This window comes from Henckelia pumila, chromosome 2 (assembly GCF_033568475.1).
Source record: "Henckelia pumila isolate YLH828 chromosome 2, ASM3356847v2, whole genome shotgun sequence".
NCBI lineage: Eukaryota > Viridiplantae > Streptophyta > Magnoliopsida > Lamiales > Gesneriaceae > Henckelia > Henckelia pumila.
Genome location: NC_133121.1, coordinates 35,406,220 through 35,478,308, shown reverse-complemented (window position 1 = coordinate 35,478,308; position 72,089 = coordinate 35,406,220). Strand labels below are relative to the sequence as shown.

The 72,089-nt window shown below is 38.3% G+C and overlaps 1 protein-coding gene and 2 long non-coding RNA genes across 3 annotated transcripts; all 3 read left to right on the top strand.

Moving 5' to 3' along the window:
* Positions 1–12,683: 12,683 nt before the first annotated feature.
* Positions 12,684–13,249, top strand: LOC140880029 (uncharacterized). Its single transcript, XR_012149574.1, has 3 exons — positions 12,684–12,801; positions 12,909–13,085; positions 13,187–13,249. It is a non-coding gene; the product is annotated as an uncharacterized lncRNA (long non-coding RNA).
* A 36,205-nt stretch (positions 13,250–49,454) lies between these two features.
* LOC140877489 (uncharacterized) lies at positions 49,455–54,498 on the top strand. The gene is made up of 6 exons (XM_073281024.1): positions 49,455–50,403; positions 51,967–52,944; positions 53,026–53,153; positions 53,248–53,379; positions 53,463–54,092; positions 54,427–54,498. Exons 1-6 carry the CDS (start codon positions 49,455–49,457, stop codon positions 54,496–54,498), a joined length of 2,889 nt encoding a protein of 962 aa, XP_073137125.1.
* A 3,423-nt stretch (positions 54,499–57,921) lies between these two features.
* LOC140879714 (uncharacterized) lies at positions 57,922–58,335 on the top strand. The gene is made up of 3 exons (XR_012149494.1): positions 57,922–58,004; positions 58,081–58,150; positions 58,228–58,335. It is a non-coding gene; the product is annotated as an uncharacterized lncRNA (long non-coding RNA).
* The last annotated feature ends 13,754 nt before the right edge of the window (positions 58,336–72,089 follow it).

Genomic DNA, 72,089 nt, shown 5'->3' with positions numbered 1-72,089 from the left:
GACAGACCGGGCCCTGGTATGTAGCACGCTGTGCCGTCGCTTCAGGAGGTGGCTCCCATACCGAGATAACCGTGGAAACGCCGGACCCAAATCGATGGAAGTCCATCCACTAACAGGATAGGGTACAACCCTACTAACAAACATCTCGAAGGAGATACAGCAAGATGCAAATGAATGCAGCATAATATCATGGCATATAAATCATGCGGTCACATAATACATGCATACTCAGTAAGGATATCTCGAACAGTACTTTCGTACCTCAAAAAAGTGCAAGCTCTACCAACTCTAGGTCCACGCCTATAGTCTGCTCTACACTGCCAAATGATACTATTATCATTAAAGTGCTCTAAAAGCCTTAACTAAGCTATTGCATACTCCTAAATATTTATAGGAAGCAAAAGCTATACCTTCGTCCGTCGTTAGCCCTTTGATGTCGATGCCTCCAGAACTTGGGCACAACTCCGCTACGACTACCGAACGCCTCGCCGACCTCCGGACCAAGCCTAAGAAGACTAGAACAGCTCCGAAAGGACTAGAAAGGAAAGGAGAACTCGGAATTGGCAAATGAAAGTGAAGTCTCGCCCTTCTATTTATAGACAACGATCGGAACTTCCGATCCTTGATCGGAACATCCGAACCCCGATCGGAACGTCCGATCCTGCCATCGGAGCTTCCGAAGATCCTGATCTGCCACGTGTCAAAATATCACTTGTTGACTCCGGATAGGGGTGATCGGAGCCTCCGGTCCTGATCGGAGCTTCCGATCCCACCACACGTCATGCCTGACGTAATAACATCGGTGCCTCCGATCGCTCATCGGAGCTTCCGATCCTGTTCGGAGCTTCCGATCGTGCCTTCGGAGCTTCCGATCCGTCCAATACCCAATTCAATTAATTAACATTAATCCTTTAATTACTCAATTAGGGTACGGGCTACTACACTAAATGTGGCTTGTCACGTTGGAAGCTAACCAAGAAGAACATTGAGAAGAAAGGTATTCCTGCCCTCATTAATACTTTGATGAATGTTAAAGGAAAAACTAAGGACAATGTGGCAGCTAGGTTGGACATGCTTCAAATGGGAGTTAGGCCTGAATTGAGACCTAAATTTGGTGAGAAAAAACATATATTCCTCCTAGTGCATGCTCATTCACAAAAAAAAAAAGAAGTTACAAGTGTGCCAATCGTTAATGGATATAAAAGTTCCGGAAGGTTACTCATCGAACATGAATAATCTTGTGTGAATGTCGGAGCTGAAGTTGTCTGGCTTGAAATCTCATGATTGTCATGTTCTAATGCAGCATTTCCTGCCAATACTCATACGTGATGCACTGTCAAAACATGTTAGATACGCCATCATAAGATTATGCTTCTTCTTCAAAGATATTTGTAGTAAGGTTATAGATGTAGCCAAGTTAGATAAGCTGCAATCTGACATGGTTGTTACGCTCTGCTTATTGGAGCAGTATTTTTCCCCTTATTTCTTTGATGTTATGGTGCACTTAACAGTCCATCTTGTTCGAGAAGTCCGATTATGTGGACCTGTTTGCTTCCGGTGGATGTATCCATTCGAAAGATGCATGAAAGTATTTAAGAGTTATGTAGGCAGTCGAAAACATCCTGAAGGTTGCATTGTTCAGTGATATTCATCAGAAGAAGCAATTGAATTTTGTTCTGAATACCTCAATGGAGTTGATCCTGTTGGGATCCCTCAATCAATGCGAGACCCCAAATCAAATTTTCCTTGCTTCTTAGAATGTAACACACCAATGACAGTGCGACAAATTGATATGCTACAAGCATATTTGACCGTGCTGGAAAATACTGGAGAAGTATTTCCCTACATAATGTAAGTTATTGCATTAATACTTAGTTCTGCACTTTTTTTATCTGTCAATATCTACTGTCTTTTAAAAATTTATGGAAAAATATTTCCACAGTGAACACAAGACCATTCTGAAATCGATATTTCCGAAAAAAGAAAAAGATGAAAAATGGATACAAGATGCCCACAATAAGAGGTTCATTGACTGGTTTCGTGCAAAGGTTGGGTGGATGAATAAATATTTTTTGAAGCATTTTGTGGTAAGTTGCATCTACTATTTTAATCACTCTTTCAAATTAAATAAATTTCAGGTGGCTGCTGAAATAGACAACCGCAATTGTGGAACGACATCGACATTGACATGGTTGGCTCATGGACCATGCTCCCAAGTCATCAAGTATAGTAGTTATGTGGTAAATAGCGATTTATACCAGACAAAGGCGCGAGATGATGAGATAGTTTGCCAAAATAGTGGGGTTTCTCTAGTTGCAAACACCATGCTTGTTAGTAGTGCCAAAGATAAAAATCCTTTGATGGCTGATGTGTCTTTCTATGGAGTGATTGAAGAAATATGGGAGTTGGACTATCATCAATTTCAAGTTCCACTTTTCAAGTGCGCTTGGGTTGCGAATGACAAAGGAGTAATAAACAACGATGAATGTGGCTTCACCTTGGTCAATTTGAACAAAAGAGGGCACAAGAATAATGAATTTGTCCTTGCAAGTCAAGTCAATCAAGTCTTTTATATTGATGACCCAGCAAGAAAAGGATGGTCTATTGTGCTCCCAGTGCCAAATAGGTGTTATAAGGGGGAGGATGATTGTTCGACTAATATTCCCGAGACCCGACCAATTGACAATGTTGTTACTCATGAAATTCCCGTTAATGGAAGAAACTTTAGAACAGAACACGAGGGTGTCTGGGAATCGAACAGAAAAAATGATGTTTTGCACTTTTATGCCATTTTTTGTTATGTATGAGTAAAGACACTCTATGTACTTCAAAAATTTATGTTATGAACTTTTATTAATTAGTTTTATTATTGTTATTATTAATGTTTATGTTATGAACTCTCCTGTCCTTCCTTATGTTTATGTCTATGTTATTATGTATTTTGTTATTATTTATCATGTATATGTTTATATTTATTTTATCATTATATGTTAATAGTGGTTTGAATATTCTTATGCAGTGGACAACACATATAATGAGTAAGAGAAGGCAGAAAAATAAAGCTGCAGTTGAGGAGATGCATGGATTAAGTTTTGGTAAGACTCGTGGAGATGCAGAGCCACATGTACTTACTAATGGAGAACATGTAGATTTGAAAACGAACAAGAGAGGTCGTACATTGATGGCTAAGCAAACTGCAGCTGCAAGATGGGGAAAAAAAGCAAAGATTGACTATGATGACTTGGGGCGGCCAACATACAACGCAAATGGGAGGGCACTTCAATCATACATTGGCTCTATTGCTAGATCCATGGTGCCAGTCAATATAAAGTCGTGGCCTGATGTTCCAGAAAACATACAACAGAAGGTTTGGGAAGAGATATCAGTAAGTTTATCTTCCAAACATAATAAATATGAACATTAATTGGTTCATTGTTGTATTACTCTCTAGGTTGACTGCTTTCTTGTTTATACACATAAATTTTCTTTATGGGATTGAATCCATTCGATTCAATCATTCAACTAACATATTTTGTTTCAGAATGTCTTTGAAGTAGCGCCACAAAGCCAGTCAGCTGTGATGAGTTCAGCAGCTCAAAAATGGAGAGATTTCAAAAACAAATTGACTAGTAGATATGTCTGGCCCAACATAGATAATCCTGAAACGTTGATTTCTCCACCAAGTCAATATCAGCTACCAGTAGCAAAATGGAAGGCATTTGTGGATGCAAGACTAGATCCATCATGGGAGGTACTTTAAGAATTTTCATGTTTATTTTAAGAATTACTAATTTCTATACTTAACTGAAGTAAATTTTGATATAGATTACTCATTAAAAGCAAAAGGACCGGACCAAGCATTGTAAATATCACCATAGACTGTCTCGAAAAGGTTACATTGGCTTGGAGGCTGAGCTGGTAAGCTTTAGATCATTTGATTGTCATTTTTCGTGTATAATACACTGTTTTATTTTTTTGAATTTATGTACTTGTATTGTAGTAGCCCGTGCCCTAATTGAGTAATTAAAGGATTAATGCTAATTAATTGAATTAGGCATCGGACGAATCGGAAGCTCCGAAGGCACGATCGAAAGCTCCGAACAGGATCGGAAGCTCCGATGAGCGATCGGAGGCACCGATGTTATTACGTCAGGCATGACGTGTGGTTGGATCGGAAGCTCCGATCAGGACCGGAGGCTCCGATCACCCCTATCCGGAGTCAACAAGTGATATTTTTACACGTGACAGATCAGGATCTTCGGAAGCTCCGATGGCAGGATCGGACGTTCCGATCGAGGTTCGGACGTTCCGATCAAGGATCGGAAGTTCCGATCGTTGTCTATAAATAGAAGGCCGAGACTTCACTTTCATTTGCCAATTCCGAGTTCTCCTTTCCTTTCTAGTCCTTTTGGAGCTGTTCTAGTCTTCTTAGGCTTGGTCCGAAGGTCGGAGAGGCGTTCGGTAGTCGTAGCGGAGTTGTGCCCAAGTTCTGGAGGCATCGACATCAAAGGGCTAACGACGGACGAAGGTATAGCTTTTGCTCCCTATAAATATTTAGGAGTATGCAATAGCTTAGTTAAGGCTTTTAGAGCACTTTAATGATAGTAGTATCATTTGGCAGTGTAGAGCAGACTATAGGCGTGGACCTAGAGTTGGTAGAGCTTGCACTGTATTGAGGTACGAAAGTACTGTTCGAGATATCCTGACTGAGTATGCATGTATTATATGACTGCATGATTTATATGCCATGATATTATGCTGCATTCATTTGCATCTTGATGTATCTCCTTCGAGATGTCTGTAGTAGGGTTGTACCCTATCCTGTTAGTGGATGGACTTCCATCGATTTGGGTCCGGCGTATCCACGATTATCTCGGTATGGGAGCCACCTCCTGAAGCGACGGCACAACGTGCTACATACCAGGGCCCGGTCTGTCTCTGTTATCTGATCCTTGACCTCGAGTCTATAGGGAGTTCACTTTGCATGCATGTATACTCATACTCTCGCACTGAGCGTTTTATGCTCACGTCTCGTACTCTGTATTTTCTGGACACCCTATTCCATGGGGCAGGTTTGCGATTGGACGAGGAGGGTGGATCCAGGAGGGGCTAGTCAGTGGTTGGCCAGCTGGAGCTTCGTCTAGGCTTTATTACTGTTGTTTTGGGTTTATACAGCTATTCGATTTGGTTGTATATTATTGGATAATTACAGATTCCTTTACTTGGGATTGTATAATGTTATTGGTTTCCGCAGTTTTATTCTGATATCTGTTTTATTAAGTTAATTGCATGCCTAAGTTCTGTTTAGTAGGTGATCTGGGTAAGGGTCACTACATTTATGGTATCAGAGCATGCAAAAGATTTCTTGGGATTTAGTCTCATCTTGAGGTATTTTTGTAGATGTCAAATCGTGATGACCAGAGTTCTCATGGCAGTGTTGGTGGGCGTTGGGGTGATGCCGACCGGGAGCCTCGTCGAGAACGGCGTCATCGTCACCATGACGACGAGCATTTCACTGTGCGTCGATTCTTAGCTATGGGTCCTAAGCCCTTAGTTGGAGGTGAGTCTCCGGAGGATGCGGAGAACTGGTTAGACCGCATGGAGACGACTTTTCAGACTTTCCAATGCACCGATGAGCAGAAGGTGGTGACCCTTGGCTATCTTCTGGATGGGCGTGCGCGCAGGTGGTGGAGGTTTACTTCTGCACCTTTTGTTGCGGCGAGAGGAGTGGCCACCTGGGCCGAGTTTCGCACAGCTTTCCAAAAGCGGTATTTTCCTCCTGCACTCCGACAGTCGAAGGCAGGCGAGCTACTGAGTCTGCGACAGGGAACCATGTCTATTGATGAGTATCAGCAGAGGTTCTTTGATCTGCTATCCTATTGCCCCGAGATTGCTGATAGCTCAGAGATGAAGTATAATCTGTTCCTTAAGGGCCTTAACCCTGAGATCCATGACCGTGTGGCGGTTGGCAACGACATGTCCTACGAGGGTTTGGTGAGCCATTGTCACCAGGCGGAGGACAGCATTCGGCGGAACAGGTCTTTCTCTCAGTCGAGGCCTGCTAGTTCTTTGGGTCCCCGTGCCCAAACTTTCAAGAAGTCTGGATCTTCTTCTTCCTCTGGTTCTGGAGGTGTTGTCCGTTACGGTAAGAAGGAGAAGTGTGATCACTGTGGGAAGAACCATCCATCCGACAAGTGTCGTAGAGCTTCTGGAGCTTGTTTCCGTTGTGGAGAGACTGGTCATATCCGGAGGGATTGTCCACAGTCTGGGGGAGGCGGTTCTGGTTCTGGTACAGGATCGGGTTCTCAGGCTACCGTACAGCAGAGGTCGCAGGGACAGTCTGCTGGGAGTTCTCATTTGAGGCCACGAGCTTCTGGCCAGGTGTTTGCCCTGAGACATGATCAGGCTATGGAGGAGAATGAGAAAGTCATCGCAGGTACATTTATGCTTTATGGTATACCTGCTCTTGTACTTATTGACACTGGTGCATCTCATTCCTTCATTTCTGCACGTTTTGTTAAAAGGCATAAGTTACCATGCATTGCACTAGACGTAGTGATGTCTGTTTCTACTCCGACGGGCCAATCTGCTTTGGCTAAGCGTCTAGTGATGGGTTGCCCTTTAGAGTTCGAAGGGAATGTTCTGTTGGCGAATCTCATGGTCCTGGCGATGGACGACTTTGATTGCATTCTGGAAATAGATGTGATGACTACCTATCGAGCTTCAGTGGACTGCTATCAGAGATTAGTACGCTTTCATCCGGAAGGGAGTGAGAGTTGGTTTTTCTATGGTGAGGGAGCGCGACCCCCGATGCCTTTGGTATTAGCTTTGAGAGCCTGTCGAGCTCTAGAGTCTGGCGGGGAAGGCTACCTTATCTATGCAGTTGATTTGTCCGCTGAGAGTATTGGGATAGAGAGCATTCCTGTTGTGGATGAATTTCCAGATGTGTTTCCTGATGAGATTCCGGGTTTTCCTCCTGCTAGGGAAGTCGAGTTTGGCATAGAGTTGATGCCGGGTACTTCGCCTATTTCTAGAGCACCGTATCGTCTGGCTCCGTCAGAGATGCGTGAGTTGAAGAAACAGCTACAGGATCTTTTAGACAAGGGGTACATTCGTCCTAGTGTATCTCCTTGGGGAGCTCCTGTTCTCTTCATGAAGAAGAAGGATGGGTCGATGCGGTTGTGCATTGACTATCGGCAGCTGAATCGAGTGACTGTGAAGAACAAGTATCCGTTGCCTCGTGTTGATGACTTGTTCGATCAGCTGCAGGGCACATCAATTTACTCCAAGATTGACTTGAGATTTGGGTATCATCAATTGAGAGTCCGTGATCAGGACGTAGCCAAGACTGCATTCCGTACTCGCTATGGGCATTACGAGTTCCTAGTGATGCCATTTGGTTTGACTAATGCGCCGGCTATATTCATGGATCTGATGAACCGTGTCTTCAGGGAGTATTTGGACAAGTTTGTCGTGGTCTTCATTGACGACATCCTGGTTTATTCGCGTAATAAGGAAGAACATGTTTCTCACTTGCGGTTGGTACTGCAGACTCTTCGAGATGAGAAATTGTACGCCAAGCTGAGCAAGTGTGAGTTCTGGATGGATAGAGTGGTTTTTCTTGGCCATATCATATCCAGGGAGGGGATTTCTGTTGATCCAAGCAAGATTGAAGCGGTACTTAATTGGTCGCGTCCGACGACGATTGCTGAGATCCGTAGTTTTCTGGGTCTAGCAGGGTATTATCGTCGCTTCATTCTGAACTTCTCTCAGTTAGCTCGACCGTTGACGCAGCTTACCCGCAAGGGTGTGGATTTTGAGTGGTCCTCCGAGTGTGAGGAGAATTTCCGTGAGCTTCGATGGCGGTTGACTTCTGCGCCGGTGTTAGCATTACCGTCAGGATCTGGAGGGTATGTAGTTTACACGGATGCTTCTCTTCAGGGGTTAGGTTGTGTCCTGACTCAGAATGGGCATGTGATAGCATACGCTTCTAGACAGCTGAAGCTTCACGAGGACAACTACCCAGTCCATGATTTGGAGTTAGCAGCCATTGTGTTCGCTTTGAAGATCTGGCGTCATTATCTGTATGGCGAGAAATTTGAGATCTTCACCGACCATAAGAGTCTCAAGTATTTGTTCACTCAGGCGGAGTTGAACATGAGGCAGAGACGTTGGATGGACTTGCTTAAGGACTATGATTGCGAGATTAAGTACCATCCGAGAGCTGCTAATCTCACCGCTGATGCTTTGAGTCGCAAGGTGCGACTATCCGCACTTCAGACTTGTTCGATGTCTAGTGCGATCAGTGACTGTTGTACTTCAGGTTTTACCTTCAAGCATAAGAAAGGTATGCAGAGTATCCAGATGTTTGCGATATTATCTGAGCCAGCCTTGTATTCGCGGATCCGAGATGCTCAGATGTCTGATTCAAAGACCCAGCGTTTAGCTCGTCTAGCTAACGAGGGTAGCTCGTCTGGATTTCATTATCAGTCAGATGGTTTTCTGTGTTTGTCTGGTAGGCTTGTGATTCCACAGGATGAAGAGTTGCGAGAGGAGATTTTATCTCAGGCACATCGCACTAAGTTGAGTATTCATCCTGGGAGCAACAAGATGTACAAGGATCTACGTACTCGTTTCTGGTGGAAGGGAATGAAACGCAGTGTTTATCAGTTTGTTTCGAGATGTTTGGTGTGTCAACAGGTCAAGGCAGAGCACCAACGACCTGGAGGATTGCTTCACAGTCTGCCTATTCCTGAATGGAAATGGGAGTTTATCACTATGGACTTTGTGACCCATTTGCCGGTATCCCCGAGGAACTGTGATGCTATCTGGGTTGTGGTGGACCGACTCACCAAGTCAGCGCATTTCATTGCCTATAGCCGAGAGTACTCTGTGGATCGCATGGCACGGATGTACATTCAGGAGATCGTCCGACTTCATGGAGTGCCTGTGAGCATTGTCAGCGATCGGGACCCCAGGTTTACTTCTAGATTCTGGGGGAGTGTTCAGCGTGCGATGGGTACTACTCTCAGTTTGAGTACAGCCTATCATCCGGAGACTGATGGTCAGTCAGAGCGCACTATCCGTACGTTAGAGGATATGCTTAGAGCGTGCGTCATGGATTTTGGTTCAGCCTGGCAGGATCATTTGCCGTTGATCGAGTTCGCTTACAACAACAGCTATCATACTAGTATTGGGATGGCACCTTTTGAAGCGTTGTATGGGCGATGTTGTCGTACTCCACTCTTCTGGGAAGAAGTGGGGGAGAGACAGGCTGAAGGACCGGAGTTTATCCAGCAGGCGATAGACATTGTTGATCAGATCAAGAAACGGATTAAGACTGCACAGGATCGTCAGGCCAGTTATGCTAATATCAAGCGTAGGCCTTTGCAGTTCAAGGTCGGGGAGAAAGTGTTTCTGAGAGTGTCACCTTTCCGCAAGATTCTCAGATTTGGCCTTAAGGGCAAGTTGTCTCCCAGATTTATCGGTCCGTTTGAGATCTTAGAGAGCATTGGCGATTTAGCTTATCGACTAGCTTTGCCACCGCATCTATCCAGCATTCACGACGTGTTCCACGTATCTCTGTTGCGACGGTATGTGGCGGATGAATCTCATATTCTGCAGCGATCTGAGGTTCAGGTAGACAAGGATTTGACTTATGTTGAGAAACCTCTTCGTATCCTGGATTATAAGGATAAGGTTTTACGGAACAAAGTCATTCCTTTGGTTTTAATTCAGTGGCAGCGCCGAGGCACTGAGGAAGCCACTTGGGAGCTTGAGGACAGGATGCGTAAAGACCATCCTGAGTTGTTTTGATTTCATTCTTTAAGTTGTATTCAGTTGCAAACTCTGTAAACGTTTGATTTGAATAAAGAATGTTTCTGATTTCTGTATTTGAATTCGGTACTTAAGATCTGATTTCGAGGACGAAATATCTTAAGTGGGGGAGAATGTAGTAGCCCGTGCCCTAATTGAGTAATTAAAGGATTAATGCTAATTAATTGAATTAGGCATCGGACGGATCGGAAGCTCCGAAGGCACGATCGGAAGCTCCGAACAGGATCGGAAGCTCCGATGAGCGATCGGAGGCACCGATGTTATTACGTCAGGCATGACTTGTGGTTGGATCGGAAGCTCCGATCAGGACCGAAGGCTCCGATCACCCCTATCCGGAGTCAACAAGTGATATTTTGACACGTGGCAGATCAGGATCTTCGGAAGCTCCGATGGCAGGATCGGACGTTCCGATCGAGGTTCGGACATTCCGATCAAGGATCGAAAGTTCCGATCGTTGTCTATAAATAGAAGGCCGAGACTTCACTTTCATTTGCCAATTCCGAGTTCTCCTTTCCTTTCTAGTTCTTTTGGAGCTGTTCTAGTCTTCTTAGGCTTGGTCCGGAGGTCGGAGAGGCGTTCGGTAGTCGTAGCGGAGTTGTGCCCAAGTTCTGGAGGCATCGACATCAAAGGGCTAACGACGGACGAAGGTATAACTTTTGCTCCCTATAAATATTTAGGAGTATGCAATAGCTTAGTTAAGGCTTTTAGAGCACTTTAATGATAGTAGTATCATTTGGCAGTGTAGAGCAGACTATAGGCGTGGACCTAGAGCTGGTAGAGCTTGCACTGTATTGAGGTACGAAAGTACTGTTCGAGATATCCTGACTGAGTATGCATGTATTATATGACTGCATGATTTATATGCCATGATATTATGTTGCATTCATTTGCATCTTGCTGTATCTCCTTCGAGATGTTTGTTAGTAGGGTTGTACCCTATCCTGTTAGTGGATGGACTTCCATCGATTTGGGTCCGGCGTATCCACGATTATCTCGGTATGGGAGCCACCTCCTGAAGCGACGGCACAGCGTGCTACATACCAGGGCCCGGTCTGTCTCTGTTATCTGATCCTTGACCTCGAGTCTATAGGGAGTTCACTTTGCATGCATGTATACTCATACTCTCGCACTGAGCGTTTTATGCTCACGTCTCATACTCTGTATTTTCTGGACACCCTATTCCATGGGGCAGGTTTGCGATTGGACGAGGAGGGTGGATACAGGAGGGGCTAGTCAGTGGTTGGCCAGCTGGAGCTTCGTCTAGGCTTTATTACTGTTGTTTTGGGTTTATACAGCTATTCGATTTGGTTGTATATTATTGGATAATTACAGATTCCTTTACTTGGGATTGTATAATGTTATTGGTTTCCGCAGTTTTATTCTGATATCTGTTTTATTAAGTTAATTGCATGCCTAAGTTCTGTTTAGTAGGTGATCTGGGTAAGGGTCACTACATGTATATATTTATCTGTTAATCACATTTGGTGTCCGTAATTATCCTCTATGTTGTTTTTTAAAATATTTTGATAGTCCTTCAGTTAAGATTCTGAATTTTTGAATTGCAGAAGGAGAAAAATATAATTGCCAAAGATGAAGAAGTTGACAGATCAATTCTTTGGCGCAAAGCTCGGGAAGACAAAGCTGGAAAAATTACAAATACAGAGACATCAGAAATCGCTGCAAAAATTGTAAATTTTTAACTTTATCGATTTCCATAATGCCTTCATATATATATTTCTTGGATTGATTTGTTATGTTTATAAATGTAGGATGACTTGTTGAAAAAGAAGGAGAGTGGAGAGTTCAAAGTTTCTGGAATGAATGATGTCCTAACCATTGCATTAGACAGAAAGGAACATTATGGGAGGGTTCGAGGTGTCGGCGGATTTGTAACACCTCAAGTTTTTTTTAAAACTCCTAGAAAGAAAAGGGAATCAGTCCCTACAACTACGATGGAAATCTCCCAAAAACAGTTGGAAGAGACTAAAGTTTTGAAGGAGGAGTTGGAGAAATTGAAGGCGCAGCTTGCTGCTGTTATGCCAATCATCACCGATCGATCTTCTGAGATGGTAGCATCAAACAAGTCATCCAAAATTCAGGGCCCAAATGCATCCAAAAATCTGAACCCAAAGCTGTCTGATGATTTTGAAGGTTTTTATGAATGCGGCCCTCCAGACATGAAGGTTATTTATTACTCGATTTCACGTGAATTTAAATTTGGTATAGATTATTTGAGGACCAATTCATAGATGATAATGACTTTAACGACCACTTTGGTTGGCCAAAACCGTGGGTGTACCAAGTTTTCCGGTTCTTGAATTATATATGTATATATGATAATTTATTGTTCTTGAAGGGGAAAAAATGCCACCTTGTTGTGAAAACACGTGGAGATGTGGTGGCATATGGCACAATAGTATCAAGTGGAGGTCCAAATGTTACGATTCAAGATCTTCCACTTGGGGAAGAGAACTTCAAGGTGTTGATTGACGTTGTCCTAGATGAAGCAGCAGAGCTTCCAATCCCAATGAATTGTGGACCAATAGTCATGAAGGATTAACTTGGAGCCATCGTTGGTTGGCCAAAAGTGTTGGTAATTTTTCCAAGGACAAAGATATTTTAAAAGCTTTACTGTATTATATGTATGCAATTGTCATATATGTTTCTTGGATAATATTTTACTTTATTCTAAATTGTACGAATATTATAAATTGTAGAAAGAGAAACCTCAACCATTTGAAATTAAGGATGTTGCTGGACAGCGTGAAAAGTTCATGGAAATTGAAAAAAAACGTTACCCATGGCTTGCAAGTATATCTTCTCATATGTTGTTAGATTGATGGACATAGAGTTTGAGGAATCTATGTTTGGACGTTCTCAAAGCCTATGATTGATTAGAGAAGATATCGTTCCATTTATGGAGATGAGGGAGATAGGTGCGAGACAGATTTTGGTTTACATGGGGTATGTTATGTTGCACTTAATTTTTTTGTTTGCATATTTAATATTTTGTTTGGTTTGTGTCCATTCTATGATAAATTTTTCACCCATGTATGTAATATTGAGTGCAGTCACCTCTACAAATATTTGAAGGAAGAAGACCGAACAGATTGCATTTCATTTGTGGATCCTGGCCACTTACCTACATGCCCACTTGACAGCGATGGCAGTCACTTGTCACAACATATCGCTAACCAGTTGGAAGCGGTTTGTAGAGACAGCGTATGCCTCATCCCATACAACACTGGGTATGATTTTAGTTCTTTATAAATATATAATGGATACTAGTCAATTATTTTATGTTGTTTCTAAACTCGCAAGTTATTCTTTCAACATCACATTTTTTTAGGTACCATTGGATCTTGACCATCGTCAATGTAGCTGAAAATATGATATATTTGTTGGACTCTACTACAAACAGAAGCTGAGATGATGCATGGAAAAAGATAGTGATAAAGTAGGTAGTATATTATATATGCAGTCACTTATACATATGAAAAAAAATAACTTGTTACTTTTTAAATGTAGTGGGGTCAAGCTGTACAATGCGTCGAGGGGTATTCCTAAATGGCCAAGTTTTAAACAACTGACGGTATGTGGTGTGCTTACGTATGAATGACATGAATTGATAGGGAAATATTATTTGGATTGTGATTGATGCAATTGAGTTTCAATTTTATTATAGGAAAATCTGAAACAAAGTGGTGGTGTTGAATGTGGATATTATGTGATGATGTATATGAAGGAAATAGTTGAATGTGAAGTTCTACAGGTGGAAACGATGGTGAGTTTCAAATTTTATTTTATGCTCTGGTTCCTTTCAAAATATGCTTGCCAATTAAGCATAACGTTAGCAATCTAGCCAACTGCAATTTTGTTTAGTTTTATGTTTATGCAATTTGAATCATTTTCCAATACCATATCTGTTATCCTTCAGAATCATGCTTTAGTATTTGATTTTAAATGCCTGTGTTATGCCTGCGTTATGTAAGACATTCAACTTGCTTCATTAATATACGGAGTGTCAATCATGCCTGGTAAACTGAGGCTCAGCAAACCATTTAAACTGCTTCGACACTGCTCTCAGCCATAACTTGCATTTCTTTTCTAAAATTCTCAAGCGTGATTAGTGGAAAAAATAAAACGGATTTCCAAAAGCCCTAGTTAGTGATGGTTTTTCAGCACTATATCTTCTGTTAGTGATGGTTTTTATTACTATATGGCAAAAGGAATCACATGTGCTTCTGCTAGTGATGGTTTTTCAGCACTATAGCTTCTGTTAGTGATGGTTTCCGCACTATAGCTTCTGAATCACATGTGCTAAAGGATCGAGGCACAATTTTCATTAGTGATGGTTTTTATATGGAAAAATTTCAAGGTGCATTAGAGTTTTTAATATAATGCGGTAGTTTTCTTTGTCTCAAGCCCTCCCTTGCCTGGTCTCTTGAGCCTAGGCTTCAATGCACTTGCATGCTTTTACTTGCTATGAGAATAAATTAGGATTGTGTGTGAGTTTTAGCTAGTTTCTCATGAACTGAAGAATTAACTGCTACATGGTTTCGATGTTTGAGAATCCTTGGCTATGACGAGGTTCTTATTTTTCATTTTTAGTTTCTAGATTGTATGTAAGTTTTGCATTTGAATTTTTTTGCAATTTAGATTTTCAGTTGATTTTAATGTCATAGACTCATATACCATGTCCATTACCGACTCAAATCAAGTATGGTCATGAGTAGCTGCAGATTTCTCTAGGTTTTACATTTTATTTTTGGCTTGGCTTGATAAATTGGGCATCATATGCTAACACAATCTGCTAAGAATCGATCTTGGCAGGAAAAAGGATCTTGAACAACAGTGTCAGCATGTATATGGATTGAACAAATCTATTTTAAAGTGTCAGCATGCTAACACAATCTGCTAAGAATCTGTTTATGTTTTGAACAAATCTATTTTAAAGTGTCAATATAATCATTTAATTTCAACAGTGTATGAATTGTATTTGGCTTGGCTTGGCTTGATAAATTGGTTTACCGTGACATTCTTATCTTTTTTTGAATTTTAGTTTGCAGGATGCGTCAAGAATAAGGCGTACAGTCAAGAACAATTTGATGAAGTTAGAAGTGAATGGAGTGAATTTGTCTACTCACATGTAGGTGGTTGAATATGCCATTTCAAATTGGGATAATACTTTTTTTTGAGGAAATACGTGTGGATGTGTACATGTTTAGGTGGTTGAATATGTCATTTGAAATTGGGATAATACTTCTTTTTGAGGAAATACGTGTGGATGTGTACACGTATAGTTTTGAGGAAATATGTGTGGATATGTGCATATAATTTCGGGTTATTTTGGTGGATAGAGTACTTGTTGATTTATGTATGTGTCGTTTTGGGATGGATTTATTAATTATTAGTGTATTTTTAAGTTTCAAAAATATATTTATGACATTATTGTATCTAAATTTTAATTTAGAAAATGTGTTCTATTGCTTCGGCAATTTTAGAATAAACGAAGTAAATCATTATCTTCTACTTCGTATTTTAATCAAAATAACGAGGTAAAACAAATTCTATTAATTCAGCAATTTCATTAATAGACGAAGTAGAAGAATGCATTTTACTACGGTAATATAGGAAATTATTGAAGTAAAAGATATTATATCACTTCGTCTGTTAACGAAATTGATGAAGTAAAAACTATTATATGGCTTCAGTAATTTCATTAATAAGCAAAGTAGAAGATTGAATTTTACTTCGGTAATAAAAGAAATTAACGAAGTAAAACATAATCTTTCACTTCGTATAAGAACCGAAGTATAATCATAGTTTTTACCTCATTAAATTCATTAACTACCGAAGTATAAATATATGTTTTACTTCGTAACTTATGAAATGAGCGAAGTAAAATATATGTTTTTTACTTCGGCATCGGTCCAATTCTGCCTCCAAAAAATGACCAAAGACTTCGGTAATTTAAGGTATAAGACTTCGGCGATTCAGCGAAGTAAAAAAGTATCCTATTACTTCACGTGACACTACTTCGGTAAAAAAGGTCCTACGACTTCGGTTATTAACCGAAGTCTTACGCGATTTTTCTACTAGTGAGGTTTTATCAATAAAAGAAAACAATGATATCAAAAGCCTTTTCTGATAAGCACTGATGGGATTATTCGTTGATAATGATATTTACACATTTGTAGCAAATCAACTCCCAAGATTGGGAGTAGCCACACAATGTGTTCTTCCCAGTAAGACCATGCACTTAATTCATTCACATCACATAATTCGACAAACAACTGAGAAGAAAGAATTGAATGTGAAAGATATTAACACAAGGAGATTACGTGGTTCGACTATCTTTGCAAGACTAATCCAGCCTCCAGGGGAGAAAGCCAACACCTTTCTTATTGATTAATAAGGAATGCAGAGTTGTTTCTTCTTGGAACCATTTCCCTTCTACAAAAGACATACTCTTGTTGGGGACGATGAACAAAAACCAAGGACGTATTCATCAAATTTCATAATCGGTCTTAAATATTTGATCTAAACAAGACTAAGATGATAAGGAATCTATTATCATATTAGTATTTTTATTGGACCAAGTTTTGGCCAAAGAGAAACTAGTTTGGACCTTCCGGATCAATCTTCATTACCATACCATTTCAGATATCCAGACCATTTAATCATTCAAAAACTTTCATTATTAATTCAAGATCAATCTAGGTTGTTAGAGAAAATACAAAGATAATAAAGACGTTATTCTCGTATCTAGCTACATTCCAATTGCCATATACAGTCAAGTACTATATTTGAAAAGAATACAAAGACACGTGATGATTTCTGCTTAGTTGTCATCTATTTTTGGAACAAATTTGCACATGTTAGATTTTATAACGTTGAACATTCTCTGCTGGCTATAAATACTTGAAGATTATGAAGTTGCAACTGTTGGAACACGTTCTTGGATCCGTAGATATGATACCCAAGGCAGCGGAAGGTTTAAAAATTTTTATTTTCTGATCTGGAAAGATTTCAGATCGTGGGTATCAAATCCTTACGATTAAAACAAATAAGTAAAATAAAATAACAATTAAATTTTACCTCTCAAGTCTCAACTTGAGGTTATAGACTCCAACAGATAAAATATGCTCTTCTTGTATATCCCAGGAACTGATGACTCAATCGATCAACTCCTGAATCAGGTCCACGAACAGAATTATAAAACCCTTTGACAGACTGCACTAGAAAGTCTATCTGAAGTTTCTACGAAGAGAATTAACAGATCTGATCTGTTAAACCAGATTGCAATTTTCGAAAATTGCAGACTAGAATTTCGAACGCAGGGAAAGGAAGTGGACGACCACCTTAGAGAGAAAACTCTAGGGTTTTTTGAAAATTATGAATGCTTGTTTGTAATTTCCGTACTGCAATAACTTATTTATAACATGGGCTGCTAACAGCTTAGGGCCAATTAGTCATAAGTTCAAGCTTGACAAGCAAAGCCCGCATGTTCAAAAATTAATATAAAATTCATCGTGACTCAAATTGATAAACCAATTTAACCAATGTGTACAGAAACCTTTTCTGCACATTTTAAAATCAAGATAAATTTCTTGAATCCGAATTCAGTGGTTTCCAAAAATGGCATCCCTATGTCATTTTAGGAAATCTCACTCCCTCTACTCATCAATAAAAGTCCTACTTCTCATTCGCTAAATTTAACTCATTAAATTTAATTATCTCAACGGGGATTAAAAATCTATTACTTGTGTAACCCTCAATGGTTCAGGGATACAGCTAGTCGTGGGCCCACAATGAAAGAGTGGATGCCCCGCTAGCCAACTTGTGGCTAAGGGCTTTGAGAGTCTCTTTATGTAAACAATCTTTGTTTAATATAATTTACATTATTTAAAGGCGTATTCTTTATCTTTCTTCATATCGTTATATGGTGATATAATATTCTTGTTTTGATAAAGACCTTGAACATACTATAGTGCAAGTAAGATGAGATAGTGATGTGAGAGAGAACACTATCATGAAACACATCTTATAGTTACTGTATATTCTAAACCGTTCCTAGTCGATTTGGGCCGTCCGTAATAAGGATAAGGATCGCTCGAGATTGAGATTAGCATTTGCGATACCGAGTACCACGTTTCATTGGTAAGGAACATGGAGATGTTCAAAGCATGCAAATGAATATTCATTGGATGAATGATCGAACTACCCTACTTGGACTTTCCAAGTGGTTATCACTTATCGAGTGGAAGAAGTCCGCAGTTTTGGTTGTACACCATTAGTCCTTACTACTTGAAACATCATGGAGACTCTATATGCTAGTACTGTACTTTGACTCGTTTACCGACTCCGTGAGGGTCATCATGTGTCGAGATTGGGCGCAGTCACGACACATATATGAGTCAATGATTGGTTGTCAAGGATTCACCACACACCTACGGGAGTGGATATCCTATGTGATCTGAGGAGATATTAGTGTGACAAATCTCTGGCCAGAGTACTTGATATGATTTAGGTTACGCGGTTTCCTAGTTGCATATGCGATGTCACTATTTGATCTCAGATGTATTGCATAGTTATCGAATCTCTAACAACTCTCGATATACCAATGGTTGTTGATTCGATCGGGATATTTGGATGTAGCGATCGTACTGTACGCTAACCAAAACTTACTGGTTCTTGCAGGCGCTATCAGTGATACCTAGGAAATCATGGGGCGATGTTGCTAGGCGCTCATACCATGATTCGATGGGTAAGTCGGAAATGATGTTTCGAGTCACAAGGAGTTGTGAACCCACGGCTACCTGTATCCCTGAACCAATGAGGGTCACACAAGTAATGGATTTCTAATCCCCGTTGAGATAGTTAAATTTAAAGAGTTAAATTTAGCGACAAAGAAGTTGGACTTCTCATAATAAAGCAAAAGGAGTAAGGTTTCTTAAAATGACATAGGGATGGGCATTTTTTGGAAATCACTGAATTCGGATTCAGAAAAATTATCTTGACTTTAAAAGGTGCAGAAATGGTTTCTGTGCACATTGGTAAAATCAGTTTATCAATCGGAGTCATGATGAATTTTATATTAATTTCTATAATAACAGGCTTGGCTTGTTGGGCTTAAGTTATGACTAATGGGCTCTAAGGTGTTAGTGTCCCATTAGACATATAAGTTAGTCCAGTACAGAAATTATATATAGTACATGATGGGATTTTTGAAAAAACACATTATTCCAAGCTAGGAATTCGAAAATCCCTTCTCCCTTTCGTGAGAGAATTCAGTCTGTGATTTTTGGAAAATTACATTCTGAATTGACAGATCAGATCTGTAAAGCTCATCGAGAAACAACTGATAGATTTTCTAGTGAAATCTATCAGAGGGTTTAGTTTTCTATTCGTGGACCTGGTTAAGGAGTTGATCCAGACTTCAGTTCCTGGGATTTACAACAAGAGCAGATTTAATCTGTTGGAGTCCATAGATCAAGCCATAGCTTGAAGAGGTAAAATTATAATTGTTATTATTGTTTTACTCAATTGTTTTAATCACAAAGGATCTGGCATCCATAGATCTGGAATTGTTCCAGATCATAAAATTTTAAACTTTCGCTGCCTTGGTTGCCGGATCACACAGATCCAGGAACAGCGTTCCAACAGTGGTATCAGAGCCAGGTTGCTTTTCTGGTCTGTGTGATTAAAATTTTAATCGATAGTACAAAATTTTGGCCTCGGTTTTTGAGAAGCGAAACAAAAATTTTTGAAAAACAAATTTTAATTTTTTGGCAACGGGCAGCGATTGGATCGCTTCCCTGGGCAACGATTGGATCGCTGCCCGGGGCAACGATCGTCGCTGCCTAGGGCCCACGTGGGGGCTGCCCGGGAACGTCCCAGGCAGCCCGAAAAAAATTAAAATTTTGATTTTTTAAGAATTTTAAATTTATGAAATTTAAGTTTTTGGTCCAATCGAAAATTGTTTTTGATTAGACCACGAGGCATCGGGTCAAATTGTTTGAGCCCGAATTTTTAAGAAAATTAATTTTTGGATAAATTTGAATTTTTGGAAAAATTTATAAATTTTATCCGTTAAATTGAATTTTATGAAAAATTAATAATTTTTGTACTATTGATCATAAAATATGATTTTATGGAGATATTCGATATGTGATAAAATATGATTTTATTAGCTTATGGATATGTGATAAAATATGATTTTATCAGTATATGGATATGAGATAAAATATGATTTTATCTGTTTAAAGATTTTGCCACTTTAAATTGCATGATTATCCATTATTTTGAATAATGTATAAAAGGATAATCAATTGTCATGACCAATTTGTTAGGTGTATGCTAGGTTATTTACATTTGGGTTTTATCATTGTTGTTGGGTTTTTATTAATGAGTTTGTATTCTGGCCCAATTTGATTTGTCAATTGTAATAAAAAGTGGGCATGGTTTATGGTCCGTTCCCATCCCCTAAAATATGTATCCCTTACTTGTTATCGAAATTTATTGTAAATTTGTTAGACATAGTGGGAGATAATGTTTTGAAGAAAAGGTGGTGGGCCCAGCAGCAGATGATGAAGACCAAAGAAATGTAAATTGGAACGCAATGTAATAGGATTGCATTGCATACAACATTTAACCTAGAATTGGACCTAGACACGTGATTGGCAACCACGGGTCGACTAGATTTGGGCATTGATCATCCTTTAATTAATATATGATATTAATGTTGTATGCATGTTTATACAAAATTGCATGAATCCTGCAAGCATACAAAACATGGGAATGATGAGATAAATTTTCAAAATAAAATCCCACATTTTAAATATGATTTAAAATTGATATCAAGATAAACAAAAAGGAAATTTAAATATTGTTTAAATGTTCCTACCTTCCATCAACGATCAATGTATGAGATGCTACCCGCGGGCGTGGTCCGGCTCATATTAATGGGGGGGCCCGTTCGTCGAAAAGCTGTACATTGGATCGACACATGTTGTAAGTTGGGTGGAACTCTCATGGGATTGGCTCATATTATTGGGGATCCACATGGCGACTGCCCATCACAACTTAATATTGATGGGTCATCTTGACATGTCACAATAAAAGGCGTCATATTATTGGGCCCTTATTGTACATGAGGTAAATAACATGGGGATTACTTGGGAAGCAATTGAGCTCTACCTTTTGAAAATTATGGTTGACTGATATTATTCGGGACCATGATTTGTCAATTGGGCTCCATGTTCCCACTAAAAAAAATAGTTTCTCGTTTTCACTAGAGGGTGGTGAAATCGTCAAAATAGTGGGAGTGATATTCATAAAATTAAATTAGCCTTATTTTATGTCTTAATAAATTAATTAAAAAATAATTGATATTTATCTATTTTATTTTCAGTATATTATGATGAGTACTCGTAATCCACTTGCTGTTATTCTCGAACAAAACAAACTGACTGGCGCAAACTATACGGATTGGTTTCACAAATTAAAGATTGTCCTGAATTCGGAGAAGATTTTCTACGTGTTAGAAAAGGCTCCTCCTAAGACAGCTCCGGCAGATGTTTCTACGGAGGAGTTGGCCAAATTAGATAAATGGTGGGACCATGATCTAAAGACCAAGTGTTACATGCAAGCTTCGATGAACGATGACCTTCAGAGGCGATTTGAGGATGCGGTGCATGCAGCTGACATACATCGGCATCTCAAAGAACTTTTTGGAGCTCAATCGAGAGCTGAGAGATACGCAACTGTAAAAGAGTTAATGACGTGTCGCATGAGAGAGGGCACTTCGGTCCATGAGCATGGGGTGCACATGATTTGGCTCATTGAAAAATTGGTATCCCTCGATTTGGTATTGGAGCATGAATTAAATGCCGATTTAATTCTTCTTTCCCTTCCTCCATCGTTTGACGGTTTTGTGGTGAACTTCAATATGAACAAGATAGAAGCCACTCTTGAAGATATGGTCAATATGCTTGTGAATTATGAAGCCACAATAAAGAAGGAAAAGCCGGTTCTCTTGGTGGGCCAGTCTTCCTCTGCGAAGAAAGGGCCAAATCCAAAAGGCAAGAAACGTCCTGTCCCACCCAAGAAAACTGGGCCAATGAAGAAGCCCAAGACCAAAATTGCAAAAGTGGAAAAGTCTAAAGACGTTTGCCATCACTACAAGAAACCCGGTCACTGGAAACGTGATTGAAAAGAATATCTCGAGCAGTTGCGAACTGCAAAGGGTATGTTTTCTATTGAAATAAATGTTTCACTTAATACTACTTCTTGGGTATTGGATACCGGATGTGGATCTCATATTTGCAATGATTTGCAGATGATGTCAAGAAGTCGTAAGCTAAGGATGGGTGAGACCCATTTGAGACTCGGGAATGGTTCCAGAGTTGAAGCCAAAGCTGTGGGAGACGTTTATTTTAATTTTGCAAAGTAATTTTAAGTTATTTTTGAGAGATGTTTTATTTGTGCCAGATTTGGTCAAAAACATTATTTCTGTTTCTATGCTTGATAGAGAAGGTTTTTCTTGTAATTTTGTGAATGAGATTTGCAATATTTACAAGAATGAATGTTTGATTGGAAATGGACAACTGGAAAATGATCTATATAACTTGTAATTAAAAGACGTTCCAGTTAATTATGTTGATAAACCGGTAACAACAATAAAAAGGAAAAACGATAGCAAAAACCCGACAAACCTTTGGCATGTGAGGCTAGGTCATATTTCCTCAAGGAGGATGAACAAGCTAGTGGGAGAGGGCATGCTTGATATGTCTGATATTATCTCTCTACCAACTTGTGAGTCCTACCTAAAAGGAAAAATGACTAAAACTCCTTTCAAAGGAAAACCTGAGCGTAGTCAAAATCTGTTGGATTTGATCCATACAAATGTTTGCGGCCCATTTAGTATTGGTACTAAATTTGGTCACACCTACTTCATTACCTTTACTGATGATTATTCTAGGTATGGGTATTTATATTTGATGAAATATAAGTCTGAATCATTTGAAAAGTTCAAAGAATTCAAGGCTGAAGTAGAAAACAAGCTAGGTAAGAGTATTAAAGCACTTCGATCGGATCGAGGTGGAGAATACTTAAGTACCGAGTTTTTGGGCTATCTAAAAGAGAATGAGATTCTCTTTCAGTGGACTCCTCCTATGACACCTCAGCTAAATGGTGTTTCGGAGCGTCGCAATCGAACTTTGTTGGACATAGTTCGATCTATGATGAGCTTCACTGAGCTTCCACCTTCGTTTTGGGGCTATGCGCTTGAAATGACACTATTGTTGTTGAACAACGTTCACACCAAAGCAGTGAATAAAACTCCATACGAGTTATGGAATGGCAAAGCTCCTAAGTATTCATACTTAAGGATATGGGGATGTCCTGTTTACGTGAAGAAGACAGTGGGAGATAAGTTGGATAGTCGATCCACCTTATGTTATTTTGTAGGGTATCCGAAAAATTCAATCGGATATTATTTCTATCATCCTACTAAAACAAAAGTGTTTGTTTCGAGGAATGCCACCTTCATGGAGAAGGAGTTCTTACTTAATAAGAAAGGCAAGATGATTGAACTCGAAGAAATTCGAGAAGAACCCGAGATACAAAATAACGATCCCGCACCTCTGGAACCAATAAATGACACGCCGCTTCCTAGAAGATCCGAGAGGACTTCTAGACCTCCTATTCGATTTGGTCTGCTTCTTGAAGGGGATCAAAGTGAACCCGACATTGGATGTGATCCAAGAAACTTCAAGGAAGTAATTTCTGATGCTGATTCGAATTTATGGCTTGAAGCTATGCAGTCGAAAATAGACTCGATACATACAAACCAAGTTTGGTCCTTGATAGATCCTCCCGAAGGAATTGTTCCAATAGGGTGTAAATGGATCTACAAGAAGAAACTTGGGCCTGATGGTAAGGTATTGACCTACAAGGCACGATTGGTGGCAAAAGGATATACTCAAAGACAAGGGGTTGACTATGATAAAACCTTTTCACCAGTCGCAATGTTTAAGTCCATAAGAATCTTAATTTCCATAGCAGCATGGTATGACTATAAAATATGGAAAATGGATGTGAAGACTGCATTTCTTAATGGAAACATTAAGGAAGATATTTATATGATGCAGCCTGAGGGATTCACATCTGTGGGAAGCGAGCATAAGGTATGCAAGCTTCAGAGATCCATCTACAGTCTCAAACAAGTATCAAGAAGTTGGAACCAAAGATTCGATGAAACCATAAAGAGTTTTGGTTTCATCAAGAACTCTAAGGAACCGTGCGTGTACAAAAAAGTAGTTAAGGATGCTGTGACATTCTTAATACTTTATGTTGATGACATCCTACTCATTGGAAATGATGTAGGGATGTTGCAGTCAACAAAGATATGGTTATCAGGTAGATTTTCGATGAAGGACTTAGGTGAGGCATCCTATATTCTTGGGATACATATCTATAGGGACATATCTAAAAGAATATAGGACTCACTCAAGCGACCTACATCGATACCATATTGAAGAGGTTCTCTATGGATGAGTCAAAGAGAGGACATATACCTATGTGTCATGGAGTTTCTCTATCCAAGTCGATGTCTCCAAAGACTGACGAGGAAATAGAGAAAATGACACACATACCATATGCGTCAGCAATTGGTAGTATTATGTATGAGATGATATCTACCAGGCCTGATGTAGCTTTTGCTCTAAGTGTCACGAGCAGATATCAGGCTAACACCGGCCAAATGCATTGGAAAGCTGTAAAGGATATTCTTAAGTACTTGAGAAGGACTAAGAATATGTTTATAGTTTATGGGGGAGGAGAATTAAAATTGGAAGGCTATACTGACTCTAGCTTCCAAAGCGACGTGGATGACTCGAAATCAACCTCTGGATTTGTATTCGTGCTCAATGGCGGTGCTGTCTCTTGGAAGAGTTCTAAACAAGACACCACAACAGATTCAACCACTGAGGCAGAATACATTGCAGCATCAGCTGCTGCTAAAGAGGCTGTTTGGATGAGGAAATTCGTCCAAGAGTTGGGCGTTATTCCTGAAGCTGTTGGTCCAGTTCCGGTGTACTGTGACAACACTGGTGCCGTTGCTCAGGCAAAGGAACCAATGTCTCATCAGAAATCCAAACACATATTGAGAAAATACCACATCATCCGGGAGATTGTGGAAAAGGAGACATCACTGTCAAGAGAGTGGCCTCTGCAGATAATATCGCTGATCCACTTACTAAGCCCTTGCCAGGACCCTTGTTTGACAAACATCGCGAAGCAATGGGACTAAGTTGTATGACTAGTTGGCTTTAGGGCAAGTGGGAGATTGAAAGAGTGGATGCCCCACTAGCCAACTTGTGGCTAAGGGCTTTGAGAGTCTCTTTATGTAAACAATCTTTGTTTAATATAATTTACATTATTTATAGGCGTATTCTTTATCTTTCTTCATATCGTTATATGGTGATATAATATTGTTGTTTTGATAAAAACCTTGAATATACTATAGTGCAAGTAAGATGCGATAGTGATGTGAGAGAGAACACTATCATGAAACACATCTTATAATCACTGTATATTTTAAACCGTTCCTAGTCGATTTGGGCCATCTGTAATAAGGATAAGGATCGCTCGAGATTGAGACTAGAATTTGCAATGCTGAGTACCACGTTTTATTGGTAAGGAACATGGAGATGTTCAAAGCATGCAAATGGATATTCATTGGATGAATGATCGAACTACCCTACTAGGATTTCCAAGTGGTTATCACTTATCGAGTGGATGAAGTCCGCAGTTTTGGTTGTACACCATTAGTCCTTACTACTAGAAACATCATGGAGACTCTATATGATAGTTCTGTACTTTGACTCGTTTACCGACTCCGTGAGGGTCATCAGGTGTCGAGATTGGGCGCAGTCACGACACATATATGAGTCAATGATTGGCTGTCAAGGATTCACCACACACCTAAGGGAGTGGATATCCTATGTGATCTGAGGAGATATTAGTGTGGCAAATCTCTGGCCAGAGTACTTGATATGCTTTAGGTTACGAGGTTTCCTAGTTGCAGATGCGATGTCACTATTTGATCTCAAATGTATTGCATAGTTATCGAATCTCTAACAACTCTCGATATACCAATGGTTGTTGACTCGATCGGGATATTTGGATGAAGGGACCGTACTGTACGCTAACAAAAACTTACTGGTTCTTGCAGGCGCTATCAGTGATGCCTAGGGAATCATGGGGCGATGTTGCTAGGCGCTCATAGCATGATTCGATGGGTAAGTCGGAAATGATGTTCCGAGTCACAAGGAGTTGTGAACCCACGGCTAGCATATCCCTGAACCAATGAGGGTCATACAAGTAATGGATTTCTAATCCCCATTGAGATAGTTAAATTTAAAGAGTTAAATTTAGCGACAGAGAAGTTGGACTTCTCATAATAAAGCAAAGGGAGAAAGGTTTCCTAAAATGACATAGGGATGGGCATTTTTAGGAAATCACTGAATTCGGATTCAGAAAAATTATCTTGACTTTAAAAGGTGCAGAAATGGTTTCTGTGCACATTGGTGAAATCAGTTTATCAATCGGAGTCATGATGAATTTTATATTAATTTCTATAATAACAGGCTTGGCTTGTTGGGCTTAAGTTATGACTAATGGGCTCTAAGGTGTTAGTGTCCCATTAGACATATAAGTTAGTCCAGTACAGAAATTATATATAGTACATGATGGGATTTTCGAAAAAACACATTATTCCAAGCTAGGAATTCGAAAATCCCTTCTCCCTTTTGTGAGAGAATTCAGTCTGTGATTTTTGGAAAATTACATTCTGAATTGACAGATCAGATCTGTAAATCTCATCGAGAAACATCTGATAGATTTTCTAGTGCAATTTATTAGAGGGTTTAGTTTTCTATTCGTGGACCTGATTAAGGAGTTGATCCAGACTTCAGTTCTTGGGATTTATAACAAGAGCATATTTAATCTGTTGGAGTCCATAGATCAAGCCATAGCTTGAAGAGGTAAAATTATAATTGTTATTATTGTTTTACTTAATTGTTTTAATCACAAAGTATCTGGCATCCATAGATCTGGAATTGTTCCAGATCATAAAATTTTAAACTTCCGCTGACTTGGGTGCCGGATCACACAGATCCAGGAACAGCGTTCCAACACACAACTCCTTTGTGACTTGGAACAACAATTTCCGACTTGCCCATCGAATCATGGTAAGAGTGCCTAGCAACATCGCCCCATGATTCCCTAGGTATCACTGATAGTGTCTGCAAGAACTAGTGGGTTTTGGTTAGCGTACAGTACGTTCACTTTATCCATATATCCCGATCGAATCAACAACCATTGGTATATCACGAGTCGTTCGAGATTCGATAACTATGCAATGCATCTTGGAGATCAAATAGTGACATCACATGTGCAACTAGGAAACCAAGTAACCTAAAACACATCATGTACTCTGGCCAGAGATTTGCCACACTAATATCTCCTCAGATCGCATAGGATATCCACACTCCCAAGCGTGTGGTGAATCCTTGACAACAAAGCATTGACTCCTATATGTGTTGTAACTGTACCCAATCTCGACACCAGATGACCCGCATAGAGTCGGTAAACGAGTAAAAGTACATTACTAGCATATAGAGTCTCCATGATGTTTCAAGTAGTAAGGACTAATGATGTACAACCAAAACCACGGACTTTTCCACTCAATTAGTGAAAACCACTTGAAAAGTCCGAATAGGGTAGTTCGATCATTCATCCATTGAATATCCATTTGCATGCTTCGAACATCTCTATGTTCCATACCAATGAAACGTGGTACTCGGCATCGCAAATGCTAGTCTCAATCTTGAGCGATCCTTATCCTTATTACAGACGGCTCAATTGACTAGGAACTGGTTTAGAATATACAGTGATTATAAGATGTGTTTCATGATAGTCATCCATATCCACTATCACATCTTGCATGCACTTTAGTATATTCAAGGCCTTTATCTAAACAACGTATAGCACGTCACAACATAACAAAATGATAAAAGATTAAGTAAATGCCAATATAAAGTGTAAATTATATTAAACAAAGATTGTTTACAAATAGAGTCATAAAGTCCCTTAGCCACAAGTTGGCTAACAGGACACCCACTCTTTAAATCTCCCACTTGCCCTAAAGCCAACTAGTCATACTTCGTAGTCCCATTGCTTCGCGATGTTTTTCAAATAATGGTCCTGGCAAGGGCTTAGTAAGTGGATCAGCGATATTGTCTGCAGAGGCCACTCTCTCGACAGTAATGTCTCCTCTTTCCATGATCTCCCAGATGATGTGGTATTTCCTCATTATGTGTTTGGATCTTTGATGAGACCTTGGTTTCTTTGCCTGAGCAACGGCACCAGTGTTGTCACAGTACACCGGGACTGGACCAACAGCTTCAGGAATGACCCCCAACTCTTGCACAAAATTCCTCATCCAAACGACCTCTTTAGCAGCAGCTGATGCTGCAATGTACTCTGCCTTAGTGGTGGAATCCGCTGTGGCGTCCTGCTTGGAACTCTTCCAAGAGACAGCACCGCCATTGAGCATGAATACAAATCTAGAGGTTGATTTCGAGTCATCCACGTCGCTTTGAAAGCTAGAGTTGGTATAGCCTTCCAATTTCAATTTTCTTCCCCCATAAATCATGAATATATTCTTAGTCCTTCTCATGTACTTAAGAATATCCTTCACAGCTTTCCAATGCATTTGACCGGGGTTGGCCTGATATCTGCTCGTGACACTCAGAGCAAAGGCTACATCCGGTCTAGTAGATATCATCCCATACATGATACTACCTATAGCTGACGCATATGATATGTGTGTCATTTTCTCTATCTCTTCATCAGTTTGGGAGACATTGACTTGGATAGAGAAACTCCATGACACATAGGTAGATGTTGTAAGACCCAGAAGTTAATTATCTGGTAATTTGGCATAATTAGAATTATTATTGAGATGCTAAATTAAAATAATTATTTATGCCAAATAAATTAGTAAGTGTATTAAAAATATGTATTTTTGAATATCGAGATTTAAACGATATAAAATACATATTAGAGCTAAAATAATACACGAGCGTTAAATTATCTGGACTGTGTCAAGTTGCCCAAATAATAATTAAATAGAAGCAAACACACACCCTTACATATATACATATACACGCATAAAACAAAAGGAAGAAAGAGAAAAGAAAGTTCATCCCTAACCCCAAATCCCGTCACTCCCGTCACCAACTGTGCAGCCTGCGTATTTCGCTCATAACTTTCTCGTCCGGAGTCCAAAATTCGATTCGTTTGTTGGGTTTTCTTCCTTACATCCGTGGCTTCGATTCAAGCTAAGAATCTCTGAATTTGATGTCCATTTGAACCCAAATCGATTCCAGTTCGTGACCTGCTTCTGTGCAATGCCGAAGCTCTGTTCGTGATCTGTTCTTCGTGGGTTCTTCTCGGACTAATTCCTGGTAAGTTTCAGTCCTTTTAAGCTTAGTAACTGTAGGACTCGGAACCTAGTTCATGTCCAAACGCTAGCTCACCATTTCGACTCGTTTCAGTTGCGTTTTGGGTCCTCCGGCGAGCTGCCGCCGTGTCACCGCCGTGATACAATATTTGTTCGGTTCCAGATCAGTCTAGCTTCAAATATTGAAGCTTTTAAACCCAAATTCCAGCTGGTTTAGTCGAGGTATAACAGGCTGCTCGACTTTGGGATTTTACCCTCTTGGATTTAATTTGAATTAGTTGGTTATATCGCATTGTTTTGATATATTATGGAATATAAATTGTGTTGTAGGCCGAAACTTTGGGAATTAGAGTTGAGGACCTTCGTTTGAATTGGTATAGGTATGTTACGGTTGGTAACATACAACGATAAAAATATAAATATTGTTTTGCCGATATTATGTTGATTACGTGAACTATATGGATTATGTGAATTTAAATGCCTCGTTGTTTATATGTTAAATTATTTGATATATTTTGTGGCATTTAGAATAGGGCATGATATTCACTACGTCACACGTTGAGCCCTATCATTCTTGTTACCCGTTATCATGTTGTATTGTACTCTGGGCACACGCATTGTTATTTCGGGAATCAGCTGGTGGCTTTTTATGCCTAGTATCCCTGAGACCGAAATTATGATTGTCTATTCCTTGATGCATTTTCTGTGTGATATGCACTTGGAATCTTGACATCGTATGTTGTTCGTTATTGTGCCTATCTGTTGTATCGTTATCAGCTGTATGGAGGCCGAGTCGTGGGTGTTTAATTTCACCCAGCACGACATACCTCGCATACTTGGCAGGGCGGTTTAGTTACATGACGATGTAGCTCCCCTGTGTTCTAGCTCGAGCATTGTTCCAGTTGTTATCGTACCGTTTGTTGGCTCCTGTTATCCCGTTTACTTTGAGCCCAGTTCATGCATTGCATACTACATTTTATAATGTGTTTATGCATAGTTTATATGTTTTGTTGTTGTTGCCTAACTGTTTCATACCATAATCCTAACCTCAGTTAATTCTGGGGGGGCTACTGTGGCTGCTGTTTGGCACCATGGTAGGCTACCCAAGTGACTTTTCAGCACCAGGCGGAGGGTCCGCTGGCGGAGCTCGTTGAGGAGGTTGGATCATGTCTTGCCTCCCAGTTATATTATGTATTATCGGAGTTATATTATGTATTATGTTAGAGTCATTTTTATATTCTCCGGGGAGATGCCCCGATGTATTTGTGTTGTATTTGAGAGTTCCTGCTATGTTTTAAATTATTATCAAGCCTTGTCGGCTCAGGTATGTGTTAACTGTTTTAATTTGTTTTCGTGCCTGGCAGGCACATGGTTGTGTGATGTTTAAGTTTGTTGAGTTCCTAGTTTTAGTTATTTTAAATAAACTGTTGTCTGTGTATTTTGGGATGTCCTACTTACGGGGAGGTCATGCCGAAATTTTTATAGGCCCAAAATTTATTTTAAATCGTTTTTCCGCTGCTTTGACTTCTAATTATTTGTTTGTATGATAATTAAATGTAATTAGAGTAACCGGGCCTCACATCATGGTATCAGAGCATAAACTGGGATATGCTCAAACTAGAGTCTAGGACACTTGAGTCTAGACACTAAAGTTGATTTTTGCGCTTGTTGTTGCTATTTTTCAGCATGTTTATGTGCATATGTGATATGTTTATTTTCATTCTAATTCTTATTATGATTTATATTTATAGAATGGCTGAAAGTGGTAATAATGCTGAACGTGGGCGTGGTCGTGGGAGACCTCGCATTGATGTTAATACCGAGGTTAATCAAGCTACTGGACGATTGGAACAACTTAGGATGGATGAGTTAGTTGCCCGTTTCCATACCATGCGTCCACCTCGTTATTTTGGTAATGAGGGACCTGAAAAAGCTGAAATCTGGATTACCGAGATTGAAGATCTCTTTGATTTGATTGAATATCCGTCGGCGCAACGTTTGAAGCTAGCACTCCATCAGTTGAAGGATCGTGCTAAGATGTGGTGGGCTACTACCTTGATGACTTTGGAATCTCAGAAAGTAACACCGTCTTGGGATGTATTCAAGCTGAAGTTCAGGGAAAGTTATTGTCCTCCATCATTCTATAGTGCCAAATCAACTGAATTCCATAACTTGAAACAAGGAAATATGTCGGTGCAAGACTATGCTGATACTTTTTACGAACTGTTGAAGTATGCTCCTCATGTTGCTGCTAGTCAGGGAGCTATTGTTGAAAGCTTCACTGAAGGATTAGATGATCGCTTGCATCCATTTGTCTCGACTGGAAAGCCAATGAATTATCCCGAAGCTGTGGAATTGGCAAAAAGGGCTGAGGCAAGTTTTCGAAGGAGAGGTGGAAACAAGACTCCTATCCAGCACCAATCTGGCAAGCAATCTTCAAGTCATTTTAGTACTTCATCTTTACGTCCAAAAGGGAAACAATTCAAGAAATCTGGCTCTAGTTCTACTAGTTCTGAAGGTTCTGGAAAGCAGAGTGGACAACGCTACATTGGTCCTTATAGAATTGTTGAACGTATTGGGCCTTGTGCTTATCGGTTGGAGTTGCCACAATCTTTGGATGGCATCCACGATGTGTTTCATGTATCTATGTTGCGTAAGTATGAGCCCGATCCGTCTCATGTCATTCAGCCTGATGAGGTTGAACTGGATCCAGCATTGTCTTATATAGAGTATCCTATGTGTATCTTGGATCGCAAGGAGAAAGTACTTCGCAACAAAATTGTACCACTAGTTCGAGTTCAGTGGTCGAGGCATGGGGTAGAGGAATCTACTTGGGAGACAGAGGAGAAGATGAGAACTTCTTATCCATATTTGTTTGATTCCTAGCATTGGATTTGTGGTGTATTGCGTTTCAGATGTATGTGTGTAAACTAAAATTTCGAGGACGAAATTTGTTTTTAGTAGTGGAGAAATGTAAGACCCAGAAGTTAATTATCTGGTAATTTGGCATAATTAGAATTATTATTGAGATGCTAAATTAAAATAATTATTTATGCCAAATAAATTAGTAAGTGTATTAAAAATATGTATTTTTGAATATCGAGATTTAAACGATATAAAATACATATTAGAGCTAAAATAATACACGAGCGTTAAATTATCTGGACTGTGTCAAGTTGCCCAAATAATAATTAAATAGAAGCAAACACACACCCTTACATATATACATATACACGCATAAAACAAAAGGAAGAAAGAGAAAAGAAAGTTCATCCCTAACCCCAAATCCCGTCACTCCCGTCACCAACTGTGCAGCCTGCGTATTTCGCTCATAACTTTCTCGTCCGGAGTCCAAAATTCGATTCGTTTGTTGGGTTTTCTTCCTTACATCCGTGGCTTCGATTCAAGCTAAGAATCTCTGAATTTGATGTCCATTTGAACCCAAATCGATTCCAGTTCGTGACCTGCTTCTGTGCAATGCCGAAGCTCTGTTCGTGATCTGTTCTTCGTGGGTTCTTCTCGGACTAATTCCTGGTAAGTTTCAGTCCTTTTAAGCTTAGTAACTGTAGGACTCGGAACCTAGTTCATGTCCAAACGCTAGCTCACCATTTCGACTCGTTTCAGTTGCGTTTTGGGTCCTCCGGCGAGCTGCCGCCGTGTCACCGCCGTGATACAATATTTGTTCGGTTCCAGATCAGTCTAGCTTCAAATATTGAAGCTTTTAAACCCAAATTCCAGCTGTTTTAGTCGAGGTATAACAGGTTGCTCGACTTTGGGATTTTACCCTCTTGGATTTAATTTGAATTAGTTGGTTATATCGCATTGTTTTGATATATTATGGAATATAAATTGTGTTGTAGGCCGAAACTTTGGGAATTAGAGTTGAGGACCTTCGTTTGAATTGGTATAGGTATGTTACGGTTGGTAACATACAACGATAAAAATATAAATATTGTTTTGCCGATATTATGTTGATTACGTGAACTATATGGATTATGTGAATTTAAATGCCTCGTTGTTTATATGTTAAATTATTTGATATATTTTGTGGAATTTAGAATAGGGCATGATATTCACTACGTCACACGTTGAGCCCTATCATTCTTGTTACCCGTTATCATGTTGTATTGTACTCTGGGCACACGCATTGTTATTTCGGGAATCAGCTGGTGGCTTTTTATGCCTAGTATCCCTGAGACCGAAATTATGATTGTCTATTCCTTGATGCATTTTCTGTGTGATATGCACTTGGAATCTTGACATCGTATGTTGTTCGTTATTGTGCCTATCTGTTGTATCGTTATCAGCTGTATGGAGGCCGAGTCGTGGGTGTTTAATTTCACCCAGCACGACATACCTCGCATACTTGGCAGGGCGGTTTAGTTACATGACGATGTAGCTCCCCTGTGTTCTAGCTCGAGCATTGTTCCAGTTGTTATCGTACCGTTTGTTGGCTCCTGTTATCCCGTTTACTTTGAGCCCAGTTCATGCATTGCATACTACATTTTATAATGTGTTTATGCATAGTTTATATGTTTTGTTGTTGTTGCCTAACTGTTTCATACCAGAATCCTAACCTCAGTTAATTCTGGGGGGGCTACTGTGGCTGCTGTTTGGCACCATGGTAGGCTACCCAAGTGACTTTTCAGCACCAGGCGGAGGGTCCGCTAGCGGAGCTCGTTGAGGAGGTTGGATCATGTCTTGCCTCCCAGTTATATTATGTATTATCGGAGTTATATTATGTATTATGTTAGAGTCATTTTTATATTCTCCGGGGAGATGCCCCGATGTATTTGTGTTGTATTTGAGAGTTCCTGCTATGTTTTAAATTATTATCAAGCCTTGTCGGCTCAGGTATGTGTTAACTGTTTTAATTTGTTTTCGTGCCTGGCCGGCACATGGTTGTGTGATGTTTAAGTTTGTTGAGTTCCTAGTTTTAGTTATTTTAAATAAACTGTTGTCTGTGTATTTTGGGATGTCCTACTTACGGGGAGGTCATGCCGAAATTTTTATAGGCCCAAAATTTATTTTAAATCGTTTTTCCGCTGCTTTGACTTCTAATTATTTGTTTGTATGATAATTAAATGTAATTAGAGTAACCGGGCCTCACAGATGTCCTCTCTTGGACTCATTTATAGACAATATCTTCAATATGGTGTCGATGTAGGTCGCTTGACAACCATATCTTTGTTGACTACAACATCCCTACATCATTCCCAATGAGTAGGATGTCGTCAACATAAAGCACTAAGAATGTCACAGCATCCTTAACTACTTTCTTGTACACGCACGGTTCCTTCGGGTTCTTGATGAAACCAAAGTCTTTTATTGTTTCATCAAATTTCAGGTTCCAACTTCTTGACGCCTGTTTGAGACCATAAATTGATCTCTGAAGCTTGCATACCTTATGCTCGCTTCCCATGGATGTGAATTCCTTGGGCTGCATCATATAGATCTCTTCCTTAATGTTTCCATGAAGGAATGCAGCTTTCACATCCATTTGCCATATCTCATAGTCATACCATGCTGCTATGGCAATTAAGATTCTTATGGACTTGAACATTGCGACTGGTGAAAAGGTTTCATCATAGTCAACACCTTGTCTTTGTCTATAACCTTTTGCGACCAATCGTGCCTTGTAGGTTAGCACCTTACCATCAGGCCCAAGTTTTCTCTTGTAGATCAATTTACACCCTATAGGAACAATTCCATCGAGAGGATCTACTAAAGACCAAACTTGGTTTGCATGCATGAAGTCTATTTCAGACTGCATGGCTTCAAGCCATAAATTCGAATCGGCATCAGAAATTGCTTCCTTGAAGTTTCTTGGATCACATACAATGATAAGTTCACTTTGATTCCCTTCAAATAGATGATTAAGTTGAACAGGAGGTCTAGAAGCCCTTTTGGATTTCCTAAGAAGTGGCGTGTCATTTATTGGTTCCTGAGGTGCGGGATCGTTATTTTGTATCTCTGGTTATTGTCGGACTTCTTCGAGTTCCATCATCTTGCCTTTTCTTTCAAGTAAGAACTCCTTCTCCAGGAAGGTGGCATTCCTAGAAACAAACACTTTTGTTTCAGTAGGATGATAGAAGTAATATCCGATCGAATTCTTCGGATACCCTACAAAATAACACAAGGTGGATTGACTATCCAACTTATCTCCCACTGTCTGCTTCACGTAAGCATGACATCCGCAAATCCTTAAGTATGAATACTTAGGAGTTTTGCCAGTCCGTAATTCGTATGGAGTTTTATTCACTGCTTTAGTGTGGAAATTGTTCAACAACAATACCGCCGTTTCAAGTGCATAGCCCCAAAACGAAGGTGGGAGCTCAGTGAAGCTCATCATAGATCGAACCATGTCCAACAGAGTTCGATTACGACGCTCTGCTACACCATTAAGCTAAGGTGTGGCAGGAGGAGTCCACTGAGAAAGAATTCCATTTTCTTTCAGATATTCTAAAAATTCGGTGCTCAAGTATTCACCGCCTCGATCAGATCGAAGTTCTTTAATACTTTTACCTAGCTGGTTTTCTACTTCAGTCTTGAATTCTTTGAACTTTTCAAATGATTCGGACTTATATTTCATTAAATATAAATACCTATACCTTGAATAATCATCAGTAAAGGTAATAAAGTAGGTGTGGCCATATTTAGTACCAATACTAAATGGTCCACAAACATCTGTATGGATCAAATCCAATATATTTTGACTACGCTCAGGCTTTTCCTTAAAAGGTGTTTTAGTCATTTTTCCTTTCAGGCAAGACTCACAAGTAGGTAGAGAGTTAATATCTGACATATCAAACATGCCCTTTCCCACTAGCTTGTTCATCCTCCGTGAGAAAATATGGCCAAGCCTAGCATGCCAAAGGTTTGCCAGGTTTTGACTATCGTTTTTCCTTTTTATTGTTTTTATCGGTTTATCAACATAATTAACTGGAACGTCTTTTAATTTCAAGTTATATAGATTGTTTTCAAGTTGTCCATATCTAATCAAACATTCATTCTTGTAAATATTGCAAATCCCATTCACAAAATTTCAAGAAAAACCATCTCTATCAAGCATAGAAAAGAAATAATGTTTTTAACCAAATCTGGCACAAATAAAACATATCTCAGAAATAACTTAAAATTGTTCTGCAAAATTAAATAAACATCTCCCACAGCTTTGGCCTCAACTCTGGAACCATTTCCGAGCCTCAACTGGGTGTCACCCATCCTCAGCCTACAACTTCTTGACATCACCTGCAAATCATTGCAAATGTGAGATCCACATCCGGTATCCAATACCCAAGAAGTAGTATTAAGCGAAACATTTATTTCAATATAAAACATATCCTTTGCAGTTCGCAACTTCTCGAGATATTCTTTGCAGTTACGCTTCCAGTGACCGGGTTTCTTGCAGTGATGGCAAACATCTTCAGACTTGTCCATGTTAGAAGCTTTGGTCTTGTGCTTCTTCTTGGGCCCAGTTTTCTTGGGTGGAGCAGTACGTTTCTTACCCTTTGCACTTGGCCCCTTCTTCGTAGAAGAAGAGGAGCCGACCAAGAGAACCGGTTTATCCTTCTTGAATGTGGCCTCATAAGTGACAAGCATATTGTCCATCTCTTCAAGGGTGGCCTCTATCTTGTTCATATTAAAGTTCAACACAAAACCATCAAACGATGAAGGAAGAGAAAGAAGCAGTAAGTTCGCACACAGTTCGTGCTCCAATGTCAACTCTAGGGTCACCAGTTTTTCAATGAGCCAAATCATGTGTACCCCATGCTCACGGACCGAAGTCCCATCTCGCATGCGGCATGTCATTAGCTCTTTGATAGTGGCGTACCGCTCAGATCTCTACTGAGCTCCAAAAAGTTCTTTGAGGGTCTTGTGAATGTCAGCAGCATTCACTGCATCCTCAAATCGCCTCTGAAGTTCATCAGACATCGAAGCCTGCATGTAGCATTTGGTCTTGATATCATGGTCCCACCATTTATCAAGTTTGGCCAATTCTTTCGGACTCACATCAGCCGGGGCTTCCTTCGGAGGAGACTTTTCTAACACGTAGAAAATCTTTTCCGAGCATAGGACAATCTTCAACTTGCGGAACCATTCCGTATAGTTTGCACCAGTCAGTTTGTGTTGTTTGAGAATAGAAAATAGTGGATTACGTGAATTCATTATAACGATATACTGAAAAGAAACAGACAATAATCAGTAATTGTTTAATTAATTTACTAAGACATAAAATAAGACGAGTATAATTTTTTGAATTACTCTCCCACTATTTTTACGATTTCACCGCCCTCTAGTAAAAACGAGAAAACCATTTTTTTTTATTAGGAACATGGAGCCCAATTTTCAAATTATATTTTCGAATAAAATCAGCCAATTATAATTTTAAAAAGGTAGAGTTCAATTGCTGCTAGAGCAACCTCCATGTTTTTACCTCATATCCAATAAAGGGCCCAATAATATGACGCCGTTTAAAGTGATATGTCAAGTTGAATCATCAATATTAAGTTGTGATGGACGGTCGCCATGTGAACCCCTATAATATGAAGTGATCCCATGGGAGTTCCACCCAACTTACAACAATTTTTTACTCAATGCACAGCATTCCGGCGAACGTGCCTTCCCAATAATATGAGATGGACCACGTTCGCGGGTAGCATCTATCATGCATTGATAGTTGATGGAAGGTAGGAAAATATAAACTATATTTAATTTCCCTTTTATTAAACTTGATATTAATTTTAAATCATATTTAAAATGAGGAATTTTAATTTTAAAATTTGTCTCATCATTAAAAAATTTGTATGCTTGTAGAATTCATGCAATTTAGTCTAAACATGCATATAACAATAATATCAAATATTAAATAAAGGATGATCGATGCCTAGATCTAATCGACCCGTGGTTGCCAATCACGAGTCTAAGTCCAATCCTAGGTGATATGCAAGTATGCAATGCAATCCTATTACATTGAGTTTCCAATTTACATTTCTTCGGTCTTTATGTCTGTAGGGCCCACCATTGTCTTCAAATCTTTATCTTCCACTAAGTCTAATAAATTTACAATAAATTTCAATGACAAGTAGGGGATACATATTTAAGGGTGGGAATGGACCATAAACCAGGCCCATTTTTATTACAAATGACAAATCAAATTGGGCCATAATACAAGCCCATTAATAAAACCCAACAAAAATAATAAAAACCAAATGTAAACCACCTAGCATACACCTAAAAAAAAATTGGTCATGACAATCGATCATCCTTTTATCCAATTATTTAATTCAATTAAATGATTGAATAACATGCAATTCAAAATGACAATAAATATAAATAGATAAAATCATATTTTATACATAAAATCCCATTTTATATATAAAATCATATTTTATCTAGTATATCCATAAAATCATATTTTATACATAAAATCTAATTTTATATATAAAATCATATTTTATAATCAATTGTACCAAAATTATTAATTTTCATAAAATTTAATTTATTGGATTAAATTTATAAATTTCCAAAAATTCAAAATTTATCCAACAATTAATTTTCTTAAAATTTTGGGTTCAAACAATTTTGACCCATTGCCTCGTGGACCAATCGAAACAATTTTCGATCGGGCCAAAAACTGGGCCCAACAACTATTAGTGGGCCGAAATTCAAAATTTAAAAAAAGATAAAATTTTAATTTTTCTGGGCTGCCCGGGACGATCCCGGGCAGCCCCCGACTATCGGGGGCCCAGCCCCGCTGCTGGGCCGCCGAGCGCGGCCCAGCACGCTGGGCTGCGGGTAGCCCCAAATTTTTTTTTTCTTCGTTTTGTTTTCTGAAAAATCGAGGCTTTGTACAATCGATAAATTTAAATCGTTAGATCTGAGAGCAACCTGGCTCTGATACCACTGTTGGAACACGTTCTCGGATCTGTAGATATGATACCCAAGGCAGCGGAAGGTTTAAAAATTTTTATTTTCTGATCTGGAACGATTCCAGATCGTGGGGATCAAATCCTTACGATTAAAACAAATAAGTAAAATAAAAAAACAATTATATTTTACCTCTCAAGTCTCAACTTGAGGTTATGGACTCCAACAGATAAAATCTGCTCTTCTTGTATATCCCAGGAACTGATGACTCGATCGATCAACTCTTGAATCAATTCCACGAATAGAATTCTAAAACCCTCTTACAGACTTCACTAGAAAGTCTATCAGAAGTTTCTACGAAGAGAATTAACAGATCTGATCTGTTAAACCAGACTGCAATTTTCGAAAATTGCAGACTGGAATTTCGAACACAGGGAGAGGAAGTGGGCGGCCACCTTAGAGAGAAAACTCTATGGTTTTTCGAAAACTATGAATGCTTGTTTGTAATTTCTGTACTGCAATAACTTATTTATAACATGGGATGCTAACAGCTTAGGACCCATTAGTCGTAAGTTCAAGCTTGACAAGCAAAGCCCGCATGTTCAGAAATTAATATAAAATTCATCGTGACTCAAATTGATAAACCAATTTTACCAATGTGTACAGAAACCTTTTCTGCACATTTTAAAATCAAGATAAATTTTCTGAATCCGAATTCAGTGTTTCCAAAAATGGCATCCCTATGTCATTTTAGAAAATCTCACTCCCTCTACTCATCAATAAGAAATCCTACTTCTCATTCGCTAAATTTAACTCATTAAATTTAATTATTCAACGGGGATTAGAAATCTATTACTTGTGTAACCCTCAATGGTTCAGGGATACAACTAGTCGTGGGTCCACAACTCCTTTGTGACTCGGAACAATAATTTCCGACTTGCCCATCGAATCATGGTAAGAGCGCCTAGCAACATCGCCCCATGATTCCCTAGGTATCACTGATAGTGCCTGCAAGAACCAGTGGGTTTTGGTTAGCGTACAGTACGGTCCCTTCATCCATATATCCCGATCGAATCAACAACCATTGGTATATCGAGAGTCGTTCGAGATTCGATAACTATGCAATGTATCTTGGAGATCAAATAGTGACATCGCATGTGCAACTAGGAAACCAAGTAACCTAAAACACATTATGTACTCTGGCCAGAGTTTTGTCACACTAATATCTCCTCAGATCGCATAGGATATCCACACTCACAAGCGTGTGGTGAATCCTTGACAACAAAGCATTGACTCCTTTATGTGTTGTAACTGTACCCAATCTCGACACCTGATGACCCTCATAGAGTCGGTAAACGAGTCAAAGTACATTACTAGCATATAGAGTCTCCGTGATGTTTCAAGTAGTAAGGACTAATGATGTACAACCAAAACCACGGGCTTTTCCACTCAATTAGTGAAAACCACTTGGAAAGTCCGAATAGGGTAGTTCGATCATTCATCCAATGAATATCCATTTGCATGCTTCGAACATCTCTATGTTCCATACCAATGAAACGTGGTACTCGGCATCGCAAATGCTAGTCTCAATCTTGAGCGATCCTTATCCTTATTGCAGACGGTTCAATTGACTAGGAACTGGTTTAGAATATACAGTGATTACAAGATGTGTTTCATGATAGTCATCCATATCCACTATCACATCTTGCATGCACTTTAGTATATTCAAGGTTTTTATCTAAACATTGTATAGCACGTCACAACATAACAATATGATAAAAGATAAAGTAAATGCCAATATAAAGTGTAAATTATATTAAACAAAGATTTTTTACAAATAGAGTCATAAAGGCCCTTAGCCACAAGTTGGCTAACAGGGCACCCACTCTTTCAGCAACCCATTCAACCAAGCGTACAAGTATTCTCAAAGCTTTCATATTCATTATTCAAGCGAAGAACAGATCAAAAAATTCGAGCTGCTATCACACGCTTATTGTCTAATCAGATCAATATCAGTAATCAATTTGTGATACTCATTAGAGCTTTGAAGATCATAATTAAGCATTGTTGTTTGTTTGTAACTCTATCAAAAACTGTTTTGATTTGAGATAGTGTTGCTAGAAGTTTCAGACAAGGGTTCATTTTATTGAGTTTGTGCAAAGTGTTATACAAATTAAATTTTTCTAGAGAAAATCCTTTTGGAAATAGAAGAATAGGATACGTCGAAGCTTTGACTTCGAACTTCCATTAAAAATGTCTTGTGCACTTTACTTTACTTATTTTATGTCTGCCTAAGCTATCACATCAATTTAGTGCATGGGATTTTTTTTCCACCTGACCGGATCAAGAAAATATTTGTTAAGCAAAATTTGGCAATAGAGCTGGTAACTCAGCTCAGTTGTAAGATAAGTTCTTGAAAATATTTTCAAGTGTGTATTCACCTCATCCCTCTATACACGTTTTTTATCCTAACAAGTGGTATCAAAAAGGGGTTTTTGCTTAACTTGAACAACTCTTGCTAGCTATGTCATCATTTAACAAGATTCCTATGTTTTCAAAAGAAGAATATGATGATTGGAAAATTCGTATCCAGACACACTTGAATTGAATGCATTGGGAAAGATTAGAGAAATCATGAATGAGTTTTATGAAATATTTAGCAGCAACATCATTGAATTGAATGCATTGGGAAAGATTAGCAACAACAAAGAAGTTGCTCTGAAATTTATGAGAGCATTACCAAGATAATTGGATGTTAAAACCATTGTCATGGCCCATGAGAGAATCAAAGGACCTCAACAAAATCGAACTACGTGATCTGTTTGCAGACCTCAAAGCATATGAGTTTGAGCTGGGTGAAATAATTGAAGAAGAACCAACAGTTCCACAAGCCACTAAAGCCTTAACATCAGAAGATGAATCATCTACATCCAAAGACATCAGAACAACTTAACAGTGATGTCATGTCACTCTTTGTAAAGAAATTTGAAAAATTAATGAGAAAGAACCACAAGAACTTTCAAAGCTCCAACAAATCAAGTTTTCGAAGAAAATAACAGTGAATGATGATCAAGCTTCTTACAACTGTGGAAGAAAATGGCAATTCATAGCCGAGTGTACCAGACCAAAGAAAGATGAAAATAATTCATCTGACAAGAAGAGATCTAGACAATAAAGAAAGAACTTCCGGAGAAATAAAGAGAAAAAGGCCTTGATGGCAGAAGAAAAAAATAACAAATGGGCTGAATCATAAACCATAGACGATGGAGAGGTATTTGATTTCACTTCTAATGAATTCACTAAGGAAGATCCTATCTATTCACTTTACACTGTGTTTGGTGGACTGAATTTGGAGAGGATTTTGTGGGATTTGGATTAGCAAATACTGTTTTGGTGTTTGACAAAATGGAGTTTTAAAACGGGATTGGTATTTGATGGGATTTCATGAGATTTCATTTAACTAAGTGAAATCCTTACAAAATTGGTTGGATTTCATGGGATTTCATGGGATTTGGGTTTATAAAAACAATAAAATTATTTCTAATAATAAATTTATAAACTTTAGTTATAAATTTAAGTTTTCCTAACATATTTGATTAAAAAATATCACTTTCCTAAAATTTATGCTATAAAATTCCAATATGTATTTTAACTTTTTTCCAAACACCAAAATGAAATTTGAATTCCATGAATTTAAAATCCACATCCAAATACCAGATAAGTCAGACTAGTTGGACTATATAGAGTCTAACAGGTCAGACAGTCTGGAAGCTCAAGTAAGTTTGTTGACGAATGAGAATGTAGTGACCCGTATCCAGAATTAATGATTAATGGATGATTAATCAAGTGTTCAGGTTTAGATTAAGTAAAACTAGGTTAAGGAAGTCTCAGACGAGTTCAAGGACATCAGAGATGAACTCATAATGATCGGAAATGGCCCGAAGGGTGACCAAGAACGGATGCAACGTTTGGAGAACAGACCCAACGTTCTAGTAAGCTGATGTCATTCGTGATGTCCGCAAGGTGACATAATTGATTACGAACTTGAGGTGACAACGGATGCAACGAACTGGAGAACGGACGCAACGTTCTCCGTCTAAAAATATGGGTGCGAGGACCTCATTTCAACTCGCTCATTCCTCTCTTCTCTCTCTCGTTCTTAGCCTTTTTAGTCAAATCTAAGGATTTCTATGTGTCCTATTGGAAATCCGAAAGTAGCAGAGCGATCCCGATGTTGTAGCGGAGCTGTGCCTAAGTTTTGAGGCAGTCGCCATCAGCGGGATGACGACGGACGAAGGTATAGCTTTTGCTCCTAAAAATATTTAGGAGTATGCAATAGCTTAGTTAAGTCTTTTAGAGCATGATTAATGATGCATGAGTATTTGCATTGTAGACATGATGATAGGCTTCGAACCTAGAGTGAGACTGCTAGGACTGCCTTAGAAAGGTACGTAAGTACTAACTGAGATTGACAGCGGGTATGCATGCTTATGTGTTGCATTTATTGTCATGTTTTGCATGTTATTGCATGGGTTATTATGCGGCATGTGCATATCATATTGTGCCTGTACATCTTTTGAGATGAGCCATGTGGGGCCGCTCAGTCCTGTGTTTGGACGATTGATGTCGAGTGCCTTTGCGGCCGATGGGCTTAGCCAGGTACTGACATCTAGGTGACACGGTCCAAGTCCAAGTTAGGAGTGAGTGGAAGTACCCGGTGGTTTGATTCCCCGATCGGTACTGCTCATATACTAGGCGCCAGTTTGAGCATTTTGTATACAGTTATCCCAGATATGGATACCCAGTCATATTCATTTGCATGCATCATGCTTGTATGTTTACCCGTGCTTTCATATTGAGCGTAGTCGCTCACGTTCAGTATTTTTCTGTTTGTTTGGATACCCCATTTGACGGGGCAGGTGCAGGTGCAGGAAGTGAGAAAACAAGATTAGCTATAGGTTTTATTTTCCTTTAGGAATATACTTAATTCGATCGGGTTGTATATCAAATTTGTTCAGTCGGTCGTATTCCGCCGACTAGCATTTATTTAAGTCTTCCGCAGAAAATTTATTTAATTTATTTCAATTTCATGCTTAATTGTGCTCTAACTCTGATTTGGTATTAGATCCGGGTTGAGTTGCTACATTTATTGGTATCAGAGCGCATGCAAATATACTTTGGGGTATAGTATTGAGAGTTTGGGTTATTCTTGTAGGATTGATGAGACTTTATAAGAGAAGATGATGAGGCGATTAAGTTGCCCGAAGACTATCATCATCGGCATTATTTTTAAAGATTTATCTTGTGGGAATCCAGCAAGTACGCATAGGAGCGAAGGATCGTGTCCGAGTTTTCGAGTTTTCTACTCATGTGGATCCTAGCTTTGGATCGAGTACCAGATGCTAGAGGCAGTGGAAGAGGATTGGTTGGAACACACTTGATGCTTGCATCTATAACGTCCGATCATGATGACACACCTCTGAAGATTCTCCACTCGTAGTTGGAGAGATTGTCATTAAGATCTTGCGTTTAACGGATCATTTTAGATGTATTCGTGCAGATCTTTAAGAGATATGGGGAGATTGAGGAAATATACTCTACTAGCATGCTTATGTCAATGCTTGGAAAATAGAGTAGATACCTCATGATCAAGAAAAGCAAAATAGAGACCGCACACGTTTCAGAAGTCACGGTCATAAGAAATTTCAAATGTAAGTAATGAATCATCAGACTCTGGTTGTATCATTACAAGTTATTGACTGTACATTTTCATAGTATTTTGGAAACTGAATTTGTATTACATGATATTTTAATAAAGAAATTGTACATAACTTGCACTACAAGAAAAATGCACTAACACAATACCTAAAAGACAACGCTTTTAGTGAAAAGTGTTGTAATTTTTTGAACGACAACGCTTTTAGTAAAAAATCGTTGTCTTTATATGTTTTTTATTTATGAAAGACAATGCCTTATTTACAAAGCGTTGTGGAATAGACTTTTTTTGGGGTCAAAGACAACGCTTTTAAAAGCGTTGTCTATTAGCGTTTGTTTTCCATGTATAACAACACTTTTTAAATAGTGTTGTAGAAAATCTATTATTTTTATTTAAAATAAATCATAAAATAAATAATATTACCCAGATCCCCAAATCAAACCCTTCCCGATTCCTTCTCTTCTCGCATCTGATCCCTAGCCTTTCTCCTTTTCTCTCTTTCAATTGAAAATCCCATGTCGATTTTTGTTCGATTCTTAGACGAATTTTGAAGTGATCTCCGACAAGCCTTCTCCAAGAGCTTCTTCTTACCCTTCCTTCCTCGAAACTGTTCTCGCTCGGCCGTCCATCGGGATACCGAAATATGCTTTCTAGGACTTGAATACAGAGAAAAGCTTCTAGCAATCGATTTCCTCGGCTTCTTTTATTTCTTGAGGGAACAACCACCAGTGGAAGAGCTCTAATTTCCTTCCAACTTGGGTTTCTATGCATATACCCTCACGAGACTCACCTCCAAGAGTCGCGAATCCTACGCAAGTGCTGGTATAATCGCCGAGCAGGTAAATTCTTTCACAAGTTACTAAGCTTTTAAATGGGGTGAAATGTATTTTTCGATTCTTTTGGCATCGCAGCTGCTTTGCTAACTTAACGCATGTGCAGTCGATTGCACAAGTTAGGACGGTTTATTCTTATGTTGGTGAGACGAAGGCCTTGAGTTCGTATTCGGATTTGATACAAAATACATTCATCCCGGGTTTTACTATGCAACCAGTCGTAGTCCGTTATCCCCATGTACACTTTGATCAGTCCTGGTATTAATATTCCTTGTTCTTTTGCAGTATCATTCTCTGGTTGTTTCTTGTTTCTCACAGTCCATACATGAACAAGATGTTTCAATTTTGTTCAGGGGAAATATTACTCTTGCAAAATTAATGTTCAGAATGTTTATGCAGTTCCACAATTTCATGGAGGTATGCTTGAAGAGTGTCCCTCTGTACCCTCTTCATTTATTCAAACTTCTTATACAATATGAGATATGCTATATACGAGGTGGGGCTGTTCTGGCTTTTTGTACACTTACATGCTGAGCTTCGTTGCAAATTTCCTGTGTTGAGACTCTCTAAAACAAAATCTGGTTTACTTCTTCAGAAAGGCATAAAAATGTAAAAGTGGAAAATGAGAAAAAGGCAGTTTTTAGTTATCTGCCTCCGCATCTATTTAAAACAATCAGAAAGTTTTTTTGGGGGGGTTTTTTCTCACTTTTATATTCCAAGTGTTTATGTATCCAAATTTGCCCTTTTTTTATTTTTCAGTATCTGAATTGCGATTTATTGTGCTTTCTTGCTTTTGTTATCTGTGGAACATATAATATAATTGAGTTCTAATTGTACCATCTCAAGACTTTGAATGATTTTTATTGTTTTGTGATATCAATTGTACAATCAGAGTTGGTGTTTGAAGTCTTGTTTAAATTTATTTTTCCTTCTTTTTTTCAATCTTTTTGATCTGATGGTATCTGCGACTCGTCATTTTAGGTGTTCTAGGGTAGAAATATAGAATTAAATATTAAAAAAAATTTGTTTCAGGAGTTGATCAAGTTTATGGTTTCTATTGTGATAATTACACATCAATGGATTGCGTGTAGTTTTAGCTGTTGGGTTTAAGGAATCTGTTCGTTACATTGATTTAATTGACCTTCGGAAACATATAAAAACGTATTGGAAAAATATGGAAATGCAGTTCTGTGGCATAAGAAATGGGTATCTGTGTTGATATGATACTCATTTGTCTGCCTGGTTTTACCATAAATTAAACTATGATTTTTTGCCCTATATTTTCTTTGCTGTCTTTTTAGAACTTAAGAGATACATTTTGATTTTGGTTTATTTAAATCATATGTCCTTGGAGAGTTTTATTTTATAATGTTTCTGCTTTATGGAAGTCTGATTGGATCTTGTAGTGTTTTTTAGGTGATTTATACCTATGTGGCTAAATTAGTATGATTTTTACGGCCTTGGATTATTTATCTCTTCATTATAAATTCAGAAGTCATAAATGGGGTTTTAAGGGAAATTAGCTGCTATCTTGAGTGGGCTTAACTAAATAAAGCTGCAGGAATCAAGATTTTGGCTATTGAATTAATAGATTTCGAGTCGTAGATCCTTGGCTTAAAATTACTATTCTGCCTGTAATATTTTCATCACAAAACTCAAAAGTTTACTGAGCCCCAGCCCTCTATTACCTTTTATTTGTGGATGAAATTCTTAGTCTTTGGCACACAAGATCTACGGATATCTTGTTTAAAATGCATGAAGACATCTTGTGCTTTTTACTTATTGGTTAAATCATAAAAGTCTCTGGCGTAAATCACCCTTGCAAAGCAGTGAGATAAATTCTATTTGTGTTTAAAATTTGCACTTACAGCCGACTTGCCCACAAAGATTTTCTTTGTATCTATGTGTTTAATTTGCCAATGCATGAAATTATCTAAAAATTTTAGCAATATAAGTAAAACATATCAGATTTAATTTATGATAAATATGTGATCATGTATATTTTCTCCCTTAATTTTTGTACAACCTCGTAAAAATTTTTAAACTCTCAAGTTGCTTTAAATATATTAAATATAACTGTACCACAAAAAGCGTATTGGTGGGTGTTATGGCTATGAATGTTAGAACACTGTTTGATTGACTAATCCTTCGAATTAGAAAGGGTGAAGGGTCAAATGGCTTGGAATTCAGATTTGGGTTCATCCTTGAAATCAGTTTAATTTGATTTTTAAGGTATTCATAAGATGTCTTGAGTTTTTATTAACTCCAATTCTTCATCCGATTTGTACTTTTTCTTGATATCGATATTATTTCGATAGCCAATGGCTGGTGAACATAATTTCCTTATCAGAGATTCATCTTTAATTTCATCACTCATCAGTTAGGTTTTGTACCTTCCTTCTAATTAAATATTTTTTGCATGAAAAGGAGACTTATGGTTTTGGATTAGGTATTCAGCACAGCACCATCGATGGATTACAATCTTAGGTCCATCGTTTAATTTCATCACTCATCAGTTAGGTCTAATCCTTGCACAGCACCATCGTTCTATAAAATCCATAAATCTAATTACAATCTTTAATTAGTGTGTCTAATCACAGCCTGTGCTAACAAAATCTCTTGAATTCTAGGGAAATATTGGAACCTTTCCTATTCTAAGTATGCAGATTCGCTGAGGTTAGAGCGCTTCAAACTATCTTGGCTACTCAAAAGTCTTGCTTGACTTCTGTTGTTGGTAACCCAAACTTTTTCTTTCTTTTCTCCCCCTCCAAGTTCAATTTTTTTTTTCTGATTTGGATTTATTAATTAGGTTCTGAGATTTGGTTTAATTTTTACTTTTGAACTTCTGTGGTGTGCTTGTTGTGTGATTCCGTTCATTAAAGGGCTCAAAGTCTAGGCTTCCACTTCCTATATTTCCCTTTTTCAGTATTTGTTGTGTTCTCGATATATATATGGCGTCGGAATCTTTTTAATTGTGGAACCATTTTTGTTAAGATTTTGATTTTACTGTCTTGCACTAGTTTGATGTTTTGCTGGTTACTCCCTACTTCTTTTCTTTTTTTTTTTTGTCTGAGTTAAATCTAAGACTCGGATTTCACTTTGTATCCTTCTCAAAATTTTTTTGGAGGTTAACTCAAAACTTGTACACCTTACTTACATGTTATCACGTACTTGAATGAGTTTTTATCACATCAGAGAACAAATTCAAGGGATCTGAATAGGAAAGGCTATCCAGTGTAATTTATGCATTTGGCTGTGCATCTGGAAGGAAAATTTTGGTTTATTTATTTATTCATAAAGTATTAATTCAGATAATTATTTACTGTGTCTTCCTTGCTTTAAAAACAAGTCTAGCTCTAACTTATGTGTTTAGTAGTTCAAGGGTCCAATCATCCTCAGTGATCACTGATTGGTAAGTGCGTTGTGCATAGTTTTCTCAAAGCATGGAATGTTAAATGATTTCCACAAAGTTAAATTTTTGCATTCAAGTTTTGAGGCTGGTCACTGCATATTAGTTAATGGTTTTCTTGGATTTAACAGAGAATTTTCTAGATATACATTACTTTACCAGCTGTGAGTTGTCAAGCTGTTGATTATCATCAGCTTGAAAATATACATATTAACATTATATATTTTATTCTCTATAGTGTTACTTACTAAAAGAATGGACAAAGAATGGATGTCAAAGTCTCGGTTATCAAGTGAATATGAGCATGGAGTAGAGTCTTTCTTGCAATTTGCAATAAAAAATGCCGAGGATCGGGAAGCAATATCTTGTCCATGTACAAAATGTGGTAATTTGAAGAAGAAAAAGGTAGAGACTATAAGGGCACACATGTATTCTAATGGTGTAGATTTGACATATCATACTTGGATATGGCATGGTGAAAGGTCTGCGATGAAGAACTCAAAGAATGATCGTGATCAAGAAAGGGAAGATGTACCAAAGTTTGACACCGAGGAACCAATAGATATGGTACATGATGCATTTGATAGTTATGCTGATAATCCAACCACATTCAAAAATCTACTTGAAGATGCTGAGAAACCTTTATATCCTGGATGCATTAAATTTACAAGGTTATCTACAGTTGTGAAATTATTCAACTTGAAAGCCAAATATAGTTGGAGTGACAAAAGTTGCACCGACCTACTCAATTTGTTAGGAGAAATGCTTCCAGATGACAACGAATTGCCTTTATCTTTCTACGATGCAAAGAAAAGCTTGTGTGCATTAGGGATTACTTATGAGAAAATCCATGCTTGCCCTAATGATTGCATCTTATATCGGAAGGAGTATGATGATTTTAACAGTTGTCCTACTTGTGGGATGTCAAGGTGGAAGATGGGCCAAAAAGATACGATAAAGGAAGGAGTTCCTGCAAAGGTTCTATGGTACTTCCCTCCAAATCCGAGATTTGTACGAATGTTTCGGAATAAGGAGTTTTCCAAGGAGCTGACTTGGCATGCTGATAAAAGAGTTAATGACGGATACTTACGCCATCCAGCTGATGCACCTTCTTGGAAATTAGTAGATCACAAGTGTCCAAATTTTGCTGCTGATTCAAGAAATCTTAGATTGGCCATTTCAGCTGACGGGATCAATCCCCATGGTATGATGAGTTCTACATATAGTTGTTGGCCAGTTTTAATGATCACTTACAATCTTTTCCCGTGGTTGTGTATGAAGAGAAAATTTATGATGCTCACAATGTTGATTTCTTGTCCCAAACAACCAGGAAATGATATCGATGTTTACTTAGCACCTCTAATCGATGACTTGAAATTCCTATGGGATATAGGTGTTGTAGTAGCCCGTAACCAAAATCAGTAATTAAGAAATTAATCATAATTACTTGGGAAGAGTTCGGAAGCTCCGAACAGGATCGGAAGCTCCGATGGTATTACGTCAGGCATGACGTGTGGTTGGATCGGAAGCTCCGATCACCCCTATCCGAAGTCAACAAGTGATATTTTGACACGTGGCAGATCAGGACCTTCGGAAGCTCCGATGGCAGGATCGGAATTTCGATCGAGGTTCGGACATTCCGATCGAGGTTCGGAAGCTCCGATTGTTGTCTATAAATAGAAGGCCGAGAATTCATTTTCAATTGCCAATTCCGGATTTCCTCTCTACTCAAGTCGTATTCAAGTTGTTCTAGCCTTCCTAGGCTTGACCCGGGAGTCATCGAGGCGTTCGGAAGTCATAGCAGAGTTGTGCCCAAGTTCTGGAGGCATCGACATCAAAGGGCTAACGACGGACGAAGGTATAGCTTTTGCTTCCTATAAATATTTAGGAGTATGCTTTAGCTTAGTTAAGGCTTTTAGAGCGCTATAATGATAGTAGTATCATTTGGCAGTGTAGCACAGATTATAGGCGTGGACCTAGGGCTGATAGCACTTGCCTAGTATTTGAGGTACGGAAGTACTGTTCGAGATATCCTGACTGAGTATGCATGTATTATGTGACTGCATGGTTTATATGTCTTTGATTTATGCTGCATTCATTTGCATACTGAGCTATCTCCTTCGAGATGTCTGTTAGTAGGGTTTTTCTCTATCCTGTTAGTGGTTAGACTTCCATCGATTTGGGTCCGGCATATCCACTAGTATTATGGTATGGGAGCTACCTCCTGAAGCGACGGCACAGCGTGCTACATACGAGGGCCCGGTCTGTCTCTGTTATCTGATCCTTGACCTCGAGTTTATAGGGAGTTCACTTTGCATGCATGTATACTCATACTCTCGTACTGAGCATTTTATGCTCACGTCTCGTACTCTGTATTTCTGGACACCCTATTCCATGGGGCAGGTTTGCAATTGGATGAGGCGGGTGGATCCAAGAGGGGCTAGGCAGTTGTTGGCCAGCTGGAGCTTCGCCTAGGTTTTATTCTGTTGTTATTAGATTGATTCAGCTGTTCGATCTGGTTGTATAATATTTGGGTATTTACAGATTCCTTGCCTTGGGATTGTATATTGTTTATGGTTTCCGCAGTTTTATTCTGATATCCGTTTAATTAAAATAATTGCATTCCTAAGTTCTGTTTAGTAGGTGATCCAGGTAAGGGTCACTACAGGTGTTGAAGCATATGATGCATATAGACAAGAAACCTTCTCGCTCAGATTTATCTTGCTGTGGACCATCAATGACTTTCCTGCATATGGAAACATGTCAGGATGTATTGTGAAAGGATATCACGCATGTCCGATTTGTGGTGAAGAAACATATTCAACAAGGTTGAAACATAGCAGGAAAATGTCGTACACAGGCCATAGAAGGTTTCTACCTGCAAATCATCCTTATCGAAGGCAAAGAAAGGCATTTAATGGGGACCAAGAGTTCAACCCTGCACCCAAACCATTGAGTGGCGATGAAGTGTTAAAAAAAGTCGATGGAATTCATTGTCATTGGGGAAAAATGAGAAAGAAGATTCAGTCCATGAAGGATGATGTAAAACCATCCTTCAAAAAGAAATCAATTTTCTTTGAACTTGAGTATTGGAAACATCTATATGTTAGACATGTTCTTGATGTGATGCATATAGAAAAGAACGTCTGTGAAAGTCTTCTCGGTACGTTGCTTGACATTTCGGGAAAAACAAAGGATGGAATTGCAGCTAGATTAGACCTTGCTGAAATGAATTTGAGGACAAATTTGGCTCTAGTGATAGGGGAGAAGAAATCTTTTCTTCCAGCAGCATGTTATACACTTACAAAAGATGAGAAAAGAAAGATTTTGAATTCTTTGTCTGGAATGCAATTACCTACATGTTACTCATCCAACGTTAAAAACTTTGTTTCGATGAAGGACTTGAAACTTGTTGGCCTTAAGTCACACGACTACCACACTTTAATGCAGCAATTACTTCCAGTGGCCATACGTGGTGTCTTGCCCAAACATGTCAGAGACTCTATCACTCGTTTCTGCTTCTTCTTCAATGAGCTATGTAATAAAGTGATGGATCCCTCAAAGTTGGATGAGCTGCAGAGAGAAATTGTGATCATATTGTGTTTACTTGAAAAGTATTTTCCACCTTCGTTTTTTTACATAATGATTCATTTAACAGTTCATCTTGTGCGAGAGGTGAAATTATGTGGCCCAGTTTGGTATAGGTACATGTATCCCTTTGAAAGATACATGAAGATTTTGAAAGGTTATGTGCGAAGTCGCAATAGACCGGAAGGTTGCATGGCTTAATGTTATATTGCTGAAGAGGCGGTTGAATTTTGCTCAGACTATCTTGGTAGTTGGCACACAATTGGGATCCCTACAAGTCATCGACAAATAGAAATTACTAAACCTTTGTCGGTTGCAGTTGTGCAATCCATTACTGAGGATGAGTTGAAACAAGCACATCGTTATGTATTGGAAAATGATGTTGACACTGATCGCTATATCGAGCAATTTCTTCCACTTACTAATATGTTCATTAAGTTTTCTTAAATCTACATGTTAGCTTACTCTTAATAATAATTTGAATAGGGAACACATGGCATATTTGAATGCAAGATTTCCACAAAGGGCTAAGTCCAAGAGGTGGTTACAGGATGAGCATAACCGAACGTTTAGTACCTGGTTTCTTGATCGTGTGAGTTCATTTATTATCACAATTGGCGTACATTTATTATCATGACTGTGCATAAATAATAAGTTATCACATAAATAATATAGGTTGCACGTGTAGATGATCATTCCACTTATCAAGTATCCGACAGATTAAAGTGGATAGCGCGTGGACCTTCCAAGCAAGTCTTAAAGTACTCTAGTTATTTGATTGATGGGGTTACTTATGCTACAAGAGAGCGTGATGATATGCGAGTTGTTCAAAACTCCGAAGTCAGCTTAGTTGCAAAGACAATGCAAGTTTCTAGTGCAAAGGATAAACATCCTATCGTGTCAGATATGGTTTTTTATGGAGTAATACAAGAAATATTGGTGGTTGATTACCACAAATTTCAAATTCCGATGTTTAAATGTAATTGGGTGGAGAATAGTAATGGTATCAAGGTAGATGATCTTGGATTCACGTTGGTCAACCTCCATAGAATTGGATACAAATCTGATTCATTTATTTTAGCGAGCCAAGCGAAGCAAGTTTTTTACATTGAAGCTCCTGAAGATCCTTTATGGAGTGTTGTACTTGTGACTCCAAGTAGGGAGTACTTTGAATACACAAAGGGTGAAGAGTTGGAAGAATCTGCAATGCATTATCAGTCAGAAAGCAGAGGGTTAGCACCAATGGATGTTGATGTTGCAGATGACAATGAACCATGCATTCGTGAAGACTGTGATGGGATTTGGGTTGAAAATAATTAAGTACTTAAGTTTCACATTTGAGATGAGTTTGTAAAAAATTTACATTGATATGTTATTTACGCTTTGAAGATGCTTGTTTGACATTGTTAGTTATGATCAGATATTTTTTGACATTCAGTAATCGAACAATGACAAATTAGTAGTTCTTGGATATTGAGAGTACTTCTATCTTACATGAATTTTTGTTTTTTGTTGTTGCCTATATTTCTTTCTTATTTCTAGACAATGCATTTATTTGTGATTACATAATGAATCTAAAAGTTTACAGGATAGAGTTCGACAACTAGCGAATACTTATCAGTGCTTGTATTTGCTGTAGGTTTTGGCTTCTGAAAAGCTGTTGGAGAACAAATATAAAGCTGCCCAACCTTCCAAAGAAGTTCATGATTAGCATCTGCCGTTTCAAGGTTTTTTCTGCTTTTTTGGGGCTAAATCTGGTTTGAACTGTAAAGCTTACAACTTACATTTTGTTCTAAACTTTTTAATACTTTGAAGCAAGCTTTGGTAGATGATCTCAATCCCGTTGGAACTGCTTTCATTGTCCTTGTTCCGGATCATCTTGAGTTGATAAAATGCTTACTTTGTTGGTTTTTGGAATTCTGAACCCGATTCTGTGATTTTTTCCCCCGTTTTTAGGTCTATTTCTCGTCTGTTTTATGTATATGTTAATTCGAAGGGATATTTATTTCTTGAGTATGAGGAATTTTTAGGATTTTACTTTTTAATTATGTCTTTCTTGTGTTTGATTTGCGTAAACACCTGGGCTTAAGCGATGATCGATTCAGGGAGATGCTTTTGTGAAGCGGTGATTTAGATTTTAGCCTGTCCTATAAATTTGGCTGCAGGTTTCCATACTACTGGCATTCTGTTTTTTAAGTTATGTACACCTTCATGAAAACAGGAATAAGTTATGACACAAAGTAGAACTTGTATAACAGTATAATACCTCTTGATGCAGGTTTTTGGCTGTGAACATCTAACGGTGTTCACGAGGCAGACGAGATGATCGTTATAAGTATAATTCAACATACACTTTTGGTATTGGTGGTATTATACTGTTATACAAGTTCTACTTGTTAACTTCAGTCTTGTTAAAACTTTTTGTTAGAATCACTCACTTTGCTAATGGCAGATTAAATTTTTTCCAGAATCAGATTAGTGAAGTTGGTTCTGCCCTCTACAATTTCAAACATTAAATATTAGTGAAAGAAGCAAAAATGGGAAAGGGTAAAGAGAAAGTAGAATATGCTGCCACTATAGAAGACACAAAGTTGGGCAAGGGTAAAGAAAAAGTAGAATATGCTGCCACTAGAGAGAGTTGGTGTGGTAACACTGGGTTGGATTCTGCTGACACCGACACCACTAGAACTTCTAGAGGTCGCACAAAAATAAATAGTCTTGCAATACAAAGAGTTAAAGGAATTAAAAAGGATGTTGCATTCAACAAACTGGGACAGCCAGTTGGAGAAGCTGCTATTGGAATGCAGAGTTACATTGGCGTGGTTGCACGGGAAAATGTCAAGATTTCTTACAAGACATGGAAGCAAGTTCCAATATATGTTAAAGAATTGATATGGGATTCGGTTAATGTAAGTAATTTATCATGTATTAAAATATAGGATATATTTAATATTATTATGTTATTAAATCTTTCTAATGTATTCTCTCTTTTGTTATTTGTAGTTGTCATATAATGTTGAAGCAAAGTGGAAGAAGGGCTGTTTGAGATCAGCAAACAGTAAGTGGCGTCAATACAAAGCCCATCTTACGCAGAAGTTTATTTTAGGCAAGCTTGATAAACCTGAGGAGTTGTATGAGCCACCTGTTGGTCATGGTATACCAAAAGATGATTGGAGTGCGTTTGTCATCAGTCGTATGTCTGGAGACTTCATTGTAAGATTCTTTATTATTTATAATTTATACATAATCAACCAAAAGTCATTCTTTAACTATTATTCAAATTTGATTTGTCGCATATTTGAAATGACTAGAAACTAAGTGAGCAACAAAAATATAGAAGAAAACAAAACGTATATCCTCATCGGCTTTCACGCAAGGGATATGCACGTTTTGCGTCTGAAATAGTAAGTATTTCTTTACAAACCATCCAAATTATTCACATACAATTTATTCACATGTGTTATTGTATTTTTCTTGCTTGTAGGCGGCTCAATTAGGTGACGATGATGACATTAACAGGGCTATTATGTGGAAGAAAGGACGAGCCAACAAAGCAGGAGACTTTGAAGGGGAGGATTTGACGCAAAGAGTACAAAAGATTGTAAGTGAATTCACATTTTAGAAAATCAGCATGCTTTTTGAAATGACAATTGTTTTAGTAATTATTCTTTTAATTTGCATGACATGATGATTATATCCAACAAAAAAGAGATGGTGTGCTGAGAATTGAAGGGACAAAAGAGGATATCCTTACAAATGCACTTGAGACCAAAGAATATGATGGGCGTGTGAGGGGGATTGGAGGTCATGTCACTCCAACCTTATATTTCAATGCTGGCAGAACATTGAAGAGCAGTGGAGTTCCCACAGATGTACTCGAGGAGCATGAAAGGAAGTTGATGGAAGCAAATAGAATAATTTTAGAACAAGGTGCACGTTTACAAAGACTTGAGGAAATGATGCATAACATGGGTGCACGCGACATTTTAATGGATGACAAAGGCAGTTGCTCAGTGAAAAATCAAGTTAACCAAGCCAAGATGGAAGACAATGATTATGAAGATATGCTGATTTTGAGCAAAGCCGATGCTTTACAGGTATGACAGTAGTTTGAGTCATATTAAATAGATGTAATAAAACTTCTTGACATGTCTATTTGTCTTTTTTAGGGTAAATCAGCTGCATTAACTTTGGAATCTAGCACAAATATTGTTGCTTATGGTACAATTATTTGTGTTGATCCTCAAAAGTTGCTTCATGGGGTTCCATTACCAAAGAATTGCTACCGAATCTCTATTGATGTAGTAGTTGATAAATCAGCGCCTTTGCCATTTTATATTGCAAATGAATGTGAAGTAGTGGGTGATGCTCTTGGAACCCATGTGGCTTGGCCACAACACTTGATAGTGGAGCAAGATAAGGTATATGTGATATTGTAACTTTATTCATTATTCAACCTATCTAACTTGTATGTATTTACAATTAATAGAAGCCTCGAAAGAAGGATTTGGCACCACCCAAAGAGAAACATGTTGTGTCACCTTCTGTCCCAATGTCACTACATATGATGTATTGTTATAGCAAGCATGCTTTGGGTGAAGAAAGATTTATATCACTACGTTTAGATCGTGAGGTGTTCGATGATGATTGTGTAATTCTTTTGCACTGTGAGGACATTGATGGTTTGTATCATGTTGGGCCAATATCAGGCAATTGTGTAATTGCCTATATATGGTAAGTTTTTTGGTTTTAAGCTAAGTATTACATCAACTTCATATTTTTGCTTACATTCATTTTTATTTTATTATATTTACAATGAAAGGTATCTTTACAAAAAAATGTTGGGAGATAACAAGGAAGGAAAATTCAGATTTGTGAATCCACACAGAATCTCGGATATGGGAGAAACTACACACGACAAAAAGAGTAAGCTTGAATGGTTGAACCAAAGGGCTAGTGCTTTAGCAGATAGACTGAGTGGTACATCGGTTGATCAACTAGTTTTGGCGCCATGTAATATCGGGTAAGTAAAAATTTAAATATCAATTTGGTTTCTTTATTTCGATTATTTATTGAATTAGAAGCACTAATTATGTTTTTTTTGCGTAGCAATCATTGGATTCTCACTGTTGTTCAACCATACAAGGATGTTATTTATGTGTTGGATTCCTTAAGTCACCGCATTCGTGATGATGATTGGAAATATGTAGCGGAAATGTGAGTTCATATTTATTTATTTTTATCAAATATTTATTTCACTCATACAAAAACTCATATATCAAATATATTGAAGGGCCTTGCGATTGTTTAACTCAAACAAAGGAAGGAAGGGTAGAAAGAATGCTATGTGGGTAGTAGTACAGGTATGCATAATTTATGTTTAATATATTATGTTTAAATATCTAAATTTGTCACCAAAAATTTTTCTCTACTACCATAGGGTCCTCGGCAGCCAGATGCAAAACAATGTGGTCTTTATGTGATGAGATATATGAGACAAATTATTCAAGAAGTTGAGAATATCGAGAACGTTTCACTACGATCAATAGTAATATTTCTTAACTCAAATAATTACAACTAAATTGTTTTAAATTTGCAAAGTTATTGTTATATGATTTTTTATTAACATAATATATGTGAAAGTTCTCAAAAGGCCAGTGAGTACTCGTTAGAAGAAATTAAAGAGGTGCTTTCAGAGTTGACAGAATGTATACAAGAACACGTTTATAAATAGGTATGCACATGTATTTTGTGTCTTGAATAATGCAACCGCTATCAAATTGCATGGATGCATTGAATTAATTAAAGCCTCGAGTGCATGGAGTACATGCGTGAATTTGGTGGTTTGGGCACATGCAACTACTGTCCATATTTTTTTTTCGAGCAGACAGTAGGCGAGGCCTTCTGAAACTGGTTCGAATGTGTGTTGTTTACGTTATTTTCATGCTTCTTTTTACTTTGCGTCTGTGATTCCCTTAGCGGTTCCTAGTGCGATATACTCCCAGTTCAAATTCTTCCCAGATTGCTCCTCAGAGGTGAATAGAAACTTGTCTAAAGAACTGTTTCTCATAAACTCATATACTAACAGCCTATGCCTCCCTTCTGAGCAGAATCCTATCAATCTCATTAGATTCAAATGTTGGGTGCTACTGATCGTCGCCACCTCCATTCTGAACTGTTTCTCGCCTTGCTCGATCCCCTCCAACTGCTTGACTGCCACAACAGTTCTATTAGCAAGAACCCCTGCTATCCATTTGATCGATTAAGTAAAAATTTTGTGAAGGGCAACCACATACAGGGGATGAATCATTGTAACTGCATATCCCCATATTTCCACAGAATCCAAAAACTTGACACTGATCACTCACAGCAGCCCACCTCATAGTTGAAGTTCCACTACCTTTTAAGTTTATTCCCCTTAAAAAGAAGGTTAACTGACTTAATTCATCTTCTCATTGTCTCATGTTACGTTCTAGATTGCATCTGCATGATTCAAAATTGTTAAAAATCGATGCATATCATGAATCCGAATAGTCAAAATGATCTGGATCTACTCACTTAATTCTGTTCCAGAAATTAAAGTTAAGACTTCAAGTTGAGATTGTTTGTGTAAACACCTTGCAGAGTGCTGGAAAAAGTATTCGTAGTATGGAACAAGATAATGCGTTGGCACATTAATTACTGAAATTTTCTAGCTGTCTTTATCACAAGGTGAGTGACAGTGACCTCTTTGATAGTATCTTTAAATGATAATGGGTTTGGTTGCAAGCGGATTTAAGTTTCTGGGAATTGAAATTTTCTGTCATTATGAGGTTTACATTTGTTAGTCTATTTTCTGTTTCATGATGTTTGATATGCTTCCATTGTGTTGTCATTTATAAATTTATGGTTAGATTTATGGTTTGATATGATGTGTTATATTTAACATGTGTTATCTAATGTTGTATTTCAGAAGTCTGGTTCTTACTGGTGGCGGAGATCGTCTGGTTCTTACTGGTGGCGGAGATCGTCGCTAACTGTGGTCGCATTTAGAAAAATTGCATTGTTAAGAAAAATTTTCTTACAATATTGCAGCACCATCTTTGTGGGGATAGCTAGTGTTAAATGCTTGTTGATACCTTGCAATTTCAATATATTGCAGCACAATGACTCTATACTTTTTTATGAGAATATTTTGCCACAGATTTGCAATTTCATGTATTTTAATAGTGTTATTTATATAGAAATTTAAATTTGAAAAAAAAAAATCAAAACAACGTTCTTAACGACAACGTTTTTTATTGGTTATTTTGGCACAAATTAACAACAAAGCACAATGAATTTTTATGCAACCTCTGCCAAGCACAACGCTTTTTTACACGGAGAAAGTGTTGTCGTAGCTTCAATCCACAACGTTTTATATGCATTGTGATTTCTACAAACAACAACGCTTTTGCAGCGTTGTCTTTTATAAAAGCGTTGTCTTTTATAAAATCTACAACGCTTTTAAGCATTGTGGTATACTAGAAAATACAACGCTTAAAAGCGTTGTAGATTGTATAAAAGACAACGCTACAAAAGCGTTGTTGTTTGTAGAAATCACAACGCATATAAAGCATTGTGGATTGAAGCTACGACAACGCTTCCTCAGTGTACTAAAGCGTTGTAATTTCAAAATACCACAACGCTTTTAATAGATCCAAATACCACAACGCTTTTTAAGCGTTGTCTTTTCCGAAAACCACAACGTTTTTTCCGCATTGTCTTTGAGCGTGGTCTTTTACAACACTGGCTACGACAACGCTTTTTTGGGGGCATTAACAACGCGAAAAAAGCGTTTGTCTTTGGCTGTTTTTCTTGTAGTGATTGAAACAATTATACATGTATTATTTTGAGATTAATCCAGTGATTAGTTTGATTAGTGTTCAACTATTGTAACTCATAGGTTTTGAGTAAGCCGATTGTAACTGATTGACATGTGGTTAGTCTAGGTGTTTTCCTAGGATTGACCTAGTTAGTCGATTGACTATGGTTAGTGTTAGTGATGAGTTGATTGTTCTAAACTGTTTTCTTTAGAACGTTGGGTTTTGTTCTATGTTTTTTCCTTAGAACAGTAGTTTGTTTGACCTCTTTAGGTTGATACCTTGTGATGATGGGTTTTCATTAGGATACCAGGTCCAATATATACCAAGAGTTGTGAAATATTACCAGGATTAGATGTGAGGAGGCGCGACCCTATGCCGATGTACCTGGAAGCTTTTGTGCTTCAAGAGGTGGCGGTGGGAAGGCTACTCAGTCTAGGGATTGGTAACAGTCACAAACGGGGTATGACCTTGGTGTGGATAGAAACCGGGTTTGTTATCAGTGGTTTAGTTATCATTTGGATTTTTTCAAAGATATTGGTTTGGGTTTTCTATTGTCAGAACCAGTCTTGGAAGGATTTACTTGACGAGTGAGTGCTCTGAGCTGGTAGGTTTTGAACTAGGAGATATTGCTATACGGATGGATCTAGTAGGTAATTGAATTTCTACCAATGATGGCGCGAAGTATTGTTTGATGTCTTCCGAGACTAAGCATAGTATTTTCCTTGTGAAGGAAATGATCTAAGTTGATAGATCGAGGAAATTGTTTGGGTATAGTATGCCTTGGTGTTCGCTTTGAGTGAACAAGGTAGCGGTTAGTAGTTATGAAATGGCGCAAGATGAGTGCCAGTGACTACTCTAATTAGCTATTGACTGATGCTGTCAGGGATAGATGTGTTGAACCAGCGTGATTATTGCATTTGGGAATAGTAGATTTTGAAAATTAGGTCAAGGTTATTGATTGAGCCATGTAGGTTTCGAGAATCAGTGGTTTCCTGATTTGATTATAAATGACAGGCCAAGTGTGAGCCGCAGTAGATCAACAAGTAGGTCCAATCAGTGATGATTAGGATATAGTAGATCGAGGAGTCCATGGGATAGCATTTTTGATGAATTTTGCTTAGGAGATTGGTACTGGGTACAGTCTCAGAGCAGTTGGCGATTTGGGTATAATTGGAATCTTTATAATTGCCAGAGACGAATCTTTTGGGATTTTTCCTAATCGAGGACGAATGCAATTTGACTTTTGTGGTCAAGTTTAGGTGATAAATTAACAGTAGCAACAAGCATGAGCATTGGTAGTTCTCCAGGATAGTATGTGGCGCCTAAATTCAAATATACTAAATCACATGCATTAAATTAAATAAATATTAAGATTATTATTTTTAAGTTTAATTGATTTAAATTATTTATTTGAATTATGTGATAATAAAATATTTTTATTATTTATTCAATGATTTTATTTTTCTAACTATTTAATTAATTTTTTTAGGTTTTTAAGTTTATTTGTCTAAATGATCTTATTGTGCAATTTAAATTGTTTTAAATATTTTAAAGGTTTAAGCTTGCATATTTAAATTATTTTAATTTTAATTGTTTAGTTTATTATTTTAAATGATTTTAACTGTTTAGTTTATTTGTTTAAATATTTTCGAGGGTCCAACTTATTTATTTTAAATAGCCTAAGTTTAGCAGTTAGCTATTTTAAATTATTTTAAATGTCTAGCTTATTTATTTAAATCCTTTTTTTAATTGTCCAAATCATTTTAAAGACTTTTATTTTAGCTTGTGTATTTATTTAAATTGCTTTTAAACGTTATTTTAGTCTGTTTAAATTATTTTAATTGCTCTGCTTGTTGTTTAAATATTTTACTTGTTGATGCGACATCAAAATATTTAAAATATGGATTTTTAATTCTAGGATATCATTTTTAATCCCGGACTATTAAAATCCAATTTAATATTTTAAACTAGAATTTCAAGCTTGTATTTTATTTAGTGCAATTAAATTCATAAATCCTAGTTGTTGAGTTAAGTTAGCATTTTCTTTTATTATTATTAGTGTGTAGTATATATATATATATATATATATATATATATATATATATAGAGAAATGATATGGTGAGCAACCACTGTGAGCACCCATGTGAGCACCTGTTGACGTGGCATCATGCACATCCAATAGTTGAGTGACATGTCAGCAGGTGCTCACATGGGTGCTCACAATGGTTGCTCACTATATCATTTATATATATATATATATATATATATAACCCTCACTCACCCAATTTAATATATAACCCTAATCCCTAAATTTCACACTAAAATCTCACACTCACCCACACACACATTTCATGCCTAAACCCACTCACTCATTCACGAAATCTCCCATGTGCTCTCAAGCTCACCATCGACGCTTTCCATCTTCTTGTTCTTCATGTGCCGCCGCCGCCAGCTCCCCATTTTCTTTCTTCTCCGGCGTAGCTCCTCCTTGGAGAGCTGAGCAAGTTGTTTCCCCTTCATTCAAGCTCTGTTCTAGCTCGCTCCAGCTCATCGTTCGGCCATAGCTCTTGGAGCTTGTGTTTTCGATTTTTTATTGTTATAGCTTAGGCAAAATTATGGGTTTCTCTTCCTTATCTTGTAGATTAATATGTATTATGTGAAAAATGTGTATGCATTTCGAAATTTTCAGAAGTTTTTCATGCCCTATTCAAAAGTTTTCAGCTAAGATTTTGTCACGTTCTTGCTTTGGGAATTAACTTATTATGATATACTTATTGTGAAATGTATTGAGCTAAGTGTTTTGAATGAAGTCTCCATTGATGCCATGTTTCAAAAATTTCAGAATTTTGATTAGTATGCTTAATTCAAAATCTTGTGATGTTATTTTTTGTGTTGATTTGGATGGTGGATTAGGGGCTACCATGGGTGAAATATATTTCACATGATAGTTCTTAGGATGGCTTGAAGTTAGTGGTTGGGTTGGAATGTAGGAGCATTTCAAATTGAAAGGGGTAGGGGCTCAGTTTGAGGTGCTTTGGGGCTACCATGTTGGAGCTGAGTTTAAGCAGGTTATGGGCGGGGTCTAGGTGTTGGAAATGAACCTAAGTGCTGGTATTGACCCTAGCTTATAGGCTTGGAACTTGGGAGTCACGTAGCTAAGCTTTTGGTTGAGGGTAAAAGGCAAGGTTTGAGCAGAATTTCGGAAGTGTTTGAGCTGCCCGGAAATTTGTGGTTAGGGTTGAGTTCAAATAAGGTTTTGACCATGGGCTTGGGTCGAAAACTAGCCTAGGATGTTAGGAATACAATGGTGAAGGTGGGAGTAAATTTGGTTAAGTTTTGGGTCAAGTTCTAGGCGCTTGAATGGCTAGGTGCAGATTTTGGAAATTTAAGGAGGTTGCTGTCCGGAAAAGAATTTTTATATATAGAATGATTGGATAGGGATAATAACTTGAGGATAACTTTCTTATTTATTTCTAAGTGTAAGGGAGTAGTGATTTCAAGCGGAACTCTTTTTGAGTGAGAATTGAGTAAGTTATTGATTTTACGGGCGAATAGCTCGGGTTGTCCTAAGTGAAAATTTATGGTTTAGATCCTCATCCTCGGTTGCTCCCTAAATCACCATCCAGATCATCCATGTGTGAGTCATATGCATGATTGTGACTGCAAAAAGTATGGGTTTGGACGATTTAGGAGACGTTCTGAATTCCCTTACCAAATTTATGGATTTGGACGAGTTGGGAGAAATCCTGGCTTCCCTTACCAAGTATGGGTTTGGACGAGTTGGGAGAAATCCTGGCTTCCCTTACCAAGTATGGGCAAGACGAGTTGGGTGTTATCCTGACTTTCTTGTGGCATAGTGCACTGCAGCCATGATCATGATCGAAATCACAGAGTCACAATTCAAGGATCTAAGTTCAAATATTTATGACTATGTTTCAATATAGTTTATTCAGTTACGGTGATTATATTCGACTTAGTCATGCATATGTTTCATTCATGTTCACTCCTTTCATTCAGAAATCATTTATTTAAGTTAAGGGCACAAAAATTATTTTATTACAAGTTAGTTTTAACCTGTCTGTGCTTGTATTTATGTAGTACTCGTTATCCCACCCCCCCCCCCCAATATTCTTGCTGAGTCTTTTAGGCTCACTACACTTATTGTTTTCAGGTGAGGAGTTTGTCATTGAGATCGAGAGGCAAGACTATCAAGTGGATTGCGATGCGGGCACGACACATCCCTCCGACCTATGCTAGTCTTCCACAGAATTTTTATTTTAACACTTTAAAGTCTTTTATTTTGTTGACTGGAAAAATGATATTGTAAGGATTTATAGAATTATTTGTGGGCATGTAAATATGTAATTTCTTAATCTTTTGATGTTTAAAATGTCGAATCTTTTCTCCGGTTCTCGTTCTTTTCTCGGTCTAGTTTATTTAGTGTTGTTGATTGCATATTAGATTTGCTATCTGTGACAGGTGGTTTGTGATATAATTAAATGGGTCATGCCAAAATTTTTGAAAAATCTGTATTTTATTTAGTTTAATTATAAGAATTAGTTAGGGTCGTTTCATAGTACCTTATTGTTAAGAAGAGATTGATTTGGTTCCATCATTGCTTAGTATTAGCAATAAAGAACTCAGGATAAGTGATTGGGATCAAGTAGTCATCCGCTAACGACAATTTTGAAGTCTTTTAGCCGAATGCTCTGCTAAGATATTCAGTAAGAATATTTGATTTATCCATTGGGATTAGTTTCGACGACATTGTGGATTCTAATGGGCATTAGCGAGTGAACATCAGTTGTCTGATCGTGGGATAAGACAATAGCTGAGACTTGGTTTTTCAGAGTCTAGAAGGATTGTTGTCACTAATCTTCCAGTAAAATTCTGATGTGCTGTGCTGATGGAATGCTAGAATGGATTGAGGGAGATTTCCATAATCCAGTACGAAGGACAATGCATCTTGTCTAAAGATGAGTCACATCATTACAGACTGATTGTCAAGGATGTTGCGTTTCAGCAATGGACAATAGTAAGATGTGTGATGTGTAGTGAGCTACTTTAATCATGGAGTATTCCAAGAGTAACTTGATATCTAGTGACTTGTGATAGCTCCAGAGATGACTGTTCATCAAGGATCTTAGTATTTTCCAATTCATGTCAGGGCTGACGCGTTTCAGCAGGAACATGAGTTAGTGAAAATATTGAATCCGTTGGGACTAGTTTCCTTTAAGATCAGTTGGTTAGATCTCGCGAGTATAGAATTAGCGATGATGGTGTCATCAGAGATTCCGAGCTGAGTTATACCAGGTTAAAATGACTGTCTATTTTAAGACATGATAGGAAACGTTTCCATATGCCGGTGTACTGTGGAATGTCCCAATCGAGCATTTTGGTGGAATCTTGCCTGAGTCTTGATGAGTGTACAGTAATTGCAAGTATGTATAACTATTTTGAGGATGTCCAAAGTTAACTAAATCCTGTAGAGAGATTTGACTAGCCTATCGATTGAAATTCATGGGTTAGTAACCTATGGTCGAGACGATGTAGTTCTTCAAAGATACGATTGGCACCAGAATAGCGTGTGTTATCTGAATGGTTTCTAAGACCAGTGGATAGCGATGACAGTTTTCATCAATACACAGTGTTGAGTTATAGTGAGAAACGTGAACTACGATCAAGACTAGACATGGTGGTTTGGTTCCCAGTGCTGCTCTAGAATCTTGTTCGTGATTACAAGGGTTATGGGAAGGTTACCCCAGTCTGGAAATCGAACAACAGTTACGTTAAGATATAGCTCAGTGCCAGCTGAATTCTCTTGAAGTGAGATACCGATTTGGATATCGGTGGACAAAATAGTGCTAGGATATGTGTTTCCTAAATATGAGTATTCTGCACCAAGAGTTTTTGGGAATTACTAGATGGATAAATCTAGATAGTGATTTGGAAGATGCCATGAACCTGCTAGGTCATAGCTTGAAATGACTGTATGAAATTCACTTGGGATGGTGAATATGAGCGGACAAGTTTTGTTTGATTTGACCATCGTAATCGTGATTAGAATGTGCGAGATTCGTGCCCAGTGGATACACAGGAATTGTCATCAGAGATGATCAGAGATAGATATGATTGATTTCAGTATGGGAATCAGATACTGTTGATCAGTAGGCGCTCCAAGATGTCTCGAGTTGCGAGATATGATGTACGAGTGTTAGCTCGATGGAAGAATCTTTAGTGATTCTAGTTAAGGTTGGAAGTTGTATCCAGTTTGGGATACATTAGTATCTATTAAGTTAGACTTGTTCCAGTAATGCTGCAGATCTAGTTCGGCAAGAACCAGACTTATGGGTTTGGAGATACTGAAAGAGTTTGGACAGTGCCAACAGACTTGTGGTCTTGTGACAAGAGTCTAGTCTAGGTTGTCGAAAGTTATTTCGACCAGTTGTTTTGAATCAGAATATCCCGTGAATGGGGTAATCAGGGGTTGAGAAACATTCTCAGGTATTCCCTAGATTTCGGGACAAAATCTTTTAAGGGGGGGGGGGGGGAGGGGAGAATGTAGTGACCCGTATCTAGAATTAATGATTAATGGATGATTAATCAAGTGTTCAGGTTTAGATTAAGTAAAACTAGGTTAAGGAAGTCTCAAAAGAGTTCAAGGACATCAGAGATGAACTTAGAATGATCGGAAATGGCCCAAAGGGTGACTAAGAATGGATGCAACGTTTGGAGAACGAACGAAAAGTTCTGGTCAGCTGATGTCATCCGTGATGTCAGCAAGGTGACTTCATTGCTTACGAACTTGAGGTGACAACGGATGCAACGAACTGGAGAACGGATGCAACGATCGAAACGGACGCAACGTTCTCCGTCTATAAATATGGGTGAGAGGGCCTCATTTCAACTCGCTCATTCCTCTATTCTCTCTCTTTTTCTTAGCATTTCTAGTCAGATCTAGAGATTTCTAGGCGTCCTTTTGGGAATCCTTAAGTAGCGGAGCGATCCCAGCGTTGTAACGGAGCTGTGCCTATGTTTTGAGGCAGCCGCCATCAGCGGGCTGACGACGGACGAAGGTATAGCTTTTGCTCCTAAAAATATTTAGGAGTATGCAATAGCTTAGATAAGGCTTTTTGAGCATGATTAATGATGCATGAGTATTTGCATTGTAGAGCTAATGATTGCCTTGGAACCTAGAGTGGGACTGCTAGGACTTCCTTAGAAAGGTACGCAAGTACTGACTGATATTGCTAGCGGGTATGCATGCTTATGTGGTGCTTTTATGTGTCATGTTTTGCATGTTATTGCATGGGTTATTATGCGGCATGTGCATATCATATTGTTCCTGTACATCTTTTGAGATGAGCCATATAGGGCCGCTCAGTCCTGTGTTCAGATAGTTGATGTCGAGTGCCCTTGCGGTCGACGGGATTAGCCAGGTACTGGCATCTAGGGGACACGGTCCACGTCCAAGTTAGGAGTGAGTGGAAGTACCCAGTGGTTTTATTCCTCGATCGGTACTGCTCATATCCTAGGCGCCAGTCTGAGCATTTTGTAAATGTTATCCCAGATATGGATACCCAGTCATATTTATTTGCATGCATCATGTTTGGATGTTTACCCGTGCTTTCATATTGAGCGTAGTTGCTCACGTCCAGTATTTTTCTGTTTGTCTGGACACCCAATTCGACGGGGCAATTATAGGTGCAGGCAGTGCGCCCAACGACTTGGAGTAGTCGGTGACTAGAGGGAGATAACAGGATTAGCTGTAGATTTTATTTGCCTTTATAAATATACTTAATTCGACCGGGTTGTATATCAAATTTGTTTAGTCGGTTGTGTTAGTTCCTCAATGTAATTCGTCATTATTATCGAATCAAAGATACACCAATCTCAACCAGAGAATTCCACAGAACAAAACACAACAAAATCACAAACAAGAAGATCAACTAATTCCAGAACAGTAAACTTAAAGCAATGAAAAACAAGAACACCAATTTACGTGGTTCGGCTATAAAACCAGCCTACATCCACGGGAGATCTTCACTTTGATTTATTCCAATCCAAAGTCTCATACAACACTTTTAATCGAACATCAAAGAAAGAACTTAACACCAATTTTCAGAAAGAGCTATGAATCTTCAATCCTAGCTGTACACTTCTTCTTTGCCCCTGTTCTTCGATTAAAGATGTGTATCTCTTTAGATCTTCAAGTTATGGAGTAAATTGCTTCTTGTTGTGCCTTTTCCCTTCTCTTTCTTTTTCTGTGTTTCGATCTGTTGGAACACGCGTTCTCTGATCACATGGATGTGATACTCGGAGCAGCGGAAGTTTAAAATTTTTATTTTTTCGATATGGAACGATTCCATATCATGGGTATCAAATCCTAACGATTAAAATCTTGCAAGTAAAAATATAAATTCACAATTAAATATTTTACCTATTCAAGCAAAGGCTTGATTATGGACTCCAACAAAATTTAATCTGCTCTTCTTGTAAATCCCGGGAACCGATGACTATCACGATCAACCTCCGGAATTAAGTCCACGAATAGAAAACTAAAACCCTCTGATTGATTGCACTAGAAATCAATCAGATGTTTATCGAAGAGAATAAACAGATTTGATCTGTCAATTCAGAATGTAATTTTTCACAAAAATTACAGACTGAATTATCTAAAAAAGGAGCAGAGGATTTTCAAAAATTCCTCTTGAAAATATATGTGTGTAATTCGAAAATTGCAAGAATGAAAGCTTATGATTTTCGAACACTACACATGTATTTATAGATAATTTCTAGACTAGATTAAGTTATAATTGTATTAGGACTCTAACTGCTTAGGGCCCACAATCCATAACTTAAGCCCAACAAGCCAAGCCTGTTATTATAAAAATGAATATAAAATTCATCGTGAATCCGATTGATAAACTGATTTTACCAATGTGCACAGAAACCATTTCTGCATCTTTTGAAGTCAAGATAATTTTTCTGAATCCGAATTCAGTGATTTCCAAAAATGCCCATCCCTATGTCATTTTAGAAAATTCCACTCCCTTTTAGTTAAGAAGTCCAACTTCTCTTTCATTAAATTTAACTCTTTAAATTTAACTATCTCAACGGGGTTTAGTAATCCATTACTTGTGTGACCCTCAATGGTTCAGGGATACAGCTAGCCGTGGGCTCACAACTCCTTGTGACTCGGAACAACAATTTTCGACTTTCCCAACGAATCATGGTAAGAGCATCTAGCAACATCGCCCCATGATTTCCTAGGTATCACTGATAGTGCCTGCAAGAAACCAGTAGATTATGGTTAGCGTACAGTACGGTCCCTTCATCCATATATCCCGATCGAATCAAAAACCATTGGTGCATCGAGAGTCGTTCGAGATTCGATAACTATGCATTACATCTTGGAGATCAAATAGTGACATCGCATGTGTTACTAGGAAAACCGAGTAACCTAAAACACATCATGTACTCTGGCCAGAGATTCGTCACATTAATATCTCCTCAGATCGCATAGGATATCCACACTCGCAAGTATGTGGTGAATCCTTGACAACAAAGCATCGACTCCTATATGTGTCGTAACTGTACCCAATCCCGACACTTGATGACCCCAAGAGAATCGGTAAACGAGTCAAAGTGCAGTACTAGCATATAGAGTCTTAATGATGTTTCAAGTAGTAAGGACTAATGGTGTACAACCAAAACCGCGGACTTTATCCACTCGATAAGTGATAACCAGTTGGAAAGTCCGAATAGGGTAATTCGATCATTCATCACATGAATATCCATTTGCATGCTTTGAACATCTCCATGTCCATTACCAATGAAACGTGGTACTTGGCATCACAAATGCTAGTCTCAATCTCGAGCGATCCTTATCCTTATTAGCGGACGGCTCAATTGACTAGAAAGTGTTTAGAATATACAGTGACTATAAGATGTGTTTCATAATAGTGATCTCTCTTTATTCACTATCTCATCTTACTTACACTATAGTATATTCAAGGTCTTTATCAAAACATCAATAGTATATCACAATATAACAATATGAAGAAAGACAAAGAAAATGCCATTAATGAATGTAAATTATATTAAACAAAGATTGTTTATACATAGAGTCACAAAAGCCTTTAGCCACAAGTTGGCTAACCGGGCACCCACTCTTTCAATCTCCCACTTGCCCTAAATCCAACTAGTCACACTAAGCAATCCCATTGATTCACGATGTTTGTCAAACAATGGTCCTGGCAAGGGCTTAGTAAGTGGATCAGCGATATTGTCTGTAGAGGCCACTCTCTCGACAGTGATGTCTCCTCTTTCCACAATCTCCTGGATGATGTGATATTTCCTCGATACGTGTTTGGATCTTTGATGAGACCTTGGTTCCTTTGCCTGAGAAACGGAACCAGTGTTGTCGCAGTATACCGGAACTGGACCAACAGCTTCAGGAATTACGCCCAACTCTTGGACGAAATTCCTCATCCAAACGGCCTCTTTAGCATCAGCTGATGCTGCAATGTATTCTGCCTCAGTGGTGAAATCCGCTGTGGTGTCTTGCTTGGAACTTTTCCAAGAGACAGCACCGCCAATGAACAAGAATACAAATCCAGAGGTTGACTTCGAGTAATCCACGTCGCTTTGGAAGCTAGAGTCAGTATAGCCTTCAAATTTCAATTCTCTTCCTCCATAAACCATGAATATATTCTTAGTCCTTTTCAAGTACTTAAGAATATCCTTCACGGCTTTCCAATGCATTTGACCGGGGTTGGCCTGATATCTGCTCGTGACACCCAGAGCAAAGGCTACATCCGGTCTGGTAGATATCATCTCATACATAATACTACCTATGGCTGACGCATATGGTATGAGTGTCATTTTCTCTATCTCTTCGTCAGTCTTGGGACACATAGACTTGGATAGAGAAACTCCATGACACATAGGTAGATATCCTCTCTTGGACTCATCCATAGAAAACCTTTTCAATATGGTGTCGATGTAGGTTGCTTGAGTGAGTCCTATCATTCTCTTTGATCTATCTCTATAGATCTGTATCTCTAGAATATAGGATGCCTCACCCAAATCCTTCATCGAGAATCTACCTGATAACCATATCTTTGTTGACTGCACTGAGAACGTCACAGCATCCTTAACTACTTTCTTGTACACGCACGGTTCCTTCGGGTTTTTGATGAAACCAAAGTCCTTTATTGTTTCATCAAATTTCTGGTTCCAACTTCTTGATGCTTGTTTGAGACCATAAATTGATCTCTGAAGCTTGCATACCTTATGCTCGCTTCCCATGGATGTGAATCCCTCGGGCTGCATCATATAGATTTCTTCCTTAATGTTTCCATTAAGAAATGCAGTTTTCACATCCATTTGCCATATCTCATAGTCATACCATGCTGCTATGGCAATAAGGATTCTTATGGACTTGAACATTGC

Excerpts from the sequence above, each read along its gene's own strand:
- LOC140877489 (XM_073281024.1), top strand. The coding sequence starts at position 49,455 with ATGGACAAAGAATGGATGTCAAAGTCTCGGTTATCAAGTGAATATGAG. Across the intron at positions 53,154-53,247 it reads TGAAACAAGCACATCGTTAT|CTTACTCTTAATAATAATTT; the intron begins GTATTGGAAAAT and ends TCTACATGTTAG. Across the intron at positions 54,093-54,426 it reads AAGACTGTGATGGGATTTGG|GTTTTGGCTTCTGAAAAGCT; the intron begins GTTGAAAATAAT and ends TATTTGCTGTAG.